Source organism: Cryptomeria japonica, chromosome 8 (genome assembly GCF_030272615.1).
Source record: "Cryptomeria japonica chromosome 8, Sugi_1.0, whole genome shotgun sequence".
In the NCBI taxonomy this organism is placed as follows: domain Eukaryota; kingdom Viridiplantae; phylum Streptophyta; class Pinopsida; order Cupressales; family Cupressaceae; genus Cryptomeria; species Cryptomeria japonica.
The window spans coordinates 58,575,897-58,647,985 of record NC_081412.1 but is presented as its reverse complement, the minus strand read 5'-3'; positions in this window follow the sequence as shown (position 1 = coordinate 58,647,985).

Below are 72,089 nucleotides of genomic sequence, written 5' to 3'. Positions count from 1 at the left end.
CAAATTTCCATCATCAGTTGTCTCATTCAATAAGTCATTCAAAGAAGGGGTAACAAGTTGTTGTTTCTTCTTTGGTGTTAGTTTCTTTGGTGGTCACCTTACTGCCTGTTGTTTCTTCCTCAAAGTCCTTTTTATCTTAGGTGAATGAGAGGGTACTGGTGAAGGTTTTCTCTTCCTCCTTTCAACTCTTTTAAACTTTGCTACCTTGTCACTATCAGTTCCAGAAGATGTGCCAACTGGTGAAATGTGTGCCTTCGGTTGGAGTCCTTCAAGTTCACTAGCCGATATGCCACTAATGTTCATTACATTTTCCTTGATTTCCTTCACTTTCTTAGAAGCATCTCTAATAAATTTCTCTTTTCTTCCTTTTCTTCAATGTTTTTATATCACTTTCAATAGTCTCAGCACTACCAAAAACTTGTTCTGATGGTTCTCTCGGTGCATCTAGTAAAGATTTAGCATATGTCTCAAGAATGTTAAGATCTACCTCATATCCCATTTCAGTCACCCATACAATCCTAGGGAGTACAACTTCCATCCATGTCTAATCTTTCTTGATAACAAAACAGATTTCCTTGTTATATTTTGCTGGCATTCTACACTCTTATGAGAATAGTTAATGTTGTCATCGATGGCAACCAACTAGAAACCATCTTCCAACCATTTGGCATTTATTTGATAAAGTCACCGATAGTTACCGACATCGGCATAGACATCTACATACATCGACAGACACTTCACCGATAGCAGCAATAATGCATACCATCACCCCAGCTGATAGGGAATAAACTTTTGTTTATTGTATTTAAATGTAATTATCTTTTGTAAATCCAACATGGCATATTGTAAAAGACTCATATATATGTATGAGATCTTATAGGTCATTATATAGAAGTATGTATGTATGGTAGTATGAAAATTGTGTATAAGGTGATATAGTTGACAACGAAGGCTTTGGTAGTGGAATGAGCTTAAACTGGCACTGAACCTGGCAAAGTTGATGCTATTTTCAAGTGGTACATTGTATTGGATTTCATAATCCACTTTTGTAGTTAGTGTGACTCTTATTGAGTAGTGAGGTCTAGGCAGTTGACCTTGCTGCATGTGTAGGCCCCTCATTGCAAGTAATATTTATTCATTGGCCAGTGAGTGAATATTGTGGGTCACAAATCCCATCGAGGTTTTTCCCACACCAAGTTTCCTTGTTAAACATCTTGTGTTATGGTGTGTTTTCTATGTTGTCTTTATTGTTCCTATTTAATGCAAATAATAAATGACCCATTTTGAAAGGCAAAGAAAGGGTAGATGAGGTAAAGCAAGAATTTTCAAAATAATGGATTAGGAAGGCAGATCAAAATTTTGATGAGACTATTTCTTCACCGGTAGAATAGAGTATTACTCCACTGATAGGAGATTCTTCATCCAGCTAAGAAGTAACCCTTTAGGGGTATTGCAGCAAACTGAATATCATGCAAATTACCCTCGGTCGATGGTGAGAAGATAAATTTCTTCTTTACTGGAAGATGTGTTAAGTTTTCACTTAACCGACAAGCATTTAATGTGGTTGTTGAAAGAAATGTCATTATAAATCATCAGATTTCCCTCATTTTTGATTCACCAAGCATTCAAAATCAGTAGAGAGCACAAAAAAGAGATAAGGCATTCCAGGTGAAGGTGTGAAGTGATTTGTTTCAAGCATTCAGATACTCTTAGGTGGCTAAAGGTGTTTTTCAAATGGCTTCATCTTGTGCTCCCAAATTTATTGCAAACCCTACTATCATGGAAAATGTAAAACACCCTAGGTTTAAGATAATTCCCAAAGTAGCTAAGCAAGATGATTCCATAGGTGCTTTTTCCAAAATTCCTAAAGGTGTAGCTTATGCTGAAGACCCTAGGATTTATATTCATTGCAACATTGAAGAATTAGGTTATGAGGAATTGCTGAAAATGTTTAAAACCGTAATTTGTGATGAAAATGGCACTGTCAAACCTGAAGACAAAATTGTGGAGACTTTACATTCTATTGGGATACTAAATATCCCCAAATTTCCAGAAGAAGTGGTGAGAATTTTCCTAAGTAGGGCACATGGAGAATTTCTATGGTTGGATTTTGTCTGCAAATTTACCCGGCAAGCAATTAGGGCAGTAATAGGTTTACCCTCAACTGGCAGCTGACTAGACAAAACAAAGAAAGTTCCTAACAACAAAGTAATGACCCTAACTAGAGCAACATTAGACAGTAGATCACTAAGAGTGAACGACATCAAAGACATGAATGTGAGTTTCATAAGTATGGTTTTAGGTTACAAGACTACACATGCAAATAGACTTAATTCAGTTTCTAGTCTTTGCATTCATAGTGCTAATGAAATGGTCAACAACAATACAATGATTGATATGTGTGAATGGCTGAAAGATGAACTCATAGATAATTTGAAAAAGATTAAAGGATATAAGAAAGGGACATTTCACTTTCGTAATCTTTTAGTATGCTTAATGTTGTATTTCACAAAGGAAATCCCCGATATAGGATAGAAAGACTTTGGATATGACATACCGATAAGAAAATAATTACAGGAAGTTTTTACTGGCATGGGAACTGCAAAGGACAATAATATAACTAAATAGTTTAAAGCATTTCAAGCCAAAATGAAAACTAGAGAAAGACTACCATAGAGTGTAGTTGAGAAATATGATAAAGAAATTTGTTTTGTAATCAGAAAAGATGAGACATGGATGGAAGTTTTACTTCCTAGGACTGTATGAGTAACTGAAATGGGCTATCAGGTAGATCTCAACATTATTGAGACATATTCAAAAGCTTTGTTAGATGCACCAAGAGAACAAACAGAAGAAGTTTTTCGTAGTGCAGAAACTATTGAGAGTGGTGTGAAAACAATGAAGCAAAGGAAGAAAAGAGAAAAATATATTAGGGATGCATAAAATAAGGTAAATGAAATCAAAGAAAATGTTATGAACATTACTAGTATAATGACTAGTGAGTTGGAAGGGCTGCAACCAGAGGCACACATTTCACCGGTTGGCACATCCCCTGACAGTGAGATGCCAGCTAAATTCAAAAGAGTTGAAAGGAAGACAAAACTTTCATCAGTACCCTCTCCTCTACCCAAAACAACAAGGACCTTAAGGAAGAAACAACAAGTAGTAAGGCAATTGGTTAAGAAACTAACTCCCAAGAAGAAATAGAAACCGGTTATACATTCATTAGAAAATTTGCTAAATGAAATAACTGATGATGGAAATTTGGCTAATGTGAGTAAATTGTATAACACATTCAAAGATTCAGACAAGGAAAGCATTGAAAACAATATAATTTTACATCTGGATGTATACAAGAAATTTTTAATTATAGTGAATGATTTGCCCAATGAACTATATAGAAGAATGGATGCCAAGAGGATTGCAGTGATGGAATTGGACAAGAAACTAAAAGTTGAAAAACTTCTAGCTCTACATCCAGTTAACTCAAAAGAGGAAATTGAAGACCTGATTTGTGAGGCTTACAAATCCATTTTTGCTAGTGGTCACTAACTAGTAAGTTTGATGGCAAGTAGAGTAAATGAGATTGCAGAGGAGACTGTTGATAAATGGGATATCTTTATTGTGGAAAAAGAAAAACAAGAGGAAATGAACAAGCCAAAGAAAACATTCAAGGTATATCTGAAGGATAAGGACAAAGGGGAAGGTAAAGTTGGTGGAATACCGAACATCAAGATAACTAATAATTTGCCACCACCTTTGGATACTGCACCGGTACATACTATTGATCCACCAGTTACTGAAAGTGAAGGTATCACACATGATAGCACTAATCCTAAATCTGAAATACTATTCACTATGAATGTGGATACTCAGGAAGTGAATATTGTTGTGGATAAGGACAATACAAAAGTTAAGGATGATAATGTTGATAGTGGCAACATTGTTAAGAAACTGGTAGAGACTGATGAGGTTGAGATCCCAACAGAGCAATCATTACAAACAAAGAAACCATTGGATGCTGAGAAGAATACTGAAGGTATAGATGCTAGCATATAGAAACCTACTGAGACTATGATATTGATAGTTGAGAATACATAGAAACCTATAAAGGCAGAGGTACATATTGAAGTAGAGAAACCGACAATCACTAAGACACCTAAAATATAAAACAAACCTTTACTGGTTGAAATGCAAACTCAGACTGATCCACTGGAGGATAAGACAAGAAAAATGGTTACAAATGTTGGAAGTACAGAGGTAATTAAGGTTATAGGTCAGACATCCAACACTTCATCAAGTGAATTTAGACCTACTAATGTAAAAAAAGTACTCCTGGATTCAATCAAGAAGATAACAGACTGTAATGCATTAGCCTACAAGGCAATTGATGACACCATACCAATTCTTAAATTGATAGAACTAAAATGTAATATAGATCATGTAAAGGATTCTTTAGGTAAATTAGACACATTGTCCAAATTCATTACTGACAATGTAATAACAGTTGATAAGGTGAATGAGGACACCTTCAAAGAGAAAGTTGAAAATAAAAAGGATAAATTCTTTGAGGATACAATAGAGAAGTGCAGAAAACACATGAACACACTATTACCGACACTGAACACTACAATTTTGGAATACAAAGCGCTGTACAGAGAAACATGCAAACCACATCTTTTGACAAAGGACATAGAAAAGGAAATCAGCAAAGTATAGAAAGAAATAGATGATATAGCCGATAACATAATTGGTTCATCTGAACCTATATCAATTATTGAGTAGGTTTTGAGGAGAAATTAGAGAAATTTGAGAAAGAGAAGGAAAGGATTAAGGCTAATGCTAAAGAACTTTAGTACAAACTTGTTCCTAAGTTGGACAATCTAATCTCTTTGAGAAATGAAATCTCTAAGGCGTTACTTCAAGGACAAAGATCACTGGAAGAGCACATGCATCATCGCACCAACATGATCCAATAGATTGAGGCAACCCTGAACGACAGTAATAGATTCATGCAAAGTCTTAATTTGGTTTTGGTAGATATATTCCAAATTGTAACCAACTGGTTACAAACTTTAAGGTGAAATTTTTGCAATCGTTTGACAATTTCTGACAACCTTTGTCATTGATGTCAAAGGGGGAGTAGTGGACAGAGAAAAATGATTAATCAAAGGAGATCATCTTCTCAGGGGGAGCACGTCTTTTTGGTAACTTTTTGGACTTCAGTTTTTGGAATAGTTTTTGGATTTTTCTCATGAGTGTTGCCATCAATGCCAAAGGGGAAGATTGTTGGCATTATACACTCTTATGAGAATAGTTGATGTTGTCATTGATGGCAACCAACTGGCAACCATCTGGCAACCATTTGGCATTCATCTGGTAAAGCCACCAATAGTTACCGACACTGACATAGACACCTACATACACCGACATACACTTCACTGGCAATGACAACAATGCATATCGACACCCCAGTCGATAGGGAATAAACTTTTGTTTATTATATTTAAATGTAATTATCTTTTGTAAAGCCGACATGGCATATTGTAAAAGACTCATATATGTATGATATCTTATAGGTCATTATATAGAATTATGTATGTATGGAAGTATGAAAATTATGTATAAGGTGATATAGTTGACAACGAAGGTTTTGGTAATGGAATGAGCTTAAACCGGTACTGAACCTGGCATAGTTGATGCTATTTTGAAGTAGTACATTGTATTGGATTTAATAATCCACCTTTTTAGTCAGTGTGACTCTTATTGAGTAGTGAGCTCTAGGCAGTTGTCCTTCCTGCATGTGCAAGCCCCTCATTGTAAGTAATATTTATTCATTGGCCAGTGAGTGAATATTGTGGGTCACAAATCCCACTGAGGTTTTTCCCACATATGGTTTCCTCGTTAAACATCTTGTGTTATGGTGTGTTTTTTATGCTATCTTTATTGTTCTTATTTATTGCATTAATTCTTATTTACCGATACACTGTTTTAGGATGCAAAGTTCTTAATAAGTTTAAATATTCAACAAACTGGTTAGATACTGATTCAGCCCCCCCTCTCAGTATCTTTGGAACTGTCCATAATCCTAGCATATTTGTCCACTACACTTTGTGGTAGCCTTTCTCTAGTTTTTATTTTAGCTTGGAAGGTTTTGAAGTATTCAATTATGTTGTTGTCCTTTGTAGTTCCCATGTCGGTAAAAGCTTCCTGTAATTGTTTTCCTACCGGTAAATCATATCCAAAGTCTTTAGGTCTTGTACTAGGTATTTCCTTAGTGAAATACAACATTAAATATACCAAAATATTTCCAAAGCAGAATATCCCTTTCTTATCTCATTTAATCTTTTTCAAATTTTCAATGAGTTCATCTTTCAGCCATTCACAGACATCTATCATTGCATTGTTGTTAACCATCTCATAAGCACTGTTAATACAAAGGCTAGAAACTAAATTTAGCCTATCTGCATGTGTATTCTTGTATCCTAACACCATACTTACAAATATTACATTGATGTCTTTTATATCATTCACTCTCAATGATCTATTGTCAAATGCTTCTCCTGTTAGGGTCATCACTTTGTTGTTAGGAATCTTTTTGTTTTATCAGGTCTGCTGTCAGTTGAGGGTAAACCAGTTACTCCCCTAATTTCTTGTTGGGTTATTTTGCAGACAGAATCCAACCATAATAATTATCCATGTGCTATACTCAAAATAGTTCTTACTACTTCCTCTGGAAATTGGGGAATGTTCAATATCTCCATAAAACCTAGAGTTTCTATAATCTTGTGTTCGGGTTTGACAACACCATTTTCATCACAAATCACTTTAGTAAACATTTTCATCAATTTTTTAGAACCTAGTTCTTCTATATTGCAATGTATATAAATCCTAGGGTCTTCTACAAAAGCTACACCTTTAGGAATTTTTTTAAATGCCCCTATAGAGTCATATTGCTTAGCTACTTCGGGTATTATCTTAAATATGGGCCTAGGGTGTTTCACATTTTCCACAATAGTAGGGTTCTGGATAAACTTAGGAGTGGAAGAAGAAGCCATTGAAAAATACCTTTAACTTCCTGAAAATATTTTGAATGCCTGAAGAAATCACTCTACACCTTCGCCTTGAATGCCTTCGCTCATTTTCATGCTCTCTTCAAATTTGAATGCTCAGTGAATCAAAAATGAGGGAAATTAGCTGATTTATAATGACATTTCTCTCACCAACTGCATTAAATGCTCATTGGTTAAGTGAAAACTTAACACATCTGCTGGTAAGGAAGAAATCTATCTTCTCACCATCAACCGAGGGTAATCTGCATGATTTTCAACTTACTACAATACCCCCAAAGGGTTACTTCCTAGTTGGATGTTGAATCTCCTTCCGATGAAGGATTACTCTGTTCTACCTGTATAGAGATAGTTTCATCAACATTTTGATCTCTCTTCCTAATCCATTGTTTTAAAAATTCTTGCTTTACCTCATCTACCTTTTCTTTGCCTTTCAAACTAGATCCTTTATTGTTTGTCGGTGAAGTCTTGCCTCTACAAAATCTAGCAATATGTCCAATTTTGTTACAAGAATAACAAGTCACATTATTCCTCTGAATAGCCTTTCCATATCCTACGTTGGTTTGTGTTCTGCATTGATTAGATAGGTGTCCATATCTTCCACAAATATAGCATTTTACATTCATTTTGTAGTTTTTCAAATTATGACCAACTTTGTTGCATTTGGAACATTGACCAATAGGTGCATTAATATTCTGATTGTTTCTAAATCTACACTGATTTTCTCTATGACCATATTTTTTGCAATTGAAATATTTTCCATTAAACTTATAAGCATTAGGTTGGCTTACCGATTTGTTCTGATCTAGATTGTTTGTAGTACCGAAACTTTCTCCAACTTCAAATCCAAGTCCATTAGTTTCTCCATTAGATTTCTGACTTATCAACATGTCATCAAGCTCCTCTGAAATTTTCATAAATTTCTCTTTATGTTGATTCGCAGTAGCCAACTCATTTTCTAGAATTCTTTTTTGTCTCATAAGCTCAGTTTTATCATGTTGCATGTGAATTAGATCTGTCTAACATATCATTTTCATGACTAAGTCTTAGATTTTCATTTTCAGCATCATCGAGTCTTCTAGTCAAGTCTTCTTCATTCTTTTTCCTATCTTCAATGTCTTTACATAACCTCATAGTCATATCTTGCATTTCATTCTTAATATTACTATTTTCCTATCTTAACTTGTTTGCAAGTTCATTAAGATTTTATTTTTCCTCATCATCTTTCTGCATCTTCTCATGAAGTTCGTTTCTTTTATTTTTTGATATAGCAAGGTTCTCCTGAATTCCTTTAATGAATTCTTCTTTAGTCCTTAGATAATCTTCAAGTTTGATATTCTTCAATTTCTCTGCATCATAATCTACAAGAGCTCCTTCCAATTGTTTTCTTAAGTTCTCCATCTGTATCGATGTCAGAATCTTCCTCAAGCTATTAGGCTTTTGAAAATAGAGGACCAGGCTCTGATACCAATTTTTAGAATCAATGACAGTGCCAGAGACACTAAGAGGGGAGGTGAATCAGTGTCTAACTAGTTAGCAAAGTATTTAAACTTATTAAGAAATTTGTACCCCAAAACATTGTACCGGTAAATAAGAATTAATGTAGTAAATAAGAATAACAGAGACAACATAGAGAACACACCATAACACAAGATATTGAACGAGGAAACCCGGTGTGGGAAAAACCTCAGTGGGATTTGTGACCCACAATATTCACTCACTGGCCATTGAATAAATATTACTTACAATGAGGGGCGTGCACATGCAGGAAGGCTAGCAGCCTAGAGCTCACTACTCAATTACAAAACATAAGTCTCACTGACTTACAAATGGACTATAAAAATCCAATACAATGTATTGCTTCAAATCAGCATCAACTATGCCAGGTTCAATACCAATTTAAGCTTAGTCTATTACCAAAACCTTCGCTGCCAACTATATCAACTTATACAAAAATCTCATCTATATCATATCTTCTTGTTTATCTTCTTTTTAAATGACCTATAAGATCTCACACATATATATGAGTCTTTTACAATATGTCATGTCAGCTTTTACAAAATATAATTACAATATAAAACAATAAACAAAGTTTATTGCATGTCAGCTTGAGTGTCGGTATGCATTATTGTCGTTGTCAGTGAAGTGCCTATCGGTGTATGTAGAAGTCTACTACCGGTAACTGCAGGTGGGTAGCTAAATGATTTCTAGTTGGTTTCTAGTTGGTTTCCATCAATGACAACATCAACTATTCTCATAAGAGTGTAGAATGCCAATAGTTGTAATTGTTAGAAAACAATAGGGGTTTGTTGATTTGTTTGAATAGCACTTCACTTTCTTGTTTAGATCCTTTTCATGCTCCTATCTTCCTTTACTCAAACTATAGATACATCATCTAGTTTGACAACCACACACTCAACTAAAACTTTGACAACTTTGAAACTAAACAACTCATCAACCTTATAAACAAATCAACTAGGTCGGTAACACAACGAAAACCTAATTCACATAGAGATTACAAACAAGTCGGTTCAAGTATGATCGTTGGATTGCATAACAAGCTCTACACATCATTTAAGAAAGCCTCGACCACTCCTTGATCACCACTTCATTGAACTTAGTAACTCATCACGCACTTTGCATTACATGCAATATACTTACTCATTCCCAAGACAAAAATCGTTACCTCAATGCACCAAAAATACTTTGAAACTCTCTTTATACAATATGCATACATGTTATAATCATTACCGCCCACCATGAGATCATAAACCAGTAAAACCAATTCACCAAAATTAATCAGTTAGGGTTTACCGGTTTAACTCTCCAATAGTTAGCAATATTGGTTCAGTCCACAAACTTACCTACCAGTTATAGTTCCCATTCACTAGCTCTTCCTACCAGTTACAAAACAGCATTACAACAATATCATTACCAGTTAATTGACATCAATGACAACATAACATTTCATTAATACAATCTTCATACAAATGCCAACACAAATTGGGGTTGTAAGAGAGGTTTAAGGCCTCTGGTATTGAGCTTAACTAGAACTGTACTCAGGCATAGGAGATGCTACACTTGCAATTCACTCTTCTTTCTGGATTGTAGTCCAATGTTTATGTAGTCAGTGAGGCTCCTTTTTGTGATGAGCAGTGTGCTCTAGGATGTTGGCCTTTTGGCATGTGAAGGCCCCTCATATTGTAATCACATACTTACTACAGAAGTATTATCTGACTGTGGGTAGGATTTCCACCGTGGTTTTTCCCTTTACCAGTTTTTTCACATACAAATCTTGGTGTCATGTGCTATGGATGGATGGTAACTGTTATGTGATTTATGTTTAATTTTAAATGCTTTATCAGTCATTTTGGTATTTGGTTTATGCATTCTGGTATTAGGTTTATGTGTTTTGGTAATAAAGATTTAAATTCTTAAAGTTCTTAAATCCGGTGACAACTGATTCACCCCCCCCCCCACCTCTCAGTTGTCCTCTGGTTATCTGAGTTGTCTAACATTTATTCCATGAAATTTTTCCTCCTCTATTTTCCCTAGCAAACTTGCCATCTGAAAATTCCTGCAACAAGATCAAAAAGTGTCTTCTGCACAAGGTCCACTCAAATTTGGATTAGTTTAAAAAACCCAATAACCCACAATTGAAACCAAAGGTGATTAAGCTTAGATACCACTTGTAAGGAATTTAAGTAGCAAAACAACCTCCTACACTAATCTTGAGAGGAGGGTAATGTAAATTTTCTTATAGATCCTCACAATAGTTACCAAAAACATAAATAGATATAATAACATTCAAACCATAACACAATGATTTACATGGGGAAAACCATTTCAGGAGAAAAACCCCACACTCCAAAAGCTAGCCAATATATTATTCAGCAATCAAAATAGATTACAATATACTTGTAGAAAAATCTCTTTGCAGGAGTACCACTAATTAGAGATTCAGAGGTAACTCAATAGCCATACAACTCTTACACACAACCTCTATCTCACGCACCTCATAAATAGGAGGTACAATACAAGAAACTGTCAAACGATATTATAAAACCATGGGCTAAAACCACCCAATAAGCTGTAACTGACCTTGTCTCCCTTCTATGATGTGTCCCTCCCTATTTACAAAAAAAAATATCTTCAAAACTAGTTGTGATCTTGCAATGTAACTTTACCAGAATTCTTATTTAGCCAACCAGAAGGTTTGGGGAGAATTTTGCACTATTTTGTGCTCAAATGAAAACTTACTATAAATAGTAACCTCATTTAAATGCAAGGTTTAGTGACCATTTTCCCAACACCTATAGAGATGCAGATTGGGCAAGTTGTGTTGATGATGGGAAGAGCACCAGTGGTGGAGATTTCTTCCTTGGTAGTAGATTAGTTTCATGGTAAAACAAGAAACAAGAATCCATATATTTATACATTTTTGAGGCTAAGTACATAGTAGCTATTTTATGTTGCACATGGGTTCTTTAGATGAAACAAACACTTAAGGATATCTAGGTAGAATACTTAGACCCCATTTGTATTATGTGTGACAATTCCAATGCAATTAATACCTCCATGAACCCTGTCATGCACTCAAGAACAAAACACATTACCATTATCATTTATTAAAGGAAAAATTAATTTAAAAGGAAGTTAAGGTGGTGTATGTGAGCACAGGTGAACAATTAACATACATTTTTACAAAGCCACTTCCTAAGAATACTTTTGAATACCTCAGACTGAGGTTGGGTGTTTTCCCTCTCTTCTTTAGAACTTAAATGTACACAGAGGCTTGTGGTTCAAAGGGAGCTCATTGTCTTAATCATGCATTCTTGAAATAGTTAATAATCCAAGGGAGATGGATCATAGTGGTTCTAGTTCTCAAGGAGGGACCGTATGTTTCAATAAAGAGATCGTAGGTGCAACTAATGCTTAAGGAATAGGGGGAGAGTGTATATAAATTTTTTTTAAATCTGGTGCAAATTAGTAGGTACACCTATAGGTTGGTTCCACAAGGTAAAATGTTTACATTCCCTTTTCCATTATTGTCAAATGGGGAGAAGATGAGTGTGGTTGACATTAATGCCAAAGTAGGAGATTATTGGTGTTGGATTGTCATTGATGTCAACTTGGTGCAAATTTTATTGTCATGAAAAAAAAAGGAATTGAGAAAATGAGAAGGCTTTGAGTAGATGAGAAGGGTTTAGGTAGATTGGGCAAACCTTGTATGTTTCATTTGTATAGAGAAGACATTGAGATGCATTAATTGGTCTAAACCATTCATCCCACATTGATTATGTTGAGATGATTTCATATTTTTATTGACTGGTGCATAGTGTTCAAGTGAGAAATAGTTCACATGCTTTTTTCTGCTCACCTTAGAGAATGGCTCAAGAAAGTCATGTCAATGAGACACTACCTTCAATATAAGCCATTTCAGGACTCATCGACATACAATCTCACTAATGTAGAGAGTGTTGTGGAAGTTCATTGATGAGACACAATGATTTCAGTCAAATTTAATCTCTATCTCACCAACATGTAATGTCACACCCACATGGAATGTTTGAAAGTTCATGGTGGGAGTTTGAAGAGAGTTTAACTTGGTCTCATTGATTAATCAAAATAGGAAGGAAGTCATTGGTATGTTGTTGACATATCCTTTATGTCACACTAATCAAAGGAAAGGCAATGTGTCAGCTTGGATAGACAACATGGTAGATGAGGTGGCACATGGAACCTATTAGAATAAAGGAACATTGAGAGGGGGGCGTGAATAAATCTCTACAATTTTTAACTATTAGAATCATGGATCACTGAGAGGGAGGGGGGTGAATCAGTGATTTGTTGGAAATCAAATTCACAAACTTTTTCTTTATCCATTGGTTAGCAATATATAATAGTAAAGAACATAAGTAAGCAATAAATAGACCATAGATCCACAACACTAGAATTTTTACGTAGAAACCCAGAAAGGGAAAAATCATGATGGGGCCGGAATCGACAATATTCATATACTATGGCCAAGAGTACATAAATATTACATAGATGGGGAATGCACTTGCATTTAGGCTCACTACCTAGAGCTCACTGCTCAATTACGATGACCTGAAAGGCTACAACCTTCAAGGAAGTCTCACTAACTTAGAATTTGATTACAATAAGAAAATACAATAAAAGAAATCTGAAATAGCATCTAACAATGCAAGAATGAGTTTTGGTTAAGCACAAGATCTCTGACTGTACTCACTCTACAATATGCTCTATTTATATCTCAGTCAGCTACCGAATGACCTGATAATCAAATGCATACGTGAAACTATGCTCAATCACACCAAAATAGATCACCACAACAGTTATACCCCAGAAACTTATCACCAAATCAATCTTATATATCTGGTTATATTAAAAATAATCTCCTCCAAGTCATCTATCAAAAATGTAATGTGTAGCTTCAAGTCGGCTTCAATCTCTAACAAGACTTGGCACCAAACCAAAACAAATTTCCAAAATGTTACACCAATCTTGGCCTCATCAATTACACCTCTAACTTAGTCATTGAAATCACCACAAACACCAAAAATCTTACTGGAGTAAAGTTGCAGTGGAATAATCCTGATTTACCAATTAATTGGCTACCAGTTAACTCTTGCTTCTGGATAATAGGAATCACAACCACCAAATCAAATCTCAAAGAATATTTTCCATCAATGAAAAACCTAAACCATAAATCAAGCATCGAAAATCACTGGATGAGTGTCAATTTCAAACAATCTCCCCCTTTGGCATTGATGGCAACACTTGTGAAAAATGGTTGAGTGTTGAAACATGTGAAACCTATACACCAAATCAAGAATGAAAGAATTCTAAGGGTCCCCCTTAGATCAACAACTTGAAAACCTCCAGATATCTATATACTCCATTCACATTGTACATTTTTCACCTTATCTCTCCCCCTTTGATAGCAATGCCAAAGATGTGAAGTAAAATTCCATGTACATATATATATACACCGGATGACTAGATCTTTACATACTTAAGTACATCTACATATGTAGACTTAAGAAATCCAAAATATGAATTCTGACATGCCCACAATTTCTCCAAAATTGAGACAAAACCGTTCAAAACATAAGCATGGAATTTTATTGGATGCAACTTAGTTGGTGTCTCCTAAGTCATATTCTGAATATAGTCCATCTTATGGTACACCAAGGTATCTAACTGGGGACCAATTAGGTTCCATATTTCACCTGCCCTTCTCCGCATCTTGCTTTTCTCCACATCTTGTCCTTCTCCTTCTCCAGATTATTGATCTGTCCCATAAGAGTCAAAATTTGACCTTCAACATTTCCAATCAAGTTTACCGTGGGATCATATGCCTGAGAAATTTGGGATAACTAACATCTACAATTATCTATCTTCTTGTCTATTTCAGTAGTAAAATTTGTCAAAATTAGACAAGACTTATAAATATTACCACCTTCCTGTTAGGGTTTCAAGCAGATCCAAAGCAAATATGAACTAACAATTATATGCAGATTTAAATACAAAAGATAAAGAAATAAAATAGGACACAGATAACACAGAGATTTAACGTGGTTCACCCAGAATGGGTTATGTCCACCATACAAAGCCGTCCAATCTTTCTTATTATCCAGCAAAAATAGTACATCAACCTTACAATGCCTTAAGCATCCCAGCCACTTATAACATGCATTTTTAGGGCAACAAACAAAGTCAACCTTTTTAGGGTTTTATTACAATGTCAGTTTTCATCAACAAAACATGGCAAAAAAAAATTTCTCAGGGCCTGCCGCCCCCGAACCCCCACTTTTCTCGGGGGCTGTTGCCCCCGAACCCCTGCCCGGGGCCCGCCCTAACCCCGGACCCCAACGAGGATATGTGCTAAGTGTATAGTACTTTGCTAATCAGTCACCACATTTCAACAATCTCCCACTTGGAGACTGATCAGGCTCCACTCTGAACAATCTCCCACTTGGAGACTGATACTACACGACACCACTGTACATGCAACATCCGCTGGATAAAACACTAGGACATGACTGGCATAAATTCCACAATTATCAATCAAGAAGACCAATAGAAATTGATGAAGAAATCAGCTTCTCCTGTGGAACTGCCTTTGTGAACATATCGGCAGGATTCTCACTTGTGTGAATCTTCTCAAGCTGTAACTGACCCTCCTCCAAAATAGTTCGGATGAAGTGGTACCTGAGCTGAATGTGCTTTGTCCTTGAATGAAAAGCAGAGTTCTTCACAAGATGAATGGTACTTTAGCTATCAGTATACAATGGGCTATCCTCTTGTGTCTGACCCAATTCCTTCAAAAAACATTGCAACCAAATCATCTCTTTGTTGGCTTTTGTAGCAGCAACATACTCAACCAGTTTTGCAGCCTAGAAATCCAACTGAGTACAGTTCCCCCTATAGTAAAAACATACCCTGTAGTACTCCTCCGTGAATCAATATCACCCACCAGATCAGAGTCAACAAATCCACTTAGAGCAGCATTAGATCCTTTGAAACATAATGCCTTCATAGTAGTTCCTTTCAAATACCGAAGAATCCATTTCATAGCATTCCAGTGTTCCATACCCGGATTACTCATAAACCTGCTCACAACTCCCACTGCATGTGCAATATCTGGCCTTATGCATACCATTGCATACATCAGACTGCCAACAGCTGATGAATACGGGATGTTAGACATTTTATTAACCTCTTCCTGTGCCTTTGGGCACATCTCCTTAGTCAATTTGAAATGACTAGCCAAAGGTGTACTAACTGCTTTTGCATCCTGCATGTTAAATCTTTTCAACACCTTCTTTATATACTCACTTTGGGACAAATTCAAGGTTCTATTTTTCCTGTCCCGTGTAATCCTCATACCGAGAATTCTCTTAGCTGCACCCAAATCCTTCATAGCAAATGACCTGGCTAATTTCTATTTAAGATCATTTATATGTTGCATGTTAGACCCAACAACAAGCATGTCATCAACATAAAGCAACAGGATAATATAACTGCCATTATCAAATCTCTTAAAATATACACAATGATCAGAATGACATCTATGATAACCGTGTTTAGCCATGAAACTATCAAATTTTAAATACCATTGTCGGGGTGCTTTCTTTAGGCCATACAGACTTTTCTTCAACCTGCACACCAAGTTCTCCTTACCTTTGACCTCATATCCCTGTGGTTGCAACATGTAAATTTCCTCCTCCAAATCTCCATGGAGAAAAGCTATTTTGACATCTAATTGTTCAAGATGTAAATCATCTACAGCCACAAGACTAAGTACAGTTCTAATTGAAGACATTTTTTCAACTGGAGAAAATATTTCATCATAATATATACCCTTTTTCTGTACAAAACCTTTTACCACAAGTCTGGCCTTATATCTTTTCTGACCTCCTTCCTCCTCCTTCAGTCAATAAACCCATTTGTTAGGCAAGGCTCTTTTTTCTGCAGGTAAAGGGACTAAGTCCCAAGTCTTATTTTTCATCAGGGAGTCCATCTCCTCTTTCATGCCTAGCTGCCACTGTTGTTTGGCATCCACCTGCATTGCTTCTTCATATTCTTCTGGTTCACCAGAATCTGTTAATAAAATAGAATACAAAGAAGGAGAAAATCTTTCAGGGGGTCTACTTGTCCTCATAGAACGTCTAACACTTGCAGGAGTTTGTGGGACAATCTGTTGTTGCTGAGCATTAGGTACCTGTGGCATTTCATTTTCAGGAATCTCATCCAACACCACATATTCTTGTTTGTCCTGTTCATGCTTCTTTTCCTGCATCTGTTCTTTATACATAACCTTCTCATTGAATATAACATCTCTACTTCTAATTATTTTCTTATTTTCAAAATCCCATAACCGATAGCCATATTCATCTATTCCATATCCAATGAAGGTACATTTATGAGATTTAGCATCAAGCTTGGTTCTGTTTTCTTTATCAACATGGACAAAAGCTTCGCAACCAAAAGTTTTTAGAAAAGAATAATTTACCTTTTTACCAGTCCATGCCTCCTCTGGAATACCACCATCCAAAGGGGTTGAAGGTCCTCTATTTATCAAATAGATAGCAGCATGTACATCATCTGCCCAAAAATGTAAGGGCAATCTAGCATGCAATCTCATGCTCCTCGCACATTCCATGATGGTCCTATTCATTCTCTCTGACACACCATTTTCCTGTGGAGTTCCTGGAACTGTCTTCTGCTTTCAAATCCCATTTAAGGAACAATAATCTTCAAATGCTTTGTTGCAATACTCACCTCCATTATCCGATCTGAGACACTTCAACTTTTTGCCTGTCTCATTCTCAACCAAAGCTTTCCATTTCTTAAAAGTTTCAAAAACATCTAATTTTTGTTTTAGGAAATATACCCATGTTTTTCTGGTTGAGTCATCAATAAAAATAACATAATAACAAGAGCCACCAAGAGATGATACCTGAGCCGGTCCCCATACATCTAAATGTACAAGCTCTAACTTCTCACTCTTCTTCTCTTTCCCAACCTTGAGAAATCTGACTCTTTTCTATTTACCATAAACATAGTTTTCACAGAACTCTAAATCAATCTTCTTTAGTCCTGGCAATAGATTTTTGGAGTGAAGGATTTTCATCCCTTTCTCACTCATGTGCCCAAGCCTATGGTGCCACATTATCGAATCTGTTCTTGCAACATTTATTGTTGTTGTCCCTGCAGTAACTTTATCTGTAGCAGCTAAGGTAGAGTAAGTGTTACCAGTACACAGATATAACGTGCCTACCTTCACACCTTTAGCTACTACTAATGATCCTTTAGTGACCTTCCACATACTATCTGAGAAGGTAACTATGCAACCTTCACTACCTAGTTGCCCTGCAGAAATTAAATTTCTTCTTAAATTAGGAACATGTCTTACCTCCTGTAGAAACCAGTCATTACCATTCTGCAACTTGATCTTTATCTTTCCTTTTCCAACAATTTGACAGGGCTCATCATCACCCAAATATACCTGTCCAAAATCACCTTGAACATAATCTAGAAAATATTTTCTATGGGGTGTAGCATGAAATGAAGCCCCAGAATCTATTACCCAGGAATCATTAACATTATCCAAACATAAGATTAAAGCATCTTGTAAAGTATTACTTGCAATATTAGCTTCCTTACTGTCATTTTCATTTTTGTCTCCTTCTTTGTTTTTCCGAGACCAACAGTCTTTCTTTAGATGACCAGGCTTTCCATAGTACCAGCAATCTTTCTTTCCTCTAGATTGAGAGCGTCCTTTCTTTGACTTCCCTCATGACTTCTCATTCCCAGCGCCTTTTCCTCTTTCCTTTGATCTTCCTCTGTTCTCCACATTCAAAACACTACCCGATGATGTTGGAGTCTCACCTGTGCTTTTCCTTCGCATTTCCTCACTTAGGATAACACTAACAATATCATCAAATACCAAAGTATTTTTACTAGAGACAGAGTTACTTACAGCCATAACCAAGCTATTCCAGCTTTCTGGCAAAGAACATAAAATCAAGAGAGCCCTAACCTCTTCTGCAAAGGTAATTTTTACCGAAGACAATTGACTAGTAATTGTATTAAATTCATTTAAGTGCTCCGCTACAGATCCTCCCTCACTCATTTTCAAGTTAAACAAATGCTTCATAAGAAATACCTTATTCGAAGCTGAGGGTTTCTCATACAGCTTAGCCAATGTTGCCATCAAATCTACAGTCATTTTTGCTTCTGTTATATTGAATGCTACAGATGATGCAAGGCACAATCGAATGGATCCCAGTGCCTTTCTATCTAAAATCTCCCACTTTTCATCTGATATTGTGGTCGGTTTCTTTGCCTTTCCTTCCAATGGCCACCACAAATCCTTTTGATACAGGTAATCCTCCATCTGCATTTTCCATAACTGATAATTCTGGCCGTTAAACTTTTCAACCTTGAATTTGGAATCCTCCATTGCTCCCACTCAAATCTGAAAGTCCTGCCATTTTACAGAAAACCTCACTCTGATACCAATTGTTAGGGTTTCAAGCAGATCCGAAGCAAATATGAACTAACAATTATATGCAGATTTAAATACAAAAGATAAAGAAATAAAATAGGACACAGATAACACAGAGATTTAACGTGGTTCACCCAGAATGGGTTACATCCACCATACACAGCCATCCAATCTTTCTTATTATCCAGCAAAAATAGTACATCAACCTTACAATGCCTTAAGCATCCCAGCTGCTTATAACATGCATTTTTAGGGCAACAAACAAAGTCGGCCTTTTTAGGGTTTTATTACAATGTCAGTTTTCATCAACAAAAAATGGCAAAAAATGTTGAGTGTACAGTACTTTGCTGATCAGTCGCCACATTTGAACACTTCCTGTAAGACCTCATCAATTAATTTCAGTTCTTTGTCAAGTTGGGCCTTATCACCGTCAATCATTTGCAAAAAAATTTGTGCATCTTTGAATTTCTCCAAAGCTTGCTAGGTTGAAGCCTTGGTCAAAGAATCAAATTGAGTAGGTATATAATCTACTAAGTGTTAGATCTTACCATATGAACTCGTATTGGAATCAAGTTGCAATTTGTGTACTACCTATTCTAAAATTTAATAGATCTCTCAATAAGCTTATTTTCTTTTGACTCAGATTGTGCTCACTCCTGACTAGCTTGAGCTTGAAGAGAAACAACAACAATCATTCTTTCAGCCAGAGACATTTGATCAAACAACTTATTAAAACTAATGTTAAATTGAGGAAAGGTCCTTTGGCTTTGAATTTTGGAAGTTTTAATTTCCATAAGGATTGGATTTTCTATCACTTTTCTTTTCCTTTTGTCCTAAATTTCTTTCTTCTCCTCTTCCTTTTTCTCTAGCTCATCCTATATGGTTTTGCCTTTATCCTCTATGGGTGCCTTGTGTGCACCAGTGTCACCACTTGGTGCACAAACCCCTATCTCAACTTATTTATCACTTTCCTTATTAGGCTCAACCTCTATTGAACCCAAAAATTGTTGCTATGCAACATACTATGTATCCTCCATCTTTTATTCATTAGGTACTAGAGGGTTCTTTGTCTAAGTGGCTCGATCATGTGAATCAGATTCCACTAGCCAGTTCTCGATGAGAAATTTCTTCCATATCTCAATATTTTATTCTTATTTCCTCCACTCTTCCCACCATAAGGCTATTAACTATGTGTTTTCTTCTAAATTCCTTTTTGTTTGCTAGCAAAATCAACCAATCTATCTCTTCAATAGTGATATTGGTGCATTGATTGACTAGTTCATTTTCTTTCATTTCCTTATCAATTTGACTTGCAAACCCAAAGCAATATATCCAACCCATGGTTCAAACAGGTTGAAGCACTCAAGTTACCAAACCATACTCATAACTACTCTCTTTCCATTCTAAATCAATTAAAGTTTTGCTAAATACATCCAAATGTAATACTACAACTTCCTCAATCTATCATTTGTCATTATCATGTAAATTCTCATAAGATGTAGAAATATTCTTCAAGTTCACATCCTTCATAATTTCATCAATTAATTCATGAGTAGATAAAGGAGGAATAATATGATACTTGGTTTGAGTGGTTTCCATCTTACCAGATTCAATCGCTTCACCCAAGTCAGATTTGACTCTATGTCCTCTCTTAGGTTTTCTAGATGGAGCTTGTCCAAATTTTTCTTTCTTCTCTTTTCTGTCCTTTCTTCTCTTTACTGGATTGAAGCTTCCAGATTACCCCTAAAAATTCTCCTTTCTTGGGGGCATTTTCAATCTTTGCATCTGATTATGTCTCAGATGCCACAAGAGATAATACTTTTAGCGTCATAAAATTGTGACCCTTATAATTTTAATCATTTTTTAGGCCTTCACCCTAGTGACTGCATCTCCCTACTCAATTGGGACCCTTCTATGCATCAATCTTCCAAATCTCCTCCTGTTTCAGCCCTTGTATCACCTTGTGACCATTTCCAAGCCCCTAAATAGGGCAGGATAGGGGCATGGTGCCCCTATCCTCCTTGGACAGGGGTGTAGTGCCCCTATCCTCCCTCTTTGGATGGACCTAAAATGGGTCCATTTGACCCTTGGAGCTAATTTGCTATTTGGGATTTATTTTCCCCTATGTCAGCCTTTGGTGTGATGAAAATTAACCCTCCTAAGAAAGTATAAAAGGGGATCTAGTCCTCTCATTTGCATAAGAAAAAATTGGGTAAACAAGTGGTAGGTCTCCATTGTCATCATCAAGTGTTCAAGTGTTCAAGTCTCCAAGAATCCATCAAGTCTTCTTTTCATGTGTCTTCTTCATTCATCCATTGGAGCAACATTACAAGATTCATTTGCAAGCATATGTGTATGTTAGGGTTTTGTCATATTACATGCCATTTCATTCAACACTTATTATTACATTCAAGAAGCAAAGCAACCATCACCAACAAATTGCAGATCTATAAGGTATAAATTTCCATTATTCACATTTAAGTATTTGCAATTATTTTCTTTCAAGATTGATTCCTCAACTAGGGTTTGACTAAAGCAAACCCCTATCCACAACCCTTCTTCCCTTCTTTTCTATGTGCAGGTTGTAGGTGCATGACTGTAATTGCAAATTTAAGCTTCATTTGTAGAGACAGAAAAACCCTTTTCGACTCGCAAATTTTTCGGACTGTGCATAACTTACACACAGTCCTGATGACTTTTCTCAAAATTTGTAGGGCAGATCTATATCAGTTTAAATATCTCAAATCTAAAGTTTCAGTGTGATCCCAAATCAGTAGCTCCCTATTTCATCTCTTTTGTCTTCCTTTTCTGCATAGTCAACAAGTCAACATATCTACTTACAAAAGAGGGCAAATCACATTCCAACACTTGCAATCCACTTAGCATTCACGTCCTTATTTCCTTTGGATTTGGATCTAGTGGATTTAACCCCTCTTTTGAATGTAAAGTGCATTTTTGCATCAAGTGAAAATAATCCTAGTGGTTTCCTTTCTCTCTCTTAGGTGGGGAACCGCTAGGATCCAATTTTCCACTTTACATTTTGGTGAACCCGATGTATTACATCTTAATTCTGATTTCTTATTGTTAGATCTCAATAATTGCAATTTGAATTTTAAAATTTCATTTCCAAGTTTCATCTTGTTGCAAATTATAGAGGTTAATTGCATGAAAACCCTAATTTTTCATTTTGGGGAAATTAAGCTTGTGAAGTATAGTATTTTAGTTGCTCGTTTCAGATCTGATTTCTATTTCAAAATTACAATTCAAATCTATCTTTTCATTTTGAAAATTAAGTGGTTAAATAACACAACCCTAATTTTTAAGAATCTCCTATTTTCGACCTTTGACTACTAATTTGACCTATCTAGACATCTCCAAATCAGCTTTTTTTTGGATTCAACAATAAAATCATAATTTCTATCACCCCTAAAACAATTTCGGAAAAAGTTTGTCCGACCGTGTATAACTTACACATGGTCCCTAGCTTTTTTCCTGAAATTTTAGGAGTCAGAATTGATTGTATTTTTCTGCTTAAATCCAAGAAATCGGCATACTTTATCAGTTTTAACACCTCTTAAGGCCGAAAAAAAATTCAAATTTAAAAATTCTCAACTTTTAAATTAATTTTCATAAAAGGGTCCTAATTTTAGATCTTCTTTTTCAGCAAATTAAGATTTTAATTAAGAGTCTTTCAATGGCAATCAATGGACTAGATTTATTTTCTATTTCACATATGATTACATTATTTTTAATATATATTTATTGCAATCATGTGTTGGATAAAGGCTTATTTCATTTCATGTTGCTTCTTTTCATTCATAACACTTGGTCATATTGTGTTGTTAGGATTTTAGAGTCATTTCTTTTTCAATTTGATCTCAAAGCTTTCATGTATTAGTTATGTTGTATTATGGTGATGTTATTAACAAAATACATTTCATATGTTAATCACCTTAAGGATTTTGTAGATCCCAATATTAGAGATCCTAATTCTTGTACCTCTCCTAGGGTATCTTGTGTGAATGAGATGAGAGCTAATTCTTCCATCAGTGATCTTTTTAAAAGAGAGCAAGCATTGGAAAGAAACACGGGCCTATTTTCTTCTCATACACATACCCTTGAGAAAGGGGAGAAAAATCAAAATATTAACAGTCTTACCTCTTTAGACCCTCCTTATTCTCCTAGGACCTATCTTCAACATCAAAATATATGTATAGAGGATGATGTTATGCATTTTACTCATGATCTTTCTCCTCACATAGAAATAAATAAAGGTGAGCCATTAGATAATGAGGATGTTCATTCCCAATCTCCCAAAAAGGATAAGCATGATGAGAGAAAGGAGAATGTCCTTTCAGGTGATATTCCTTCTTCATCTACAAATCCTTTTATTCCCCCTTACACATCACATTTCAAATAAATTTATGATCCTATTTCACCACCTAGTCATTTTCGACATTCTTATAGTCGTGGATTTCACATAATAACAAAACAAGGTTTTAGAGGACAAGGACTTGGAAAGTTTGAGCAATGATTTCATGTCCCTATAAACCCTCCCACACAAGCTACTATAGAAGGCCTAGGAAATGAGAATCCTCTCCCTATGGATGAACTCCTTAGGCTTTAAACTTTCAAAATCATCTCCAAAGACAACAAATCATAAAAAACCCCAAGAATCCTTCTTCTTCAAAACGTCATTTTTTCTCATTTCATCAAACCCACGATCACAGTGCTGATGATTGCCCTGATTTTCAGAAATCTATTCAAGAAGGCATAAAAAATGGAACAATTATAATCATGGATAATGATCCTTTTCTTCGAACAATTTTTCTCCTCCATGTCAAGAAGATGAATTAAAACATATTTATTATCTTGAAAGACTAGCTACAAGAATCTATTGGAGATTGAAATATGATAAGAAGATTTCCTTTCCTCCTAAAAAGAAGAACAACAATCTTGAGCAAGTGAAAGGTGACGAATATTGCACTTTTCATGATTCGTATTCACAGTCTCTTGGAAAATTTCATGCATTCAAGAAATTTATTCAAAATCAATGTGATCTTGCACGAATTTGTCTTACAATAGATCTAGCTATATTTCTTGGCAAAAACATAGTGCCTTAGAACTTCTTTTCTCTTCACCCTATGACATAAGTAGCCAACTTAATTGGGGGCTATTTATAATTTGTGGTGGTGTTATTTCAATTTTGAATGCCTTGGGGTAGCAACATGAAGTTCACGTTCCTTCTTCTTTCTATGGATTTATCTCTATCTTTGTGCATTATTCATTATTAGATCTCCTTCTTGCATAGAGTTATTCTTATGTGAACATATAATTATTCTTTGATTTTCCTCTTTGCTTGGAGAGGAGCATCTTTAATTAGTAATCCACTTCTTCTCTTTCCTTCATTCTCTTGGGAAACTTACCTCTTTTATGGTTTTGATTATTCACAAGTATGATATGCCCCCTAGCATGGAATGATCTCTCGTGAGGTACATGTCCCTTCCTTGAGAGGATTTATTCCATTAGGAAGGCATATCATTTGACAATAATCACCATTAGAAGATGTGTAACGCTTCTCCTTATTCTTCTCACTTGGGGGGAAAGGATTTCTCTCCTTTCTCTTTCTTTCTATCTCATTTATCATTATTTTATTTAGGGGCTGCATTTTTCATATGTGATTATCATTTATTACAATGCTATGTTCTTATGACTAATGCTCTTTCTGTCTTATCTTCGAATATTACCACTTCTTGGGATGTGTATTTTACATATACTAATGTCTTTTCTTGCATGCATTCATGTAAGTACATTGTGCATTTGCTTATGTTCAATCTCCCTCTAGAATATTGTGTAAGCTCTTCTCATTGTCCCTACACTTAGGGGGCAATGATCTCTCTCTCTTTCTCTAAGGATCCTCTCTTTCCTATGTTGTGGATGGTGTGAGTTTTATTACTTGATGTCATTCCTTGTGTAAAATTGTTGTTGTTTTCTCAAGGGTTCTCTCTTATACAAGAGGTGTAAGTCATTGACTATAAACTCTTTCATACTTAGTAATGTACATCTATAATAAATTCACCCATCCCAATTGGGATTAAAGTGAATCTGTTGGTATTATGGATGTGTTGCATTGGTTTTGTCATCGATGTCAACACTTGTCAACACTTGGAGATCTTTGGTTATGTTCACCGGCATGTTCAATGACTTATGCACAGTCACCGGTATCTGGTTCACTGACAGGTTATATTGTTCACCGACACTGAGGATGATTTTTTATCATCTGGAGATTACTTGGTTATGTTGAAGACATTGTTTGGACACTTGGTTTTGATGATTTGATTATTGGTACAATTGAGTTTGCATATTTTTTGTTACCAACAAATAGGTCTAGGTTATGGATTGACAAGCATTATCTATTCTAGATCAGCACAACATGTTATGGAGATGTTTTTTTACTGTTAATGCATTGAGGTGACATCATGCATTGCATATTGATTCATCTGTAATTGATTTAGTTGTAATATCTTAGTGAGCTGACCTACACATTTGGTCCTAGGTTTTGGTATATATGTAAGATCTCATTTATGAGATTAAGTAGAAGTAGTGGAGTGTGAAAAAGGATTGTAATAAGGTATATGTGAATATAAGCAGAGCTATACACGCAGACATCATTCAAGATTCAAGGAGGCTTTTGAAGAAGGAAAATCACAGCTTAACCAATACTGAATCCAGCATATGAAGATGCTATTTTGAGCAGTACATTATCATTGGATTTAACCATCCAATTGTAGTCAGTGTGACTCCCATTTTGTGATTGAGCAGTGAGCTCTAGGCAGTTGGCCTCTTTGCATGTGCAGACCCCATTTGTATACACATACTATCTGCAGTAGTATCATCTGATTGTGGGTAAGGTTTCCCACAATCATTTTTCCCCTTACAAGGTTTCCACATACAAATAATTGTGTTATGTGGTGTGTATGTTATTTGTCTTTCTGTTTCATGCATTAAACTTCACCGATACTGTTATTAACTGCTAAACTTTCTACTAGCATTAAATTTTCGTTTATCGGTATTATGCACTAAGTTTGGTTAAGTTAGTTTTGGTTTGAAATCAAGAGACAACTAATTCACCCCCCCTCTCAGTTGCCTATGGGACCTAACAGAGTCATCCTTCATCAAGAATCCCTTTCACCTAGCAATAGGCGGAAGAATTCAATTCTTGTTCTCTTTTGTCTTTCATTCTAGAAGATGTTATATTTGTCTAAGACAACTCCTCTTGGAGGTAGATGACTTTTGAGAAAAGATCTCTTCTCCTCCAAGGATCTCCTTTACACTTATAGCATGATATCTCTTTTAAACTATCTTATCCTTTCTTGAAGAGTATTCCCTCTCTTGCTTGGATTTATGAAATTTTTGCATGATGGGTATCTTCTTTGTGTTGAAGGGAGGTATCCTTGTTCTACTTTCCTTAAGATATCAATATTCAACTATGTTGACATCTTAAGGGGGGGCCACCCACACTGCTCCTTTTGTATTATATTTCTCTCATGCATTGTATCTCTTATACAGTGGGTCATTATAGGAACCAGAGGGAAGCCTCTTAGATAGAGATTTCATCTCTTTTCTCTTATATAGTGGGTCATTCTCGGAACCAGAGGGTAGCCTCTTAGAGCGAGATGTCACCACTTTTATCTTATACAGTGGGTCATTCTCCGAACTAAAGGGAAACCTCTTAGAGAGAGATGTCGCCACTTTTCTCTTATATAGTTGGTCATTCTTGGAACCAAAGGGTAGCCTCTTAGAGTGAGATATCACCACTTTTCTCTTATATAGTGGGATATTCTCAAAACTAGAGGGCATCCTCTTAGAGCGAGATGTCACCACTTTTCTCTTATGCAGGGTAATTATTCTTGGAACTAGAGCATAGTCTCTTAGAGAGAGATGTCATGCCTTTCTTTACATTTGTACTACACATCTTATATAGGTTGGAGCATACTTGGGCATATACTCCTATGAGTTTCTTCAAACCTCACTTGCACACACGTGCATGAGGTTGAGTGGAACTAATGATGTTCTTGTTGGCAATTGACACTCATTAGATTCATATGTTGTCATTGATGGCAACATGGAAACATGGTAACTTGGCAACAAGATTTGTAAGGAATCATACACTAGCATACAACAACACTAGGAGGTATTCATCAACAGACACCGACATTGGAGTATCCAAAATTACTCAGAAATTTTGAAATTGGTCAAGCTTCGGTAAAGTAATCTGTATTTATTCATTCTTTCAATTATTTCACCAGTATTTGGCATTGATTCCAAAGTGGGAGTGTATATAATGTGAAAAATATCAGACAAAAAAATATAGGAAGGATATCAGAAAGGAGTGTATTTCTCAGGGGAAGCATACTTCAGGTTGAACCAGTAGGGAATCCATTTTTCACACGAGTGTTCCCATCAATTCCAAAGGGGGAGATTGTTGGCAATTGACACATTGGATTCATATGTTTTCATTGATGGAAACATGGCAACATGGTAACTTTGCAATAAGATTCATAAGGAAGCATACACCGACATACACCAGCACTAGGAGGCATTCACCGACAGACATCAGCATTGGAGTATCCAGGGTTACACCAGCATCGACACCGGCATCGACACTGACATCCAACACTTCAGTGAAGCTGAAATCACTCTTGGACCTGAACGAAGTTTTATTTGTAAAATCATTTTATAATTATTGTAAAAAGGTTGACATTTAATATCTTTTGTAATGCATTATAAGTCGACATAAGGCATATTGTTTGTGAAGGGTATATAAGTCAGTTTGTTAAGGTCATTATAGATATAGATGAGATAGATTGTAATAAGGATACAGGAGACTATGTAATGTGAAGTATATGTATGTAGATCATTTTCTATGTGAATGTTATATCATGCAATGATCTATAGATAGATCAAAAAGCATTCTTGGAGGAGAGAAGATATCAGTAGAAGTGTTCAAGGTTTATGAACCAGTATAAAGCAGAACTATAACCGGAACTCTTTTTGGCATAGCAGATGCACTTTGTGAGTTCATTATTACTGATTTATTTTAGCAGAAGCTTGTAGTTAGTGAGACTCTTTTGTGATGAGCAGTGTGCTCTAGGCAGTGTGCCTTCCTGCATGTGCAGGCCCCCATTTTATGTAATATCTTTCATATGGCTAGTCAACTGATATTGTGGGTCACAAATCCCACCATGGTTTTTCCTCTTTGAGGTGTTCCATGTATAAATTTTGTGTGTTATGGTGTTCACTTATGTGGATGGTTTATTTTCTTCAATTTATATGTTTCTTCATTTACCAGTTTATATGTGTATGTTATAAAAGGGTAAAATCATATTTTACTGGCAGAACACTGATTCACCCCGCCCCCCTCTCAGTTTTCTTGGATCCCAATAGTTCTCACTCTCCTCCCTTACATGGATCACCTACACAGAATCTAGGGGCTAGTTTTCCATGTCCTTTTTTCTCCATGGATCACCTAGTTCTAGGGGCGAGATGTCCATGGTTCCTTTTGTTCTCCTTTCTTCTCATGGATCACCAAAGTGTGTATTCATGTTCTCTTTATTTTTCCTCTCATCAACTCATAGTTGTACTATTGATGGCTCATGGATGATGTCATATTTTCTCTTTTATGTAATTATTGGTGTTTATGTGATGGCATTTGTCTTTGTGTTTCAATTATTTGTTTGAGACATTTGAGTATTGAGGTCTCTTTGGCTAGTTGATTTGTCGTCTTATGTTTTATTTTTTTCGTGTGTCTTTTGTGCTTTGTCTTGTTCTTTTTTTCTTTGTAATGTGGTAAAAAGGGATGATGGAGAAGTCAAGAGGAAAGTTTTTCTCTCCTCAAGAAAATGAGTGCATGTTTCACAAAATATTCTCTTCAACCTCTCACACACATTACATTTAAAAGAAGGGGGAGAATTCACTAGATCCAGACTCAAGAGATTGAATGCTAAGTGAATTGACAATGGATTTGGAAAGTGAAAGTAACCTCTCTTTTAGAATGCAATAGGTTGAATTATGCGATTTAAGATTAAGTGTAAAAGCAACAAAGAAATAATTATAAGTTAAGATAAAAATGCTGGATGAAGTTGTGCACCTGGAATTAGTAGTGAAAGGCCAAGACAAAAATTGTCAGGACCGTGTTGATAGTGCACATGGTCCTCTGAAAAATACGCACACCAAAAAGGGTTTTTCTACCTCTAAGAATGGAGTTTGAATCTGCAAATACAGTTGCGCACATGCAACCTACACATAGAATAGAGAGGACATGTTGTTGGGATTGGGGGTTTGCCTTCAGATCAAACCTTAGTTTTGGAATTAACCAAATGATGAAAATTACTTGCAAGTAATGAAAGTAAATGACTGAAATAGAATTCACCTCAAGAGAGGATGCAATTGAAATGTTGATAGAGTTGCTTGAAAGGATATGTAGCATTGTATTTCATAAGAGATCTCTTCTTCAATGGTTGAATCCTTGACTTGAATGCAACAACTAGCCTTGAAAGGAGACTTGAGAATGCTCAATACTTGAAAGGAATGCTTGAATAATGATAATGCTTGTTCACCTTACTTTCACTTATGCAAATAGGAAGGGAAAATGTGTCTTATATATGTATCTATCAATTAGGGTTAATTGAATGATTTTTTGTCATATGCCGACATAGGGAAACTTTTCCTGCTTCCAAAATGCAAAGCTCAATGCAAAATTTGAATGGTCAGGGCCCAAAATAGGGCAGGGACAAGGGAGCCACGCCCCTGTCCTACACTAATTTAGGACATGAAGCCACAAAGGAGAGTGTGGGGTGTGAGGAAATGCAAAATTTGGGTAGTGTGAGCATGTCTCATGTCTCCAATCAGGCTTAGGGATTTATCTCACCAATGTGAAGGCCCAAATATGGTTGAAAATTGCAAGGTCACAATTTTATGATGTTACAGTCTTTTTGTTTTTGTTTTGTGTGCTCTTGTATATGTTTGAGTGAGTTAAGATCCTAATATTGGAGGCTTTGTTCCTCAATAATAGTGATGTCTTATACTCCTTGTGGTATTGGTCTACATCTCTCATCTTCATCTCTCTCTTTCTTCTACTTTACCGGAAGTATTGGCATAAGCCATACTCCCACTAAATTGAGGGTTAAATGTAGCATCATAAAATTGTGACCCTTAAAAATTTGATCATGTTTTAGTCCCTCACCCTAGCGATTGCATCTCCCTACTCAATTAGGACCCCTCTCTGCATCATTCTTCTAAATATCCTCATGTTTCAGCCCTTGTATCACCTTGTGACCCTATCCAAGCCCCAAAATAGGAAAAGACAGGGGTATGCGGCCCCTATCACCTTAGGACATGGGTGTGGTGACCCTATCCCCCTTGGACAGGGGTGTGGCACGCTTGTCCTCTCTCTTTGGGTGTCCCTAAAATGGGTCCATCCAACCCTTGGACCTAATTTTCTATTTGGGAATTATTTTCCCCTATGTTAGCCTTTGGTGTGATGAACATTAACCCTCTTAGGAAAGTATAAAAGGGGATCTAGTCCTCTTATTTGCATAAGCAAAAATTATGTAAACAAGTGGAAGGTCTCCATTGTCATCATTAAGCATTCAAGTGTTCTAGTATCCAACCATCCATCAAGTCTTCTTTTTCATGTGTCTTATTCATTCATCCATTTTAGAAACATTACAACATTCATTTACAAGCATATGTGTGTTAGGGTTTTGTCATGTTAAATGCCATTTCATGAAACACTTGTGATTACATTCGAGAAGAAAAGCAACCACCATCAACAAATTGCAGATCTATAAGGTATACATTTCCCTTATTCACATTTAAGTATTTACAATTACTTTATTTCAAGGTTGATTCCTCAATTGAGGTTTGACTAAGTAAAAACCCTATCTGCAATCCTTCTTCCCTTTTTTGTGTGTAGGTTGTAGGTGCATGGTTGGAATTGTAGATTTAAGCTTCATTTGCAGAGATGGAAAAACCCTTTTTGACTTGTGGATTTTTTGGAGGATCGTGCATAACTTACATTGTTAGAATCAATGGCAATCCCAAAGACATTGAGAGGGGGAGTGAATCAGTGTCTAACCGATTAGCAAAAGATTTAACCTTATTAAGAACTTTGCATCCCAAAACTATGTACTTTTAAATAAGAATTAATACAGTAAACAAGAACAATAGAGACAACATAGAAAACACACCATAACACAAGATATTTAATGAGGAAACCCAGTGTGGGAAAAACCTTGGTGGGATTTGTGACCCATAATATTCACTCACTAACCAATGAATAAATATTACTTACAATGATGGGCCTACACATGCAGGAAGGCTAGCAGCCTAGAGCTCACTGCTCAATCACAAAATAAAAGTCTCACTGACTTACAAAATGGATTATAAAAATCCAATACAATGTATTGCTTTATATCAGCATCAACTATGTCATGTTCAGTACCGGTTTAAGCTCAGTTCATTACCAGAACCTTCACTGTCAACTATATCACCTTATACAAAATATCAACTATGTGTATCATCCTTTCTCATATCCTTCATACTCACATCTAAAATGAAATATAAGATCTCATAGATATATATGAGTCTTTTACAATATGCCATGTCGGATTTTACAAAAGATAAAACAATAAACAAAAGTTTATTCCATGTCGGCTTGAGTGTCGGTATTCATTATTGCCACTGTCGGTGAAGTCCCTGCCGGTGAATGTAGAAGTCTATTGTCAGTGTCAGTAACTACCGGTGGGTTGATAGATGATTTTAAGTTGGTTGCGAGTTGGTTGCGATCAATGACAACATCAACTATTCTCATAAGAGTGTAGAATGCCAACAATCTCCCCCTTTGGCATTGATGGCAACACTCGTGAGAAAATTCCAAAACCTATTCCAAAAACTGAAGTCCAAAAAGTTTCCAAAAAGATGTGCTCCCCCTAAGCAAATGATCTCCTCTGAATAATCATTTTTCTCTCCACTACTCCCCCTTTGACATCAACGACAAAGGTGGTCAAAAATTGTCAATCGAGTGCAAAAATTTCACCTCCAGGTCTGTAATTCATTGATTACAATTTGAAAGATATCTGCTAAAACCAAATTAAGTTTCTGCATAAACCTTTTGTTGTCATTTAAGGTTGCCTCAATCTGTTGGATCGTGTCGGTGAGATGATGCATGTGCTCTTCCGGTGATCATTCTCCTTGAAGTAATGCCTTGAATATTTCTATTCTCTAAGATATAAGATTGTCTAGTTTTGGACCAAATTTATTTTTCAGTTCTTTGGCATTAGACTTAATCCTTGCTTTTTCTTTCTCAAGTTTCTCTAGTTTTTCTTCGAAGCTTGCCATTTCTTGCTCAAAAACTGATATGTGGCCAGATGAGCCAATTATGTTATCAGCTACGTCTTCAATTTCTTTCTGAATTTTACTGATTTCCTTATCTATATCATCTATCAGAATGTGTGGTTTGCATGTTTCTTTGTACAACTCTTTGTATTCCAAAATTGTAGAGTTCAATGCCAGTAATAATGTATTCATGTTTTGTGCACTTCTTTATGGTGTTATCAAAGAATTTGTTCTTCTCATTTTCAACTTTGTCCTTTTTTTTCTATCCTCATTCACTTTATCAACCGTTATTACATTCTCAGCAATAAATTTGGACAATGTGTCCAATTTACCTAAAGAATCCTTAACATGATCTATGTTACATTTTGGTGCAATCAATTTAAGAATTGGTATGGTGTCATTAGTTGCTTTGTAGGCCAAAGCATTGCAATCCGTTATCTTTTTTATTGAATCTAGGAGTACCTCTGTTACATTAGTAGGTCTGAATTCAATTGATGATGTACCAGATGTCTTACCAATTGCCTATTTCATGAACAATTTCAAATGATGTCATTTTTGCATCTAGAATATGTGTGTTAATTGTTTACGACCTATTCTCTATTTGAAATGATACATATTTCATGAGAAATCTCTCCTTAGTGAAAGTGTGTAATCCCTCACTAAGTATCCACTTTTTCCTACATATTGGAGAAGGTTTGTATTCTTATTTTCCTTCTCCCATTTTTAAAGATGTTATCTTTATCAAATATCCCCTCTATTCTCAAAGGTGGATGTCTTTGGATAATGATCTCTTCCTCCTTTCTTCAATCAAAAATATCCATTTACACTTGTAACTATTTAAAAGGTGGTTTCTTTTTCAAACTATTAATCTTTTTCATCTTGTGTTAGAGAGATTTGATTCTTGCACACTTGATTGTGTTAAATCATGATTTAGATCTATTTCTTACCAAATGATTCTCCATTATTTTTTATCTTGAATCAACCTTGTTGTGAGAATTTTTCATCAATTCTCCTCACAATTTGATGTGGTAAACATGATAACCTATTTCCACTCGCTAATTAGAAAGCTGAAACAGGGGGTATATAGCCACCCTCAAATTTCATCAGCCTTAGTAAGCATTTAGGTGATTTTGTGATTTCAACTGATAATGTGGTTTTTTAGGATGTGGTTCCTAATGTTGTATTGCAAATACCGTTGGGGGCTTCATGTGATGTATTATGGATATATTTTTTTTCCCATCAAAGTTTACTTTTCTAAACTTTATCTTGTATATGCATGTAGTGTCATATGACTGCTAAAGTGGGGGCTAAATGTAGCATCGTAAATTGTACACCCTTAATTAGGGTTGTCCAATTTCATGCTTAGGATAGCACCCACCTTAGTGTGTTGCATTTTTCATTTTTAAAATTCCTTTAAGCATTTAATTATTAATTTAATTAGATCTAAAATCATCTCTCATCATTCCACACATTATAAAATTGGTCCCTTAACCCTAAGTGTGCCCCTTTTTATTTCATCATCTTTAATTAATTAATTAAATGAAATCTTAATAAAGTCTTTTTTTGATCTTCAAAGCTCATTGTCACATATCTAAAAACCTTGGATTGATGCACCAAGCTAGATCTGTTGGCATATGCACACTCCAATGAGGCAAGACATTATACTGGCAAAGCATTACACTAGCAAGATAGTGCACTGGCATCAGCAGATCACTCTACACCAGCACCAGCACAGAAGAAAACATGTATACCGGCACAGAGGCTGATAGGATTTTTGTTATATAATATTTTGTTTATTATTGTAAGCCAACTTGGAAAATTGTAAAATGACTCTTATATATAAAGGAGATCATTGTAGACATTTGTAGGAGTGATGAAGGAGCATTAAGGAAAATATTAGGTAGACCTAATGTGCAAAATATAGTTCAAAAGGTATATGTAAAGAATAGAGTAGGAACCGGTATTGAATCTGGCATTGAAGATGCTACTGTAAAGCAGTACAAGTTATTGGATTAGTATAATCCTTATTTGTAAGTCAGTGTGACTTCCCATTGAGCAGTGAGCTCTAGGCAGTTGGCCTTCCTGCATGTGCAGGCCCCTATTGTAAGTAATATTCTCTTATTGGTCAGTGAGTGAATATTGTGGGTCACAAATCCCACCGAGGTTTTTCCCACACCAGGTTTCCTCGTTAAACATCTTCTGTTATGGTGTACTTTTCATGTGGATGTTCTCGATTCTGTTTATTGCATTACTTCTTGCATACCGATACACTGTTGTATTATGTTTTGCATGTTTTAACTTAAGAAATTCTTATTACTGGTTAGATACTGATTCACCCCCCCCTCTCAGTATCTATGGGACACCTAACAAGATCATCGACTATTGATGGGCTTGTACCTCTCCCTTAGGCTTTAGTATGCTTTCATGTTATTTTCAAATCTCTATGTGAGTTTTCAGATCTAGACATCATTCATTTTTAGATTTACATTATTTCCATAGATCAACATCGCATTTGTGATTTGAAGCATTTACATTATGTTCATTTAGATTTTTTACTCCAAACATAGGATAAAACTCTAGTTTTGCATTCTAGCTCATTAGGATCTTGCAAACACATGAGATTCTAGGGCACATGTGTACACTTTTCAATACTTTATTGGCTATTTGTGGAGGTAGAAATCACCAAAACAAGGGGCTTGACTAAGGAAAAACCCTATATATCCACCCAAATACATTTTTCCAACTTGCGGGTACATTTGTAAATTTCTAACGAAGTTGTGATCTCTCGACAAGTCAAAATCAACAAGCATATATCCATATCGAAAAGCAGGACCAAAGCACCCTATGCTCTAGTCCTAGACTAGAATGTTGAGGGCCCCGGTCCTCTACATTTAGTGAAAGGTTTTGGTAATTTAGGCTTTCAAGAATTTATTTTCTACATTCCATATTTTTCAGCCCAGATCTGCAATAGGGACTAGAGTGTCTAGCACCCTAGTTCTGTTCAATTAGACCTAGTTTCTAGTATCAAGTGCATATTCCTCTGTCAGATCTGTAGTTTATGTTTGTTTCATTTTTGCATCTTTCTATTATTAAAGTTAACATAGTTGTTTTCAAACATCTCATTATCTTATCTTATCGTTACTTTATATTTGACTCATTTCCCTTATATCAACAAAGGAATAGAAACTCTAAAAGTATTCCTTGACTCTCTTTTACAAGAGGAAGTGAAAGTGAATCACTTCCTTAGGCCCTTTCATATTCTAATTTATTAATGAGAGTTGGATTAGGTCTTAGTATACCTGATTCAATTTTCATCCATCATAATTTATTGTAAAAGATATTATCACATAGACCTTGGATGTAGGTACCTTAGTGATTAAAAAAATTAACCCCAAAATTGCAAGGCCAATTCATTCAAGGTAGAGAGATGCAAACAAAAAAACTAACTCATGTACTTATGAAAATACACTACTCAACCCTTAGGTCCAAATATCCTTAACAACATGAGTATGAATCCAAACTCAAGTATCACTCAACTAACTCCTTGAGAAAATAGCCATAAATTAATGTAACCATGTCACAAAACCAAAGCATAAATCTTATGTAACAATGTGTTTACCACCATATACTTACCAATCATCAATAAAATCATACTACTATGGATACATGATGCAAGAGAACCAGTCTAGTTCTTACCGATTGGGTAGTTTTCAGTGGAATTTCTTGAGAGCGTGGCATTTCTTCTAGTTTGAGTTTTTAGCATTGTGGTTTTGGGTTTATTCCCTTATGTTTATGATCCTTGTCATGTTTGAGTTTCATGACATTTGGCTTTGTTCCTGGTGATTTATCAATTCTGGGATTGGCCTGCTTGATATGTTCTTACTAGTTAGTCCGGTAGTGTGTTGAGAGAAGTGGAATTGGTTTGTGGTTGATCTCCATGACTTGTGGATCATTGGAGATGTTGTTTTGGTCCTTGGCTGGTATTCCTAGAGCTCCGCACATCATTTTATGTTTCTTTGTTTGTTCTTAGTGATTTGAGCTGACATGTAACCATTGCACATTTCATGAACCGGTTGGTCTTTGGGATGACTTGATTGATTTGTTATTATTTAAGGGCGGTATAAATGGAAGCTTGTGAATCATTTGAGAAGATAGAAGTCAGAAGATTGAAGATAGAGTTTTGAGATTGAGTGAAGATGTAGATCCAGTGAGATTCTGATCCGGTAGGACTGAGGTTGGAAAGCTGAGGTCTGGATTAGGGCAGAATTGACTGACTATTCCCGAAAGCCGATGTGATATGTGGATGATCTGCAGATCTTCTAATTGTGTTGTAAGAATTAATTGTATCTTGGACTATGATCCAAAATGTGGCATGTGTAATTATTTAGATTGTAATAAGATTCATTCAAACTGTTTACTGGCTATGTGTTATGTTATGTTACCAGTTGTTCTTTCTATTGTTTATAGAATCTTGTTACTAATTACTAGTATGTTTTGCATGGTTTATGAGTTAAGCTACAAGGTTAGGTTGTCCTTCATTAGATCTCCTTGCCTTGTCTATGTCAAATGGTATCAGAGTTGGTTTGTGAACCTGTTGTTGGAGGAAGACCCGATTATGCACTAGTTGGTTAGAGAGAAAGTTGAGGCAGCTTGTGGACTTGTTCAGATCACCAAACATGAGGTAGAGCAAGGTTTTCAAGTAGACCACAGATCCTAGAGCTTGATCTTGAGGCAGTTAGTGGGTGGAGACTTGAATAGATCATCGATTGAGGCAAGCTACAGTTTGGACCGGTAGATCACCATGGAGAGGAAACCAAAAGTTGTAGTTAGATTGTTGAACCCCTGAGCCAGTTGCAAGTACCTACTGACATATCATCGAATCAGATCAAGTGATGGGACTCACTTTTCAATTAACCTCAAGAGTCTGATGCAGGAGCACCGGTCTAGTTCTTACCAGTTGGGCAGTTTCCAATGGAATTTCTTGAGAGCATGGGATTTCTTCTAGTTTGAGTATTTAGCATTGTAGTTTTGGGTTTATTCCCTTGTGTTTGTGATCCTTGTTATGTTTCAATTTCATGGCATTTGGCTTTGTTCCCAGTGAGTTATCGATTCTGGTTGACTATTTCTGGGTTTTGGGATAGTTCTTGTGCTTACCCGTTGGTTTTCCTTCATTATTAGCATGATTCTTGGCATGCGGATCCATCTTGGGTCTTGTTCGATGTTCTTTGGAATGTGGCTGACCTTCCTATTGAAACGCATCACTTGGTTGTTATTTTCTGAAAAGATTTATCTAATTCTTAGGGCCAACCTAATTGCACATTTCATTTTCCTGCATTGGTGAATGTAATCTTATGAGACCAACCTGGATGTCTTTCGACGGGTATAAATATGATGTTATGTAATCATTTGTAGGAGCAGAGGAAGTATAACTTAGAATAAGGATTGATATTTGCATGTTGTGATTCGGTTGATTCTTAGAGTCCCGGTTGGGTTGTTTCTGGCTTGAAGCTTGCATGTAACCAATTAATTACTGGATGTTCTTTGATGATAGTATGATGATTGTCAAATAATTGTCAAAAGTTCTAAGGATTTCATATGATCCATTTATGTGAACTTATTATGTTTTCTTCCTTCTTTTGTTTTGTCTTTCTTGCTGCATAAGTCGGTTGACTCTTTTGAGGGTTTTTACCGATTATGGCTGCATCAATATAATTGAAGGTATTCTTGATGGTCTTCAATTATGTTTATTGCATGTTAGAATGTAATTCAAACCATATATCTCAAATGTCAAACTATCTATTTCAAATGTCTCGTCACACATCTTTTTTTAACCTCTTCAACTTCACAAATGACCTCAATTTGATATTAATGATAACACATATTAAGTTGACATCAATGGCAACACATATTGATTTGACATCAATGAAAAAACATATTGAGTTGATATCAATGAAAATAGATATTGTCGATAATCTCCCCCTTTATCATTGATGGAAAAACACATTTATCTACAAGTCTTCTCTCCCTCTATGTGTACTCACTCCCCTTTTGACAAAGAAACCAACCTTACATTCTCTCCCCCTTTGACATCAAGGAAAAAGGGCATAATGTCTCCTACTTATGACAACCAAAAATACTGCATATACTCCCTTAACTATGTGCACTCATTATGAAACGCTCTCTCTTATATAGAGTTCGCTCAAACTTGATACTATGTACATGAATTTTTTAACAAAATCCAAAAAATGACACTACAAGTCCTTAGACAACCACAAAATTTTCTCATTTATGAACTTGGAATTCCCTTAGAAGGTAGAATGAATTTATATTTTTCCTTAAATTGGGCCAGAGTTGCAACCCAATTTGTTTTAACAAATAAAAGAATATTATTCTATCACTCAAACTATATAAATAAGCCCCTAGTCACATCTAAACTATCATGTATTGTCTTCTCCTATACCATCTTTTCTACTCAGCTAACACTCAAGATAATGTATCAAGTCTCAAATTTTCTACTTCTCTCAAGAGACTAAGTTGCTTCTATTTCCTCTAGTCCTATAGCAAAGAAAGCTACAAATGGATTTTTTCCACTTGAGCCCCAATGGATCCATCCTTGTCCTTTGGCAATTCATATGCTTCGGCCAACTAAAATATACATGAATCAATACATCCAATATAATATTTAATGCTCTTTATTTGATTAGGCCACCTCAAACGAAATTGATATAGATAAATTGCCTCATCAACACAATCCTTAAACTTCTTTATGTTTTTTCTGCAATTTATTGTATTCATTGGCACACTAGTCAAATACCTCAACCATTCATTTTTCTCTTAGCTTCCTTATAGCCTCATTTTCTTCCTTATATTCAAGGTGGACACTAGTGTTTAATACTTGAAGTTGGATGATTAAAATCATGAACTTCTCAGAACTTAAATGAATCTTTTTGTATTTTTCTAATTTTAAAACTTGTATAAACAACAATGAAAATAAATCTATATAACACTCTATTATATTGATAGTTATGAAATAAATCATCGAAGAGAAGGGTGGAAAGAGGTAAATAAATGATTTAGAATTCAAAACCTAGTGGAAAATGTTAATCATTCAACAATTAAACATATATGACGGTTAGATTAGATCATGAGAAGCCACATAAACATAAAATACATTACACAATTCATGCATATATGATGCAATCAATCAGAAGATTTTTCAGAATCCATCAAACTATACAACCATACAAAACGCACGTATACAAGACAATAAATCTCTTTATGAGCTCTTCAAAATGATCTAACCAAATTATCTTCTACAATTAAATCTTCAAAAAAACAATAATACCAACTAATATAATAATTTTTAATCATTCCCACATGTTAGTGTAGGTTTTTTATTTTTCCTTATGTTAGGGGGTATTTATTTTCCTACACATATTATTTAAGCTTTCTTAGGTTATTAGGAGTGGTTAATATGAGGACAAGTAGTGAAATACTTTAGCTAAATGTCTAACTCCCACCTATGCATGGCTAGTTGAGTTACACACTCTCTTTTGGCTTTTTGTGCCACCTCACATAACCACTAATTTTTCATTTCCTAAGTGGGTTATGGGGTAGTTGGGTTTCTCACCCTCTCCTCGCTTTATGAACCAACTTTCTCAACTCCTTTCTTGTATTCATCTAAGGAGCTCATGCCACATGTTTTGACATTTACCAAGTATGTAAAACCTCTCAACTTGCACCCCTTGGATGTATATGCTATTATTATTTTATATAATAAGCCTTATACTCTCACCTTCACTAATTTAGTGATAGCTTAGTGATAGTTTTCTCAAAATTATATTATTTGTCTCTATTTTTATTTCATTTCATATTTCTCTTCATTCAGCTATTTTGATCTTCGATCTTCTATTTCTTGGAGTTGCATGTGATCTACAACCAACATCAAATCCTCACTCATTTTTTTCTTCTTGTAGAATATAACAAGGTATTAGAGTCATGTTGTCAAATATAGCTCATTTTTTTTTCTAAATATTTTAGAGAGATTTGGGACAATTACATAGCTAATGTTTTCCCTAAAAATCAAGAATTTTTTTCTCCTGCATTCTTGTGTGACTTGGAGAATTAGAACAATTTAAAGGAAAATAAGCTTCTAGTTAATCTACTCGACATATATATGTGTTCCTTTGTGATTTGGGTGATTGCAGTACTTTGGTAATATTGGGGGCTTTTCTTAGAATTTTCAAAGTATTCAAGAGGCTTAAGAAAGTAAAAAGTGACTTTTATTACACCAAAACAATTTGGAGGACATAGTACAAAAACCAAAGTGAAAATAAAAATACAATTTTTTTTACTCGAGTTGTTTTCATTTTAGCTTCAAAATTCTAGCTTCCACTTATTCGCAAGAAAAACAATTTATGGATTATTTTCCAACATAAAAAAACTTTTGACTTCTTGGTCTTATCTCCAAAAAACTAGTAAAATTTGTATAAATTGAGTTTGAATTCGGTGTGAGCCATTTTTGTTGGAGTTGAGAAAATACAACACCATAGGAGCCCGAATGATCTATGTAAGCTAAAAAACCTGTTACAAGGAGAAGCAAGGAAGCAAATCATAGAAGAAAGAAATACATAGAAAATATGCTCAAAAAGAGAGAGAGCTCAATATTCACAACATGTAATGTAATAATCCTCCCTCTTGTTACAAAGAAAAGAAAGAACTTAACCTTTAATAGGTCAAGAAACCCTAAAAGGGAAAACCTAGGTTTGCACATAATAATTAATAAAAGAATTAATTATTATGCACCTAAAGCTAGCTTAAGTGTAAAAGAGATAAAGGGAACTTAAATAATTAAACAAGTATTGTTTAATTAATCAAGTAAATACCCGAACACTCTAACACCCCCCCTTAAGCTAGACTTAAGGAGAAGCTAAAACCTAGAACAACTACTGAAAGCAAGAAAGATGGGTCCCGGCAACAAGGCCTGATCAGGTACCCAAATCCAACTGGAGAAATAGAGAAAACCACATGGGAATAAAACTCTACTCCAAAAAGAGATGGAAAAGAACACCACTGAAGCATGAAGAACCTGCAAACTCTGTCAAAGAATAACTATTGATCTGAAGAACCTCCACTAAAATAGAACATGACCAGGTAGAGAAGATTGTAATCTATATGAGTGCCCTCAAATGACACTACTTGAATCAGAAGGCAAACAAGGAAAACAACTGAAATCGAAGATACAGATGGCATGAAAACACCAAAGCCTGAAGAGTTGATCAATCAAACCATAGAAGAATTAGAACCAATTGGACAAACCTCCCCATAATGTTGAAGAGGGGCAAAAACACTGAAAAGAACGGCCAAGAAGAACTGCATGACAAAGAATGAGGAACATCAAAGGTGCTGAGAAAAGTACATGGTGTCGTGGAAGGAACACTCACTTGACACACATCATGAGGCGAATGTCATGGAAGGAACACTCACTGGACAAAGGTAGATGGCAAACAAAAGGCAAACATCAACCCCCTCATGGCACTTTAGAAATAGTGCATGTACAACAAGGTACAAGATGTGAAAGATCCCAAGTAAACAATGTATGATGGAACTTTATCTCAGTGTGTTTGCATAAATACAATGCTACAATGATAATAAGACTGGAAATAGAAAGGAGAACCAAAATAGAGACATCCTATCTAGAGAAGAGATCCCAGGACCTGAAACAACCAAGATATCCACCAGAGTGTTGAAAAGCAAAAAACTGAAAAAAATATGCATGGAGTAGAATATGGAAATAAAACTCATATGGCTGGAAAGTACACAGCACACGCTTTCCAAAATTATAAACTTCTCAAAAAATGAAGGTCGGATGCTCATTCTACGTCTCTCAAAGTGCAAAAAAGAGACCTCACTTTGACTAGAACAAAAACAAGGTCAAATAAAAAAAAAGGAAAAAATTACCAACATGACAAGGTCCGGCTTGGAACCAGATTTCCGACGCCTATTCATTTTTAAAAAAATGACTCTGTATACCCAAGATATGACCAAAAAACCAAACCCCCCTTCAAAACAAGAGGAAGGGGTAGTCTGGTGGCTCTGGTGAGCAGAGGTGGCTAGTGAGTGGTGCTCCGATGGTGGCTAGGTGGAGCTCCGGTGGCCAAGTGGTTCTTCGGTTGCCGGATGGCGGAGCCAAGGTGGCCGACGGGCTGGGCGATGGTTTTCAGCAGTGGCGTGGAGAGCACCAGCGGCCAGGCAGAGGGTTCCAACAGGTGGCGATTGCGGGGCTGGGTGGAGGCAGCAGGGGCTAGGGCCAATGAGGCTAGGGAGCTGTAGCAACGGAGCTGGGAAGGCCAGCGGCGAGGCCTCAGGCGGGGCCACAGGGAGGCGGTAGGGGCTGGGGCGGGGCGCAGCGGCGATGGGGGACCAGGAAGGCGGGCCGCCGGGAAGCTGCTGCCGAGAAGAAGCAGTCGGTGGGGGCCGGAGGAAAGCATCAGCGGTAAGCGGCAGGGCCCGGGCTCATACTGATAGCTTCGGCAGTCTTACAGGTTGTCAGTGGGGGTACCATGGGAAGCCCCCCAAAAACAATTTTTTTTTTTTTTTTTTTGTAAAAAAAACTATCGCCATTTTTAGTTTTGATTTTTTTTCTTTTTTTTTACAAAAAATCAAATTTTGGCCTGCATGCCGTAAAAAGGCGAAAAATATTTATTTTTTGAATTTTTTTTCTCGATTTGTGTGCGAGAGCCGTACAACCTAGTTTGGAGAAAAAATTACCCCCAGAGGCTTAGGAACCAAAACAGGTCAAATTTTATATGACCATAGGGGTTTTCGAGCCTTCTAAGCACGATGGTGAGGTCTGTTTAGGCCCAAAGTGCTCAGAAAAAAAATCCTATCCCTAGGTGCATAAAAAACTTACTGAAACCCTAGATCTGCTTCCAATGCAAAAAATTCTCAAAACAAGAACAGATACCTATAGATCTGGAGCTCTGATACCATGTTGGAGTTGAGAAAATACAACACCATAGGAGCCCAAATGGTCTTTGCAAGTTGAAAAACCAGTTACAAGGAGAAGCAAGGAAGCAAATCACAGAAGAAAGAAATTCATAGAAAATATGTTCAAAAAGAGAGAGAGCTCAATATTCACAAAATGTAATGTAATAATCCTCCCTCTTGTTACAAAGAAAAGAAAGAACTTAACCTTTAATAGGTCAAGAAACCCTAAAAGGGAAAACCTAGGTTTGCACATAATAATTAATAAAAGAATTAATTATTATGCACCAAAAGTTAGCTTAAGTGTAAAAGAGATAAAGGGAAATTAAATAATTTAACAAATATTATTTAATTAATCAAGTAAATACCCGAATACTCTAACAATTTTGGCCAGCATGTTCAACAACATTTTTAAAAATTGCATAACTTTTGTCTTGTGTCTTCTTTCTTGTACTTTTTCCTGATTCTTTGAAAAAAAATATTTGCTATCATGGATGTATCTATAGTTCCTCTTTTAACACCATATAAATATTTTGAATAGAAATTTGATATGATAATATATCTAAAAATACGTGGATATCATCATGTTACAATGGGACTTGAAATTGAACCTCAAGATGTTGCAGAAAAAATAAAATGGTTTAACAAATGTGATGAAGTATTTGGTACTTTGTGCATGTCAGTTTCCCCTAACCTTTTTCACATTAAATCTTCCACTACATCAAATGGAGTGTGGACAACTTTGGAAAACCTCTTTCGTAAGAATAATGAGTTAAGAGGCCATCAGCTGGAGAATAAACTCATAGGGTTGAGTTCAACCAATTTTGACACTATACAAGGCTTCTTCACAAAACTAAAATCTACAAGATTGTAATTGGAACAGTGTGGAATTAAGAAAGAAGATAAGAAATTGATATTCAGTATTCTTTCTAAGCTAAGTCTTAACTATTCATTGTTTATTTTTGCATTTTATGCTACAAAATGTGCCCTAGGTGCTGAATTTAAAAGGCCTTCTCTAGATGAATTTGTTGCAAATGTCACTAGGGAGTAGGAAAAATTGGTTCAAATGGGTATAATCAAACCCTCTAAGTCACATACCTTAGCTATAAATCAAGGCACAAAATAATAGAAAGTGTTTAGTAAGCAAGATAAGAAACAAAAGAACCAAGGAGAGAAGAAGAAAGATAAAAATTTGCTACTTCAAAAGTAGATAATCAAACCTCTTCATCAAAAGGTGAACAATATAAGAAGGAGAAGGTCAAGTGTCCTTACTATAAGAGGAATGAACATGATGAACGTGAATGTTTAAAGAAATAAATTGATCACTTTTCTCATCTTCTAGAAAAGGAATAGCAAGGTGCTCAATTCAATCAAACAAAGTTCATCAAAAGGATATTCTAAGGACACAAATAAGAGTAAGGGGAAAGGAAAGTGTAAGGCCCTAGTTGTTGTTTCTTCATAGCCAAATTCTTCTATCATTGACTTGTGTGATTTACACCACATGGTTTCTTTAGAAGATGATGTAACCTCTTTTGATTCATGTTCTATGCCAACCATCCTAATGGGTCATGACACGCCTATTGAATTTCATGGGAGAGGGTATATTGATGTCGGTGAAGGAACATTGTTGGATGTTCTTTGTGTTCCATATTTATCAACTAATCTCCTATTAGTTTATCAAATCACTCACACCTGTACCAACAAGTGAATTGACTTCACACCAGATATAGTGGTGTAGTGTCCTAAAATTGCACCCTTTGCAGTTTTGATTGTCTTTGAGGCCCTCGCTTTAGTGTTATCATCCTCATATGTGATCGGGACCTATTTGTACCTCTGCCATGCAATAAACATCACATCTTCATATTTTACCTTGCTGGGACCCCTTAACCCTGGCCCAATTTGGGGTAGGACTAAGGCATGGTGCTTTGGTCCTCATTGGGACCATGTCACCATGCCATGGTCCTCCTTAATTGAGGCCTAATTTGGACCCTTATCCCCATCTCAAATTTGAGCACCATTTACTTCTTCATGTCATCCTATGTCAAAAAATCAATATGTTTGATGATAGGCAAGTATATAAGGAGGTATTCCCCCCGCATTTGGATAGAATAGGAGAACATAATAACAGGATAAGGTAAGGATAACTATAGTCAAGCAATCAAGCATCCAAGCATTGAAGCATTTTGTTGGCATTTGATGTTCTAGTGACGCTCTGGTGAAGAGTGCCAGTATTTGATGATAACAGATGCTTAGGACTTGTCATTGATGGCAACTCAACCTATTGATTTGATTCAATATGAAGTTTTGGTTAACCAGTAATCTAGAGTATGGCTTCTATGATTAGTTTGCTTGGTGAAGCTCAATGTATAGGTTTGAGAGCACTTTTATTTTTCGGTGAAGTAGATTTTGGTTTTTGTGATCAAGGTTGATTAGTTAAGTATCAAAAGCTAGTTATCATGCAAATCTACCCTCGGTATTGATTATGTCACTTGTTTGAAGATTTAGTATCCTAGAGCAGCAAAGCAGAGTATTCTTCATGTTTGATGATGCAGTGTGTGTCTGGATTGTTTAAATTAATTTTGGTGGTCGGGATTGTGTTTGGTCTAGTTATGTGAGACCTATAGGGAGTGTGTGATAATATGTTTTGGGTCTAGTACAAATTTTTTGAAAATATTGGAGCCAACTTACAGCTACATATTTCATGTTGTGTATTATGCAACTTTTGGAAGCCAACCTATGGGAGATTAATCTTGTTGATCCGGATATATGTATAAAATTGATTTGGATGATGCAAAAAGTTTGTGATGTGATGTGATAGACCATTTTGGAGTGATTGAGCATAGTTTCACATGCACATTTTAATCTTGGTTGATTCAGTGAGAAGTTGCAAAGCAGAACAAAGTAGATAAGCATATCAGTTGTAGCAGATCATTTCGCACTTAATAAAAACTAATTTTTGGCATAGTAATATGTTATTTACTATTTCAATACTTGTTTTAACCAATTCATAATCAATCGTAAGGCAGTGAGCCTTCCTCCAGGTTGTATCCATTTGTACTTGAGTAGTGAGCTCTAGGCAGTATGCCTAAATGCAAGTGCATTCCCCTTTTGTAATATTGTTTTTCTACTGGCCATAGTGGAATAATATTGTTGGGTTCAAATCCCACCTTGGTTTTTCCCATTTGGGTTCCCACGTAAAAATACCGGTATTATGATTTTGTGGTTGATTATCTTATGTTTCTGCATTTTACTTTCTTTCATATGCTTCCGATGGTTTGAGATTAAGTCAAAAAAATTATTTTCCAGTAGATCACTGATTCACCCCCCCTCTTAGTGATCCTTGATTCCAACACATTCATCGTCAAGCACCTCTAGAGGTCTTCAAGGCTAAATATTCTTCATTTATCCATTATGAAACAATATTACATCAATCACTTGCAAGCATGTGTCTGTTAGGGTTTTGTCATGTTCATGTCATTTCATGCAACATATGTGATAACATTCAAGAATCAAAGTATCATCATCATTCATTGCAGATCTGAAGGTATACATTTCCATCATTTTATTTCAAGCATTTACAATATTTCATTCATGGTTTATTCCTCAACTGGGGTTTGACTTAGGCAAACCCCTATTCCCAACCTTATTCCCCTTCTTTCTATGTTTAGGAAATAGGTGCATAATTGTACTTTTAGAAATAAGCTTCAGACATAGAGACAGATAAACCCTTTTTGACGTGCAGAAAATTTGGAGGACCAATAGGAAGCGCCACGATTCCTGACTTTTTGAGGCATTTTCACAAGGAAGATCTAAATCAACTCATATTACTCAGATCCAAGTGCACAACTGAATCCCAAACCTATAGCTCAATATTTTCACAGTTTTACCTTCAATTTCAACACTTTACTCTAAATTAGCATTTCAACTTACAAAAGAGGAAAAACACATCATAATCAATCAATCCACTTAGTATTTAATCCTTATTTTATTTTTGATTGAATCTAGTGGATTCCTCCCCTCTTTTGAATGTAAAGAAAATCCTTCTCCTCCAAAGGGAAAATTGATTTGGTGATTTCTCCTCCTAAGTTGCAAATTGCCAAATCAATCTTTCCCCTTTACAAGTGGTATAAATAAAATACATAATAGGTCTATTGTCTCTATGGGAAAAGTGGACCATCGATCTAGAGTGTATTAATTTTTTAACTTTGTTCTTAACTCTCCTTCAACAATATTACTCATTCAGACGAGGTGAGTTATTTTTGGCATCAATGATTTGGCCACTTAAACTACCGTTACTTGCAAGAACTCAGTCAATAGGACATGGTTTCAAGGTTACCCTTGATTTGATTTTCTGATGGATTTTGTCAAGGATGCATTCTTGATAAGCATCCTAAGGAGAAGTATGATAAAGGAAAAGCATGGTGATCTGCACAACTATTGGAGTTTGGAAACAATTACTTGGCAAGACCATTTCTACAACCATCCTTTAGCAAGACTATATATGTCTTGACATTTATCTATAACTTTTCTAGATATACATGGGTTTACTTTCTAAAGCAAAACACTGAGATCTTTGAGAATTTTCTAGATTTCAAAGATTTTGTAAAGAAACAATATAGAAAGTTCATCAAGATTCTGCATACAAATAATAGGGATGAATATGTTAATAATTAGTTTGAATAATTTTGTGCTTCAGAAGGTATTAACATGCAACACATAGTTCTATGGATTCCTTAGCATAATGTTGTCATAGAATGAAAGAACAACTCCTTGAAGGAGATGGCTAATTGTATGGTTCACTCCAAGTATTTGGCACCTCAATACTAGGTAGAGGTCATCAACTATGCATGTTAAATCTAGAACCGAGTCCCTCACAAATTTGTGAAGGGGGTAACTCCCTTTCAAACTTGGAATAGCTAAAACCCATAGTTAAGAACTTCATAGTTTTTGGTTCTCTTGCATAGGCCCACATTATTGTAGACAAATACAAGTCTATGGATCAACAGAGAAAACCTTGCATATTTACTGGGTATCCAAATAATGTCAAAGGGTATAGGCCTCTCCATTCCACCACTAATGAGTTGTTCATTGATAGGATTTATCATAATGAGGAGAGTTATTCCAGTTCTTCTCATACCACTTCTCCATCCACCATCACATTGGAGATATTGATTGCATCTTGACAATAGTTCTTTAGAGGATCTTAACCCTCGTAATCTTGATGATGAGTCTTCTTCCTCCACTTCAGATGACAATAGTGATGATGAGGATTCACATTCCTTTTAGATTTATCATTTAAAGGTTGATGATTCTCCCCCAAACTCTCTATCCTTAGTGCTTCTTTGGGTTTGACAAACATTTGAGTAAGTGGGTGATTGGTAGGGTGATCCATCAATATAAGAAAAGAAAGGTCATAGTTTTAGTTGGCTTCACATCTCTTCATTACTTCATCTTTTGATCCTCAATCGTTTCAACAAGCTTTAGGTGTTCCCAAGTGAGATGCTACAATGCAAGAAGAGTTCAATTCCTTGGAAAGGAATCACACATGAGATTTAGTCCCTCTTCCTAAGGGAAAGAAACTTGTTCAATGCAAGTGGATATATCAAAAAAAAATTGTAGCAAATGAATTGGTTGATAAACATAAGGCTCACTTGGTAGCTAAAGGATTCTCTCAAATTCCTAGGCACGTACTACTCTGAGACTTTTGCACCAATTGCCAAGATGAATTCCATTTGAATTGTCCTACCTATAGTTGCAACCCATTGTTAGGAAATTCATCAAATGGATATGAAGATTATCTTTCTTCATGATGACCTTCAAGAGGAAATCTACATGGATCAGCCATAGGAGTTTGTTTAGGATCCATTCTTTGTGTGTCAACTTTGAAAGTCATGATGGCCTTAAACAGACTCCTCGAGTTTGGTATGCCAAGATGAAATCATTCATCTTGATATTTGGTTTCACTCAATGTTATTCTAATCCTTGAATGTATACATTCTACAACAAGATGAAACTCTCACAATTATGGTTCCCTATGTTGATGACCTTTTTATCATAGGGAGTCACCCATCTATCATCTAAGTAGTGAAAATTGCTCTACATGATATATTTTTTATGTCAAACTTTGGTCTTTTGCATTACTTCTTAGGGATTGAGATCACTAAGACATATTCAAGTATCTTACTTGGACAATCCAAGTATGCACTTGATATGTTTTTCCCATACAGGATGGATTGAAGCTGAGATCAGATAGGAAGTGGAGTTAGGGGTTGAGTACATGCAGAAGATAAGGTTCAGCCCATGGTCAGCCACAAAGAAGAACATGAATTTATTATAGGAAGTTAAGTATGTGAAGGTCGCATTTCCTCTACTAGGTCCCTCATTTGGAGACCTCTCATTTTCTTAAGAAGCTTCTTTTAATATTACATTATTGGCAGAGAATGGTGTAGAGGATAAAATCATATTTTAGTTGAAGAGTTTTGGAGAAGGTGACAATACAAAACTCATATAATAGCCATTCAAATCAAGAGACCATTTGTAGTATATGATCTATGAAATGACACCCACAAATCTTAATGTTCATTTGGAGGCCAATAATATAGTGGTTGGTGCCACAAAAATGGGTTCTAGGAGAAATGGCCAATGGTTGACTATAATCTTGCATCGACTCCATTTTTGTCAGGGGTCAAACTATAGGCTAAGTGTCTTCACCCTTGGTTTATGGCACTTTATACAGATAGATTTTTGGGAGTCTTATTCAAATTTTATATGTTGTGGGTATGGTCTCTGGATATGCACAAGCCACATAAGTTGCATTGGAAAGAAGCTAAGTGAGAGGGTACTCACAATTATGCAATTCGGTATGCAGTAGGCATGGATACTGACTTGGTGGGATATATAGGTTCAAATTGGGCAACTGTTTCTCAAGATTGCAAGTCTACTTTAGGATATTTCTTCTCACTTGGTTTTCATCCAATTTGTTGGTTGAGTAAGAAGCAGTTTGAAAATGCTCTTTTGTCAATAGAGGTTGATTACAAGGAGCAGTTAATGCTACCACTAAGGATGTTTCATGTTAGAATGTTCTCATTGAATTTGGTATTCTATTTCAAAATATTACAATGAATTTTTCATGATAATCAGAGTGCTATATAGATTTGAAGAAATCTAGGTCATCACTAGAGGAAAAACCACATTGAGATACTGTCGGAATCCAATAACACTGAGAGGGGGGGGGTGAATCAGTGTTCTACCAGAATGATCAATTTTAGCCTTATTAAAACATGCATACACCAGTTGGTATATTGGTACATATAGAATTGAAATAAGTAAAGCAACCAATAAGCTAATCACATAAATGAGAATCATAACACACAAAATTATACATGGAAAACCTCAAAAAGGAAAAACCATAGTGGGATTTGTGACCCACAATATCAATACACTGGCCATATGAAGAGATATTACAAAATATAATGGGCCTGCACTTGCAGGAAGGCTTACAGCCTAGAGCACACTGCTCAATCACAAAAGGAGCCTCACTAGCTACATATAAATCCATACTGCAATCCAGAGAAGTGTTGAACTACTAAGATAACATCTTCTATGCCAGAATACAGTTTTTGGTTTAAGCTCTGTCTGTTCCGGTCTGAAACCCTAAACCCTTTGTCAGAATAACCCTTACATAAATATCCTCACATACATAATCTCTCTTATATGTTTTGCATTATATCTCATTTTCATATCCATCATCAACTTCTTTTAAAATGATCTAATCCAACTGACCTATATACACTGTACAACTTATCATGCCTTATGTCAGCTTACAAAGATATATAAAATATCAAATTACATATCAGCTAGATAACATAACTGCATAAATATAAAAACAATTGATGATTTTGGATCCAAGAGATGTCATCCTCTAATACCGATAACCATATTCTAAACCATGTTGGCCTGCATTGTTGGTAACCAAATAAATCATTCTATCCTGCTAGTGTCAGTGTCGGTGCTAGTGTAGTGTCTATAAAGTGCCTGCCGATACACAACTAAACCAAAATATGATGTCGAAATAAGATACCATGTTGCCATCAATGACAACATAGTGAAACCAACCAATTGAGTGTCAATTGCCAAAAATGTCCCCCTTTGGAATTGATGGCAACACTCATGTGAAAAATGGTCAAGGTTTCATCTGTCAGTTTCATCCTGCCTCCTCCCCCCGAGCTAAATATTCATTAATGCAAAATACTCCACATCTCCATATCTCCATATCTCCCCCTAATGTATAAAACTCCTTATATTATTTTTCACATCTATATCAGTCCCCCTCTGACATAAATGTCATCCAAAATTCTTTAAAAAAAATGTCAAAGATCCAAAATAAACTGTACAATGAATATCCCAAAAATATCTTATCGAAGCTTAACCAATTTCAAAATTTTTGGATAAGCCTTGTTCAATAGCTCAAGATAGGTATCCCAACCAATTTTGAATGTGTCAGAAATAGATACAAGTCCACTTAATATATGTGCAAATGACTCTTTCTCATTTACCTCTGTTAGTGTGGGCTTTCCCACCATATCCCTACATTCTTTCTTATGTACACTGAATGAATCTAACTAGGGACTTACCAAGCCTCTCAAACTTCTGGCTCTTCTTATAATTTTGTCTCTTTCCTTCTCAAGAATAGAAATTTGGGCTTCCAAAATCAAAATTTGACCATCAATGGATGTAGTCAATGAATTCAATTTATCAAAAGAATTAGCTATATTTGCAATTTTCTCTTGAAATTATTTTATCTTCCTATCCACATTAGTTGTAAGTATATCAGTGTTACAACATACCCTATAAATATTTGTACACTACTTCAAATAATTATCTATCAGTTTCAAATTTTCATCAATCTTCTTCTTCTCAAATTCAACTACCTGATCAAATGCATCTCTTTTAGCCTAAGTGAACCTCTCCAATACTTTCCGGTTTGAAATATGTTGTAAGGATTGAAAATCCTTTGAAATGTGCTCATTAATTGTCTTAAACTTTCTAGATGGGCTCACTTCATTGTCAATCTCGCACTTCGGGACAAGTTTGTGTAAAAAAGTGATTGATTGGTCAATAACCTCTTTATCTGTACATCCCTCCTTCATTAGTTTTTATGATGCCATCAACAAGAGTTTAGTAGGACTCATCTCTATTATGTTTTTATTTTCAACCTACAAGGTGTCAATTGACAACAATGATGGACCTACTACTGGTTCCCTGCCAGATTCCCTTTTTTTCTCCTCTGATAATTTATCCTTTATAGTTTCCTCACTTGCACTGGTGGCTTTGTTGATGAAGAGGCCTTCTTACACCTAAGTAAAATTCCAAAAGGTTAGGGTCTGATCCTTCAAATGACAAAAATGACCCTACAAGGAAGGATTCCACATCTTAAGGTTTTCAACTACTCTCCACTACTAAAGCCTAACACCTACTCAAGATGAGTAAACAACTTCAACTTCTCTAACATGCCTCATTGGTGACTCCTACTCTTAGGGGATTTAAAATTGGTCCATTCATGACTACTAAGGACTATTCCAAGTATTGGTTTAGGGTTTTTTCTTCAAGTCCTTATACCTCCTTTAGAAACCTACCCCCTAGGCTAGTAGCCCTATTTAGCGAGAGAATTGACCTTAACTCAAAAATATTCCACACACTCTGAAAAAATACTCACCATTCGAGATACCCTTTTGGGAGTTACAATCAACCCCAAAATGGGTTGGCAAGATCTGCAACCTAAGGGTTTGAACCCCTTAGAAGCCTAGAGACCTAATTAGGGTGATTAGGCCTAATTTACAAAGCAACCCCAATTACCGGTATCCCAAATTTACAAACCAACATTATGAGAATGTGAGGAATGGTGAATAACCTCTAATTCTAGGGTTTCATGCTTGAAATCAACCGCTATCAGATTTTATGATGACTGTCCTAAATTTGCTCAAGGTAGTCACATAGAGATGCCTACCTAGTTTTTCTTCTTTCTCCTCGCAACCAAGTCTCCCCTCCAAAAACCCATGAAAATCCTAAAATAAATAGGCCAATCCTGCACTCCACCAAAGGAAGAAACTTCTAGTTGACTAGAATGCAAGATATGGCCATTTTTGGCTAAAACCCTAGCCAAACCCTTACTTTCTGAGCTACAGTTAGAAAAATGGAGGGTTCTCACTACACAAAAATAATAAAATCCTTAGACCACCACAAAATAAAATTTATTTCATTCCTTCATCTACTCCATGAATGGTGTGACTCAATTCACTTCGTACAAGATCGTACAACTTCTGCAAGCTCAGAATTTTTGGGAAAACTCAATCTTGTTTGTGTTTATTGCTTCCAAATTCAAATCACAACATCACCCACCTTGGTAATTATTCCCACAAGGCTAATAGACCTCTCCAATTGTTTCCAACCAAATTTGGAAGAGGTTGGAGCCATTGAGAGGCTTACATCAACCGCATTTTGAAAAGTTGCATTTTTGCATAAAATGTTGTCAAACTCTCTAAGGTTGGGATCCACACACTTGGATCAACCAAACACCCCTAAAACATCCTACAAACCTATAAAACACAAAACCAAACATTCTACTACCCCAATTGACCACATTGTCCCAATTGGCTTATCAAATTGCCTAATTAGTGACATGGGTTTACATGGTGGGGTCTTTATTGAATACATGAAACTTGCATAAACACAAGACACTAATACAAACACTGTGATCCTATTACTCATCCTCAGAGTCATGATTTTCTTGTTGAAGAGGTGCTCCTGCACCATAATTCCTGAGAGAAGAGATCTCAAGCCCACTTGAGATCAGAGTTTGGAGGTCTACACCATGGTTGGAAATTTGTTTATCTATCACCCAAACTGCCTCAGATTCTGGTTTGTTCTTCCAAGCCAATAAATACTCAATGTAATCCTTGTTCCTTGTCCTCTTTGTGATTCTAGTGTCTACAATCTTGCTGAACTTTGATGAATCATTCTTTGGAATATCATCATCTATTGCAACCTACATTGGTTCCTCCACTTCATTGCTATCACCTTTGAAAAGTGTAAGATCACACACATTGAAAATGGGTGACAATCCAAGATCAGGAGGAAGTTGGATTTCATAGGCATTCTGTCCACATTTCTTCAAAATCTGACATGGTCCAATCTTCCTCTACATGAGCTTGGTGTGCTTACCTTTTGGGAGTCGCTCTTTCTTCAAATGTACCCATACCAAGTCCCCAACACTAAACTGCACATCCCTCTTTTTCCTATCAACATAAGCCTTGTACTTCACTACAGATTGTTGGAGATGAGACTTCACTTGGTCATGGACCTCCTTGATGGTTGATGCAAAACTTTCACCATCTGTACTAATGGAATCTTCCTTGGGAAAATCCCTCAACTCCAATACACCCCTTGAGTGGATGCCATACATAATTTGAAAATGAGACTTCCCTATGCTTCTATTTATGGTGTCATTGTATGAGAAATCTGCCTATGATAGTATATTGTCCTGTTTCTCTCCATGTTGTCTTGTCAAACATCTTAATAGGTTCCCCAAGAACCTATTGACAACTTTAGTTTTCCCATCTATTTGAGGATGGTAGGCTGATGAGAAAGCTAGGTCAGTTCCCATATTCTTCCAAAGGGTCCTCCAAAAATGATCCATGAACTTCACAACCCTGTCTGAAACTATTTTTAGTGGCAACCCATGTATCCAGACTATTTCTTTGAAAAACAAGTCTGCAACATATGAGGCATCACAAGAGGTTTTACATGGTAAGAAATGGGAGATTTTGCTAAATCTATCCACCACTACAAAGACACTGTCAAATCCCCTCCTTTCCCTAGGCAGACCCAACACAAAATCCATGCTTATGCTTTCCCATGGCCTAAAAGGAATGGGTAAAGGTTGTTACAAGCCTACATTGGTGGATTTTCCCTTGTCTTTTTGATAGATTACACATGTCTCCACAAACTTCCTTACATCTGCTTGCAACTTAGACTATTAGTAATGTCTTTTCACAAGGTCAAGAGTCTTGTCAAGACCAAAATGACCTGCCATTTCTCCACAATGCTTCTCCCTAATGATATTCAATATCATTGAACACTTAGGAATACACAACTGTCCACCTTTAAATAGCACTCCCTATTGGATCAAAAACTCAAAAAAATTTGCATGATACTGGTCACCAAAAGACTCACATACCTTGTAGATCTCTCCAAATTCTTCATCAACATCATACATGTTCTTCAAGGAGTCAAGGCCAACACTTTCCATCTTGACTTGATTGATAGTTAAAACACTCCTACTCAAAGCATCTGCAACTTTGTTCCTATCCCCCTTTTTGTGCTTGAGGTTGAAGGTGAAAGCTTGTAGGGTTTCTACCCACTTCATGTGCCAGTGGTTTAACTTCTCTTGACTTTTATGAAGCTTAGAGCCTGATTATCAGTAAAAACTATGAACTCCTTAGGCAATAAATAGTGCCTCCACTTCTTCAATGACTGAACCAAAGCATACATCTCCAAGTCATAGGATGAGTATCTCCTCTTGGCATCATTTATCTTTTCATTAAAAAAGGCAATTGGCCTTCCTTCATGACTGAGTACTTCCACAATAGCCATGTGGCTTGCATCGCATTCCACTTAAAATATCTTGTTGAAGTCTGGTAGGGCAAGGACTGGTTGTTCTGCAACTTTCTTCTTTAAGGTTTCAAATGAGTCATATGCCTCCTTAGTCGAACTAAACCTGCACTTTTGTCCTCCCTTTATGGTGTCAAGCATTGGTGCACAAACATGACTAAATCCCCTTATAAACTTCCTATAAAAAGTTGCTAAACCATGGAAACACCAAACATCATTCACAGTTTTAGGTGTAGGCCAAGACAATATTGGTGCAGGAGCACCTAGGTCCTAGTTTTCTTGTTTTTACAAATTTTGGCTTGTACTAACCCTAGCCAATTCAATAGTGAATAAGGACTCTAGGAGGGTCCAAGAGTGTGTAATTTATCAATGTAGGCCTAGGTTGAGTTCATTTTACTTAGGTTTCCATTTTTGTGTAAATAGTGAATTTGAGTAGGTATTTGGCCTTTTTGTTGGTCAAAAGTGTCAAAAGTTGGTAAAAGCAATAGAGAGGGTTAAATAGGTCTTAGAAATTTTTGAAATGTCATATGTGATGACTAGAAATAGCTCTCTTAGGTTGGAGAGATCAAAAGTGGAAAAATCATAAAGTTGCAAAAAGTTGTCATGACAACTTTTGTCCTGAAATTGGTTAGCGGTGGATTTAGGGATTTTCCAATGCCATGAAAGGACTCCACACATGGGAAATCTATATAAACCCCCTCGTGCATGTTTATAAAAGGTTGGTGAAGTTTATTTTGTAAGTTCAACAACTAAAACTACTCATTTTCAGTATTGTTGGCAGCATTTTAGCTTGTTTTACTCAATTTTGCAATAGAATATGGATTCAATCCATTGATCCAGAAATGGATTGAGTTACCCTTGTGTTTTATTTCTCTGTTGGTTCATTTTAAAACTTTGTAAATACTATACATAAGTGTTTTCTTCTTCAAGTTTGTAAGCAACCAGTTTTGGCTTGTAAATAGCAATTTCCTTGTAAATATGGTTGCCCCATGAGTCCCACATGTGCTGCCATCACGGCTAGTTGGGACATGGTAGGAAACCTCTTGTACATTGTAAATATGCAAGTTAAAGTTCCTAAAAAGTGTTTGGATATGACTGTCACCTCATTCTAGGCGAGTCCAAGAGCAACCCGACTAGAGAAAAAGAGTTGAAAAAGTGGTGAAGAGTGCAAGAGTGAGTGCAAGATCACCATTTCTAAGTTTAGAGGGGTCCATGTGGTTGGGGAAGACTTTTATGTACAAGGAGGAGCCTTGACAAATCCATTTGATAGCAAAACCCTAACTTGTCTACTCATTGTCGGTTAAAGGCCTTTAAAACCCTACAAACCCTCATTTTGGGGTTCATACCTTGTATGGTCAGACTAGGGCCTAAAACCTCAAAAATAATTTAGGAATGGGTGTATCATTGAAGAAAAGTTAAACTTGTTTGGGGGTTGTTTGATTCATTTTCTTCCAAGCCCTAGAAAACCGGTCTCGGAGGCCTAATTAGGCCTAATTCCTTGTAGCCCTTTTCCAAGCAAGATTGTGAAACTGGTAAGAAACCTAAAGGTTGCAACCCATTAATGGACTCCATATGCACTAAAAACATGTTAGAAGACCTCACTACACCTTTGCAACATCTCACAACAGTTGGAGGTCATTATGACAAGTTGAGGCCAAGAGACCATAATTGAGCACCTGAGAAGCACAATGAATTGATAGGGTTCCTAACCAAAACACCTAAAGAAAACACCCTAGTAAGGACAAGAATCAAGCCCTAGAAGAGATTGAGAGGGACTTGGAGGTCTAGAAAGCAACTAGGCCTAATGAGTTGGTGGAATTGAGCAACATCAACTTAGTGAAATGTTGAGTAGGCTAGGTGAATCCTATCAAATTGGTATCAGAGCCTATAAGATTTGGGCTGGTAAAGTTGATGTCCTTGTTGTCAGGAGAGTCAGTTAGACAAAATGGTGACCAATGCAAAGTTGGCCTGGAAAGTGGATGATCAAGAGCAAGAGAATAGACTCCTAAAAGAGAAATTGATTGAGCTGGAGAGTAAGCTTGGTGCAATTGAAACCAAGGCTGATGAAGTGTTGGTAAAGGTGGAAGGAGTAGAAGGGAAGGGTAAAGAAGTGGTAGAGATAGAAAAGATACCTAAACCTGACCCTATTCTAGAGCAATAACCTTTCTTGAAGGAATTGAAGGCCTTGAGTGGCGAATCACTAGAAGGATTGCCTTTGTTCACTGGCAAGATAGAGGCAGAAGTGGCCTTAGAATTGATAGAAGGTATGGAGAACCACTTTGAGTGTGAAGGAATAACTGAAGCCTAGAGAGTTAAGGTAGCCAAGTCTAGGATGAGATGAGCTGCTCTCACATGGTAGAAATTTGTACAAGATGAGAGGAAGAAAATGGGCAAAGCACCTATCTCTTCTTGGAAAGGGATGTTAGTCAAAATCAAAGAAGTCTATCACCTTGATGACTATGAAGTGCAAATTCATAGGAAGAGGCAGAAATTAAGGCAAAAATATCTTGGTTTTAGTAGCTACATGGAGGAGTTTCACAAACTTAGCCTTAGATCTCATGTGGTAGAAGAGTAGAGTCTCAAGGTTGCTAGGTACCTAAATGGTCTATGGTGGAACATCCAAGAAGAAATCAGTCTAATGAGCCCAAAAATAGTCCATCAAACCTTTCAACTTTCCCTTAAGGTGGAGGAAAAACTGAAAAGAAGACATGACTCAACCAACAATAGGGGCAGAGGTAGAGGAAAAGACAATAGAGGCCATAGAGGAGGCTTTGGTGGAAGAAGTTTTGAACAAAGAACACAAGGAGAGTCTAACTCACTGAGCAGAAAGATAGTGGTAGCAGTAGAGGAGGATTCAATAGAGGAAGGGGATCAAATAGTGGTTCCAAAGGAAGATCTAGTGGCCAAGGTAGAGGTTCCTCATACTTTGCAACAATGAAGTTTTACCATTGTAACCAACTTGGTCACCTAGCATATAGGTGTCCAGAGAAGGGCTCATCATCACATGGTGGTGAAAGAAGAGTGAGCTATCTTCAAGAAGAGTCTTCAAGAAACAAGACTTCAGAAGTTTCCTTAGAGTCAGAAGTAGGTGACAACTTGATGATAAGGAGAAATTTGGTCAAAGAACCGGTCAGAGAAGAGCCTAGCCAAAGAAGGTCCTTTTTTAGGATCAAATGCAAGATTTTGGATAAAGTGTGCAAAGTGATCATTGATTTAGGTTCTACAAACAACATTGTGTCAGAAGAGGTAGTGAGCAAGCTCAGATTGCAAAGGATACCTCACAACAACCCTTATAGAGTCACTTGGTTGAACAAAGGACAACTTGTTCTTGTTAATGAGCAAGCATGGGTGGATTTTACCAGTGGAAGGTATAAGGACAAGGTGTTATGTGATGTCTTACCCATGGATGCATGCCATCTTCTATTAGGAAGACCATGGAAATTTTATAGACAAGCTATCCATTATGGAGCCAAGAATGCATACTCATTCAAGAAAGATGGAGTCACATTCAAGATTTAGTCTATCCTTGAGGAAGGTGAAAAAAGGGCAGTAGGACCTAATGTTCTTTTGGTGAGTGAAAAATAGTTCTTAAAGACACTTGAGGAAGGTGAAGGTATAGGGTTTGCACTTGTGATGAAGTCCAAAGAAGAAGACCAGAAAGAGAAGAAAGATTTACCATTAGAGGTGCAAGAATTGTTGAAAAAATTCAAGGGTATAGTAAGTGAAGGACAACCAACCACCTTACCTCCTAAAAGAACCATAAGCCATCAAATAGAATTCATTCCCATAAAATCCTTGCCTAATAAAGCAACCTATAAAATGACTCCTCAAAAAAACATTGAAATTGGGAAGAGTATTGGCCCTTGTTTTGTCCCTACCGTGTTGGCACCAAAGAAAGCTAGTTGTGTACTGATTCTAGAGCCGTAAATAGGATCACCATAAGATATAGGTTCCCTATTCCTATAATAGAAGACCTAATGGATTGTTTAGGGGAATCCAAGTACTTTACCAAGATTGACCTTAAGAGTGGCTATCATCAAATTAGAATTAAGGAGGGTGATGAATGGAAGACTGCATTTAAGACTACTGAAGGTCTTTATGAGTGGCTTGTAATGCCATTTGGCTTATGCAATGCTCCAAGCACCTTCATGAGACTCATGAATGAGGTGATGAAGGACTTCATAGGTAAATTTGTGGTAGTATATCTTGATGATATTCTCATTTTCAGTAAGGATAGAGCAACACATATTAGTCATTTGCAAGATGTATTACAAAGATTGTATGATGAAAAGATAAACATGAATTTGGACAAGTGTGAGTTTGTCAAGAAGGAGTTGGTTTATGTTGGGTTTGTATTGTCTCAAGGAAACCTTAAGATGGACCCAAGCAAGGTGGAAGCCATTGCAATATGGCCTACTCCTAAGACAGCAACAGAGGTGAGAAGCTTCCATGGACTAGCTCAGTACTACAAGAAGTTCATTAGGCAATTTAATGCTATATGTGAACCCATGTTAGACACCATTAGAGGTGGAGTAAAGGAAAAATTTTCAGTGGGGTGAAGCAGAAAACAAAGGTTTTGAAACCTTGAAGGAGAAGATAGCTACCCAACCGGTACTAGTGTTGCCTAGTTTTGAGAAACTTTTTAATGTAGACCGTGATGCAAGCAATTCTTCAATAGGTGTTGTCCTAAGCCAAGAAGGAAGACTAGTAGCCTTCCATAGTGAGAAGCTAAGTGATGCCAAGAGGAAATACTCCTCTTATGACCTTGAGTTGTATGCTTTGGTGAAAGCATTGAGAAAATGGAGACACTATCTCTTACCCAAAGAATTTGTGGTATACACGGATAACCAAGCATTGAGTTTACTGAATTCCCAAGACAAACTTAGTCACAAACATGTGAAATGGGTGGATTATATGGAGGCCTATACATTCACCATTAAGCACAAGAAAGGGCAGCAAAACTGGGTAGCTGATGCACTAAATAGGAGGCTCTTGATAGTCCAAGAAATCCAGTTGAGAAGCATAGGTGTGGATAGTTTTAAAGACTTGTATGTAGAGGATGAAGACTTCTCAAGTGCCTACCAAGTGTGCAAGGAGTATCAAAATCATTTCCATAGTAAGTACTCAGATTTTACTTTGCAAAATGGGCTATTGTTCAAAGGTGGACAACTTTGTGTGCCTAAAGGCTGAATGAGGGAAAATCTTATACAAGAGAAACACAATGGCAGCCTTAGTGGTCATTTTGGAGTCTATAAGACTCAAGAGTTGGTTCAAAGATTCTATTATTGGCCAAGCATGAATCAAGATGTGAAGAGGTATGTGGAGACTTGCATAGTTTGCCAAAAAGCCAAGGGTACTTCAACAAATGCCAGTTTGTATCAACCTCTTCCCATCCCAAGTAGACCTTGGGAATGCATAATCATGGACTTTGTGGTAGGTTTGCCAAAGACAAAGCAAGGATATGACAACATTTATGTCATTGTGGACAGATTTAGCAAAATGGCTCACTTTGTGTCGTGTAAGACCACTCATGATGCATGCCACATAGCTCCATTGTTCTTTAAGGAAATAGTAAGGATACATGATTTACCATTAAGTATAGTTTCAGGTAGGGACTCCAAATTTATGAGTCATTTCTGGAAAATATTATGGAAAAAGCTTGGCACAAACCTTTCTTTTGGATTAGCCTACCATCCTCAAACAGATGGGTAGACCGAGGTGGTGAATAGAATTTTGGGAAACTTATTGAGGTGCCTTACCAAGGAGTATGGGCAGACATGGGATCAAATTCTTGCACAATATGAGTATGCATACAATGACACCATAAATAGGACTACCGGTAAAAGTCCTTTTGAAGTAGTCTATGGTGTGCACCCAAGAGGCATTTTTGAGTTGAGGGATTTAGGAAGTGCAGCAATCAAAATTGGATATGTAGAGGACTTTTCTCAGTCCATGAAGGAGGTTCATGAATCCGTTAGGCAACTTTGAAGGAGAACACAAGCAAAATCAAACAAAAAGTTGATCAAAAGAGGAGAAATCTATAATTTAAGTGGGGGATCTTGTTATGGTGCACTTGAACAAAACAAGGCTATAGAAAGGAGTTCCAAACAAGTTGGAGATGAGGAGGATAGGTCCATGTGCCATTCTAGCTAAGTATGGTGAAAATGCATACAAGGTGGATCTACCTAGTGACATTGGTTTGTCACCGATTTTTAACATAGCAGACTTGGCTACATACAAGGGACCAGTCCAAGGTGCAGAATGTAGTGACTCAAAGGTTTCAAATGATGTGCATAACCTTCAATTACTAGCCAAGCATAATCCTAAGGCCGAAAAGGTGTTAAGTTTAAGAATTGCCAAGAAGACTAGGCATCAAGCCTATTGGGAGCACCTCATTAAATGGCAGGGTGTGGATGATGTTGAGGCTACATGGGTGATGGATTCATAGTTCTAGAAGCTTGGAATTGATCCAACACTGATTCCTCAAGAGGTGACATGATATCTTTTTGTTAGGGAGAATGGTGCAGGAGCACCTAGGTCCTAGTTTTCTTGTTTTTACAAATTTTGGCTTGTACTGACCCTAGCCAAGTCAGTAGTGAATAAGGACTCCAGGAGGGTCCAAGAGTTTTTAATTTTTCAATGTAGGCCTAGGTTGAGTTCAATTTACTTAGGTTTGCATTTTTGTGTAAATGGTGAGTTTGAGTAGGTATTTGGCCTTTTTGTTGGTCAAAAGTATCAAAAGTTGGTAAAAGAATTAGAGATGGTTAAACAGGTCTTAGAAATGCTTGAAATTTCATATGTGATGACTTGACATAGGTCTCTTAGGTTGGAGAGATCAAAAGTGGAAAAATCATAAAGTTGCAAAAAGTTGTCATGACAACTTTTATCCTGAAATTGGCTAGTGGTGGATTTAGGGATTTCCCAATGCCATGAAAGGACTCCACATGTGGGAAAGCTATATAAACCCCCTCTTTCACATTTACCAAGGTTGGTGAAGTTTTTTTTGTAAGTTCAACAACTGAAACTACTCATTTTCAGTCTTGTTGGCAGCATTTTGGCTTGTTTTACTCAATTTTACAATAGAATATGGATTGAATCCATTGATCTAGAAATGGATTGAGTTACCCTTATGTGTTCTTTCTCTATTGGTTCATTTTAGAACTTTCTAAATACATAAGTGTTTTCTTGTTCAAGTTTGTAAGCAGCCAGTTTTGGCTTGTATATAGCAATTTCCTTGTAAATATGTTTGCCCCATGAGTCCCACATGTGCTGCCATCACAAATAGTTGGGAAATGGTAGGAAACCTCCTATACATTGTAAATATGTAGGTTCAAGTGATGGATAAGTGTTTGGATATGACTGTCACCTCATTCTAGGCAAGTCCAGGAGCAACCCAGCTAGAGAAAAAGAGGTGAAAAAGTGGTGAAGAGTGCAGAGGTGAGTGCAAGATCACCATTTCTGAGTTTGGAGGGGTCCATGGGGTTAGGTAATTCTTGTTTGTAGAAGGAGGAGCCTTGAAAAATCCATTTGATAGAAAAACCCCAACTTGTCTACTCACTGTCGGTTGAAGGCCTTTAAAACCCTACAAACCCTGATTTTGGGGTTCATACCTTGTACGGTCAGACCAAGGCCTAAAACCTCAAAAATAATTTGGGAATGGGTGTATCGTTGAAGAAAAGTTAAACTTTTTGGGGGGTTCTTTGAGTCATTTTCCTCCAAGCCCTAGAAAACTGGTCTTGGAGGCCTAATTAGGCCTAATTCCTTATAGCCCTTTTCCAGGCAAGATTGTGAAACTGGTAAGAAACCTAAAGGTTGCAACCCATTAATGGACTCCATATGCACTAAAAAAAAATTAGAAGACCTCACTACACCTCTTCAACATCTCACAACAATTGGAGGTCATTATGACAAGTTGAGGCCAAGAGGCCAGAATTAAGCACCTGACAAGCATACTGAATTGATAGGGTTCCTAATCAAAACACCTGAAGCAAACACCCTAGTAAGGAAAATAATCAAACCCTAGAAGAGATTTAGAGGGACATGGAGGTCTAGAAAGCAACTAGGCCTGGTGAGATGGTGGAATTGAGCAACATCAACTTATTGAAGTGTTGAGAAGGATAGGTGAATCCTATCAAATATGGAACTCGCCTTCTCCTGGTCCATTTTCAACTCACCTTGTGAGATTACAAAGCCCAAGTAGATGATCTCCTCCTTCATGAACAAAAAATTATCCAAATTTATCATTAGCTTCTCTTCATGTAACCTTTTGAGGACCATATTCATATGTTTGAGGTACTCTTCCCTTGAGTGGCTAAAGCTCAAGATATCATCAAGGTATACTATCACAAACTTGCCTATGAACTGCACCAATACCTCATTCATCAACATCATAAAGGTACTAGGGGTGTTGGACAACCCAAATTGCATGACCTTCCACTCATACAACCCCTCATTGGTTTTAAAAGTTGTTTTCCATTCATCCCCTGGCCTTATTCTAATCTGATGGTATCCACTTTTTTAGATCCATTTTGGTGAAATATTTAGCACTCCCCAAGCAATCATGTAAATCCTCTATCCTAGGGATTGGGAACCTATACCTTATAGTTATCTTGTTTATGGCCCTTGGGTCTGTGCATAGCCTCCAAGTGCCTCCTTTCTTGGGTGCAAGGAAAGTTGGTACTACACATGGGCTTAAGCTTTTTCCATTTATTCTTGATTTAAGAAACTCCTCAATTTGTCTTGACATCTCTGTATTATGATCTGGAGTAAGTTTGTATGCTACTTTATTTGGTAAGGTAGATCCAAGGATCAGATCTATGCAATGACTTATGTCTCTTACCGGTGGCAGGGATCTTAGCATTCCATCTGAGATGACACCTTTGTACTTGTCAAGTAATTGTCTGACCACATGGTCTATGTGCCTTTTTCCTTCTTCTTTCCTCCCTGCAAACTGCTCCTTCTTTGTCACCTCCTTCATGAACTACTTCCCTTCTATCAACAACACTTTGGTATCCTTTCCCTTCTATTCTATCTCACTCTCCATCAGAGGTAAAAGTTCTATCACCTTATCATCCTTGGTGATTGAATAGGTGTTTCTAACCCCATCATGGTAAGCCTTCAAATCAAACTGCCATGGTCTCCCAAATAGGAGGTGGCATGCATCCATCTTAGCTTTATCAAATAGAAATCTATCCTTGTATTATCCAATCTGAAACTCCACCCATGCCTGCTCTTCTACCACTGCTTGTTGAACTTGGGTGAGCCATGAGACCTTATAGGGGTAAGGATGAGGCAACCTTCTCATTTTAAGCTTCTCTACCATTTCATGTGATACAAAGTTTTCAGTAGACCTGGAGTCTATCAAGACCTTGCATACCTTTCCTCCTACCTTGTAGGTAGTCTTGAAAAGAGACTTTCTATATGGGGGCTCCTTGTTAGGTACCTTCATGGTGTTTACACTAGTACATTTGGGCCTAAATTCTGATGGACAATTGTCGGTAGTCCGACGACACCACGTCGGACTTTTGACGAATTTAACCATCGAAAACTTGTCGTCAGTCTTTCTGATGATGCCATTTGTGTCAGAATTCCGACAACATTATGAACTCTTCTGACGACGGCTATATTTTCTCCCCCAGCCAAAAATTTACACAGATTACTATTGGAATTCCGATGGATGCTATGTTTTCTCCTTGACAATTGTCCGACAAGGAAGTGATGTTGGATATACAACATCCTTGTCAGATGTTTCTTTAGTTGTCATCGGAATTTTGATGGTATTAGATGATGTGGGTCAGATGGCTTTTCCATTAGTGCATGAAAGCATTGAATGAATTCTACTTTTAAAAATTGTATTAAACATTTTTTAATTATTTGATTCAGTGTTATTTGAAAAAAAAATATTATCAATGATGTTTCCTTTCTCCAAGAATTTTCTAGGATCTTTCCGTCAGATAATATGTAACATCCAATGACTAAATCTTTTCTTTACAAATGCTTATTTTATTTAATTATCATCTAAGCGTGAATTATAATTTATTTTTGTGCGGAAGTAGAAGATACAAGATGAAGACTCATGTGCAAGTAAATTTCATAAAAGAAAACAAGCTAGCATTATCTTGAATGACATGGAAACAAGCTCATCAGTTGCCTAGAAGAGAGAAATTGGAGAAAAAAAGAGGAAAGTGTTAAAGGGTGATAAATACATAGAGAGTATGCAATACAAACAAACAATGTCTGGAGTGTGTGATGTGACGTCTCTAATTTATGTCTGGAGGGACTAACTGGTTTTGGAGTTCCTGGGAAACCTTTTGGGCCATGCTTGGAGGAAATCAATGTATTCATGCAAGGACCACCTTTTTTCTATTATGAGAATGATTCTTTTGCACCGAAGGATATTTGGAAGGCAATATCCAAAAATTTCTATAGTGTAGAACCAGACTTGGTGGACTCGAAGTACTTTTCAGCTTCCAGAAGACCAATAGGTTATGTACACAATCTCCCAATAGAAGGGCGATTTCAAGAATTACCTCTCCCCCCATGACTATTTAGGAAGAAATTCATCAGACAAAGGACTATTGGCCTCCATGGGATCAAAGAAAAAAATTGAACTCTGCACTATAATTGAAAATTCACGAGGGAAACTACAAGATAGTGAATAGAAATACATTCTTGAAAAGTGGGAAGAATGGATCTTGGTTTGGGTGGGGCTAGGTTAGGTGGCTCTTCTATAGGTTGACGAGATAGAAATCATATTAGGATTTGAAAAAGATCACACTCGTGGAACTTCATGTGCGACTGATCGATTATGTTGTTTGGGTAATGCATTCCAAATAGATACAGTTGCATTCCATTTATCTGTATGCAACTGTATCTATTTGGAATGCATTACCCAAACAACGCAATCGATTGGTTGCACATGAAGTTCCACGAGTGTGATCTTTTTCAAATCCTAATATTATTTCTATCTCATCAACCTCTAGAGGAGCCACCTGACCTGGCCCCACCCAAACCAAGATCCATTCTTCCCATTTTTCAAGAATGTATTTCTATTCACTATCTTGTAGTTTCCCTCATGAATTTTCAATTATAGTGCAGTGTTCTTCACGAAGGATACCACCACATCGTCTACAGTCTAGCAATTCAATTTTTTTCTTTGATCCCATGTAGGCCAATATTCCTTTTTCTGAGAAAGTGCTTCTTGAATAGTCATGGGGGGGAGAGGTAATGCTTGAAATCACCCTTTTATTGGGAGATTGTGTAAATAACCTCTTGGTCTTCTGGAAGCCAAAAAGTACTTCGAGTCCGCCAACTCTGGTTCCACACTATAGAAATTTTTGGATATTGTCTTCCAAATATCCTTCGATGCAAAAGAATCAATCTCATAATAGAAAAAAAGGTGGCCCTTGCATGAACACATTGATTTACTCCAAGCATGGCCCAATAGGTTTCCCAAGAATTCCAAAACTGGTTAGTCCCTCTGAACATAAATTAGAGATGTCACATCACACACTCTAGACATTGTTTGCTTGTATTGCATACTCTCTATGTATTTATCACCCTTTAACACTTTCCTCTTCTTTTCTCCAATTTCTCTCTTCTAGGCAGTTGATGAGCTTGTTTCCATGTCATCAAGATAATGCCTACTTGCTTTCTTTTACAAAATTTACTTGCACATGAGTCTTCAGCTTGTATCTTCTGCTTCCGCACATATATAAATTTTAATTTATTCTTAGATGATAATTAAATAAAATAATCATTTGTAAAGAAAAGATTTAGTCATTGGATGTTACATATTATTTGATAGAAAGATCCTAGATCCAATTCTTGGAGAAAGGAAACATCATTGATAAACTTTTTTTCTAATAACACTGAATCAAATAAATTAAAAATGTTTCATGTAATTTTTAAAAGTAGAACTCATGCAATGCTTTCATGCACGGACGACAAAGCCGTCTAACCCACAAAATTATCCATAATAGAACAAATCACTATAATAAGCTATTATAAAGAATCTATACAAAAATATGAAAGAACATTAAAACCATTACAAACCCATAAACTATTAAATAATGAAAATATATATAAATTTGTAAATGTTTTCCTACAAACACCACAACCACAACCAAAAAAAAAAAAAATTCTTACCCACAAAAACTAAGTAGCTGGTGAGTTGCAAGTCTACAACATCTCTCAGATGATTGAACCATTTCTTAATTTTGTTCTTTTGATTAGTCAATGGATTTAGTTGCATGTACAATTTTTCTATTTGAAGCCTTTTTTGTATTTTGGATGTGTTGCACTGGTTTTGTCATTGATGTCAACACTTGTCAACACTTATCAGCACTTGGAGATTCTTGGCTATGTTCACTGACAAGTTTAGTGACTTATGCACAGTCACCGGTATCTAGTTCACCGATAGGTTATATTGTTCACTGGAAATAAGAATGACTTGAAGATTACTTTTTTATGTCGAAGACATGGTTTGGACACTTTGTTTTGGTAATTTGGTCATTGATCTAATCGGGTTTGCATATTTGATGTTATCGGCAAATAGGTCTAGGTTATGCATCGACAAGCATTATTCATTCAAGATCAACATGAAAAGTTAAGGAGATAATTTGTTATTATTGTAAATTCATTGAGCTGACATGATACATCGCATATTGATTAATTTTTACATGATTTTATTGTAATATCTTTAGTGAGCCGACCTACACATTTGGTCTTAGGTTTTGGTATATATGTAAGATCTCATTTGTGATATTAATAGACATGGATATGGGAATGTAATAAGTGGTAGAGCACAAGGTATATGCGAATATAAGAAGAGATATACACACAAAGATCATTCAAGATTCAAGGAGGTTTTGAAGAAGGCAAATCAGAGCTTAACCGGTACTGAATCGAGCATATGAAGATGCTATTTTGAGCAGTACATTATCATTGGATTTAACCATCCAATTGTAGTCAGTGTGACTCCCATTTTGTGATTGAGCAGTGAGCTCTAGGCAGTTGGCCTTTCTGCATGTGCAGACTCCATATTTTACACACATACTATCTATAGTAGTATCATCTGATTGTGGGTAAGGTTTCCCACTGTGGTTTTTCCCCTTACAGGGTTTCTACGTACAAATATTTGTGTTATGTGTTGTGGATGTTTATTTGTTTTTCTATTTCATGCATTAAACTTTACTGGTACTATAATTAACTGTTAAAATTGTTTATCGACATAAATTTTGGTTTACCAGTATTGTGCATTAAGTTTAGTTAAGTTATTTTTGGGTTTGAAATTAATTGACAATCGATTCACCCCCCCTCCCTCTCAGTTGTCTCTAGAACCTAACAATTGGTATCAGAGCCTAGTCCTCTTTTTGCAAAAGTTTAACAACTTGAGGAGATCCTATGTCTAGTAACTATTTCAGGAAGGAGAGTCTGAAACTTGATGGAACCAACTATGGTATATGGAAGATCAGAATGGAGACACATCTAAATTGCATTGTAAAGGACATATGTGATGTTACAAAGAATGGCTATGTTGGTCCTACTTAAGGTCAACCTAATCCACCAACCTTGGCTAAAGATGAAGAGAATGATTGCAAAGCAAGAGAAGCACTTTTGAGCGGATTGTCAAATCAGAAAATCATGGGATTATCAGATAGATCTACTACTAAAGCTATTTGGGACAAATTGGAGACATTGAATGAAGGTGATACCATAGTCAAAATTGCAAAACTAGAATGATTCTAAGTCAGGTATGAAAATTTGAAAATGGAAGAAGATGAAAGGATTTTTGCTTTTATGGAAAGAGTAAATGAAATTGTTTTGCATATACAATGTTGTGGAGGATCCTTAAGTGAAGATGAAATTGTTTCTAAAGTTTAAAGAGCTTTGCCACTGGCATATAAAATGAAAGAAATAACTATAAATGAATTAAGAACAATGCCTAATACATCAGTATCTAGAGACACTTTGGTTGGAAAACTTTCAGCTTTTGAACTTGAAGAATTTGGTCCAAATGCTACAATTAAGATAGATTTAGCTTTTCAAGGCATCATCATCATCTACAACATCATCATCATCATCTAGAAAATCTGATTGGAAATCCTTTTATGCAAGAGAACTTGAAGAAATCAGAAAAAAGAGTGAAGAAGTGGAGGAAATTGAAGCACTATTTGCAACAAAAATGCCTAAAGGTCCAGTTGGAAGTAAGTATGAAGGTAAAGCACCATTTAAATGTTTTAACTGCAATAAAATTGGTCATATGGCATCTAGGTGTCCTGATAGACATGCAAGATTGACAGAAGAAGCTAAAAGAACATATAAGCCTAACCTTGAATATCAAAGATGCAGATTTAAGAAGAATAGAGACAAATCATGTTACTATGCTAATGAAGGACTTACTGATGATTTTGATGAAGAACCGACAGACAATGGATGGGTTTTTGTTGCTATAAGAGAAGATCAACTGGCACCTTCAGTTCAACTGGTAGAGCAAACCCTAGCAGCTAAAATTGAAGATAAGGATGAATGGATCATTGATTATGGAGGCCACATCATGACTGGTGATAAAAGTAAATTCTTAACTTTTCAGGAATACAATGGAGGTCTAGTAAGATTTGGGGATGATAAAGCTTGTTTGATCAAAGGAAAAGGCACTATAGCTTTTGATGGTAAGCACAATACTGATAATATTTACTATGTTGAAGGTTTTAAGCATAATATTTTAAGTGTTGGTCAATTACTTGAAAAAGGATTTCAGTTACAATTCAAGAATGGTAAATGCACAATAATGAATAGAACTGGCTTGGAAATTGCAACTGGTAATCAGACTAGAGGTAATATCTTTCATTTAAATAACAATGAGAAAGCATGCTTGATTGCACATATTGATGAAAGTTGGTTATGGCATAAGAGACTTTGTCATGTAAATTTTGATTGCATTGTGAAAGTCAGTACAACTAAGGCAGTAGGGGATTTGCCTAAGATTTTTAAACCTCACAATCCAATATGTAAGGAATGTCGATTTGGAAAGAAAGTTAGAAAAACTTTTAAAAGTATTCTAGAAAAATCTAATAATGCTCTTGACTTAATTCACATTGATTTATGTGGTCGAGTAAGAACTAGAAGCTTACAAGGAGATAGATATTTTATGCTAATCATTTATGACTATTCTAGAATGTGTTGGGTTACTTTTCTCAGGGAGAAATCAGAAGCCATTGGGAAATTCAAACTATTCAAGGTGGTGGTAGAGAATGAAACCGGTAAGGAAATCAAATGTTTGAGATCAGATCAAGGAGGTGAATTCACGTCTAAGGAATTTAGTACATTCTGTGAAGTGAATGGAACCAGAAGACAACTATCAGCACCCCTAACACCCCAACAAAATGGAGTTATGGAAAGAAAGAACATAACTATTCTAGATGTAGCTAGAAGTATGTTATTAGAAGAAAACCTACTGCATGTATATTGGAGAGAAGCACTAAGTACATCGGTTTACACATTCAACAAAGTTCACATCAAAGGTGAAACCGGTAAGACCCCTCATGAACTATGGTTTGGTAATACTCCCACTCTTAAATATTTTAGAATATTTGGATGTAAATGTTATATTAGAAGAGATGAGTATATTGGAAAATTTGATTCTAGAAGTGATGAAGGAATATTTATTGGTTATTCATCTAAGAGCAAGCCATATAGATGTTTTAATAAGAGATTGCAGAAAATTGTTGATAATTCAATGTGAAGATTGATAAACAGTTTAGAGGTAATTCAAGCTACATGGACTCTAAACTGACAATAGAAATAATATCAAATGAACCTACAATGAGTACACTGGTATAGAATGTTGATCCAGTCACACCAGCATCATTTGAAGATTCCATGGTGATTGAAGAACAACAACAAGCAAAAACAACCCAATATGT